Here is a 72089-nt window from a genome sequence, read left to right on the forward strand (position 1 = left end):
TTAGGACACAAGAAGCAGAGAGGGGCCTGGGGAACTCCAGCATCCATAGCACTTGCAATTTCTCTTGGTACAGATTAGATCTCAGAGAAGATGCCACTGTGATGGTTTTACAGGGGTCAGAGCACTAAGAATGGGACTCCTTGGCTCATCAAAGATTATAGAAACAAAACAAAATATACTTCTGGCCAGGTGGGGAGTAGAGGAATGGTGTGTTGTCCTTGAATGGAGTAAGCATATAGAGTGGTCTGTGCAGGTCATGGGTGGTCTCTGCAGGTCATTGTCCTTGAATGGAGTAGGCATATAGAGTGGTCTCTGCTATGGGTGGCCCACAGCATCAAGGCACTGTTGGTGCCCAAATACCACAAAATAAAAAAATGCTTCTGGGATTTAACTGACCACACAAGGTTTTTGCAATGCTGATGTCAGTAGAAACCAGGATAGACTGGAGGATGGAAGCCTTCTCTGTTCATCTGCAGGGACCAAGGATGCCTCCAGGATCTCATGTGCCTCCTTGGGAGAGGTGGTGGGTACAGATCCCAATTGTTATGGGTGTAGAATCTTCTCATGAGGCTGCTGGGACTACGTATCAGAATGCAAGTGATTGAAAGAAGAGGACATTTCTTGTCTACTGAGTTAAGAGTTAATCGTGCCTAGCTCACCATCTTTTTTAAGAGCCGATCTTTTTAAAGTCAGATGGCTAACTATAATCTTGTCATTTCCAAAATTTCTCTTCATAAGCTTAGCACCAGGAATGGCTTTGGTAGATGTTGTCAGGTATTTTCTAAGTTTAGTTGGTTCTCTTTCTAAATCAGGGTGGTGTTAAATTGCTCTCAGATTAGAAACAAAACCGAAGAGTTAAGACCCAGACAGGAACACACTTAAAATAACCAAAAGCCGGTTTGATGCTACAGCAACACAGTTTGCTTCAGGCACTGAGGGCGTGTAGCTTGGACTTTTGATTTTCAAGAGGCGAATTTGATTCGAAAAGGGTCTTAGTTCAATCTCGAATTCTTTTGATAAACACCTACGTTGTGGGAAAATGTTAAATGACGGGGGTGGACAGGGCTTCCTATTTTCTCACAGGGCAGGAGGAAGAGAAACGAACATAAGGAAGGATATGGAAAATATATTCCCTAGACATGAGGCTGGGAAGCAAAACTCCACTCTAATAAAAGAAAGGGGAGAACAGTCCACAGTATCCTTATGTCCTCATTTGGAGCAACCAACATGCCACTACATTTTGCTACAGAAAAACCAGAGCTAGACAGTAAAGTGGTGAAAAAAAATTATTCGGGAACTATTGCAGTAGGGGAAAGATACCTCAGTGCAGAACTGGGCTTAATTCCAAACACAAGGAAAAGTAAGAATTTATAGCTAAGAAGCAGGATGGAGGGGTCGGGGGATGAAAATCACTAAGAGGAAACAGCAGGGGCAGGGAGAATTCTATTTTCTAAAAAGACCTAACAGGAATGAGGACAGGCTGGGGTCACCAGACATCACCTGGGGGAGGGGGTGGGGACGGAAGCCAATGAGATATGGGGAGGGTGGGTTCTCACCACACTGACTTGGCAAGATTCCTGTTGTAACTGAGTGACTCAGGCCTGACAAAGACACACACCAGGGTAGCAGCTGGCAGAGCTCAGAGGATTCTGACTAAAGTTAAGTCAAGCAGGGGCAAGGTCTTGTTGATTAATTCGTTGTAGACTACAGGCATCTACTCTGGGTAATTACTATGAAATAAGTATGTGTCAAAAATAGTAGAGATATCTCATAAAGCGATCCACAATTTGGAAATCCACCCTGGCAGGACACAAGGCAGTGCCAGGGCTGCGAGTGGCAGATGCCAACAGTTGGCTGTCTCCTCACAGCACATTCAACAATTATACAAGCATTACCTCTTGTCCTTGTGTCAATCCATTCAGGATCTGAGGGCCTCATCCAGCTTTTTGCTAAGGGAGAGGATGGCATCTTGATTACGGCCCCACCAGACAGTGCACACTGGGAAGAGGTGATCCCCCAGGTTTTCTGAAATGTTATACAACACTGGTCCTGGAAATGGACAAAGGGGTGTTATGCATAAAAATAAATAAAATGAAGTCTCTGAATGAAGCTTTTAAATCATGACTTCTCCGCAGAATAGTCTAATCTAGGGGCGAAGCAAGGATCCAGATTCCTGAACCGTCAAGATAACTGTTTACAATGTGGATGATAGAATCGGCTATAGCTAACATTACCTGTGATATGCAAAGAGAGGACAGTGTTAGGAGAAGGAGGCATCCATCACTAATTTGGAAAAATTCTCAGCCATCATAAATTTAATATTAATGATGGTAAACATTAGACATATAATTATTTGTGGACATCTACATGAAGGTTAAAAGTGAGTGATTCCAATAAGACTGTTACATATTAAATCTACGTATTAAATCCATTGGTTTTTAATAGATATCTCCATTTTCCATAATTTTTCAATGGCCATATTAAATCTACATTTAATACGTAGATTTAAGTTTACACATTTAATATGTAGAATTAATATGGCCATTGAAAAATTATGAAAAATGGAGATATCTATTAAAAACCAATGGATTCCAGTGAGTATAATCAGTAGTGGTAGGATTAGTAGTGTTATTTTGAGTTTATTCGGTATGTAATGTAGAATTAAAAATAGTAATTATGAGATATTCTAATTTTGTTATCCCCTGTGTCTTTGAACACTAAGATTTTCAGTGTGGAAGAAAAGAAATGTTGATATAATATTAAAAAGTTCAGATAAAACCCTGTAGTCCTGAATTTGAATTGCTGATGTTAGTATGAATTTACAAATTGTTTCAGCTTTATATATAGCAATAGATTAAACAGTCAAAAATTTAAATCCACAAATTCATAATGATATTGCAAAATATAATTGGTGACTTCCTGAAGATGGTAAAGAATCAATTCACTAAGTTGAAAATGGGGAAATGAAAGAATCTGCCTTCATCCTCCCTTTCCCAATGAGTTGTGCTATTGATTAAGCAAAGAATAGAAGGGGAAAGTGAGCCCTAATATATGCCTCCTTCATATGGCTTCTGATGAGATAAGAAACACCACCAGCCCTGATACTCTGATCATCATCTTCCCAAAGGGGTTCATCCTGAGTCTATTTGAGCCTCCATATCTAGAGGCCAATGTGCAAGAAACACAGAGGGCAAAGGAAATGCTGAACTGCCGTTTGAGTTTGAATTAACAAAAGCTGGACTGCGGGAGAGTACAGGTTATGTAACCCGGGTTTTCCAACAGATAAATTGTAAGAATAATGGTAGATTGAAAGGCTCAAGAAAAAAAAGGACGTTTTAAAAATCAACTAAGCCATAGAGTATAGAGATGTACACCAACATGAAAAAACTGGGAATGGACACACTAACTGTGAAATTCTTGTTTTTGAAGTTCACATGAACTCTACCTTAGCCAGTGGAAGTATCTGCCAGTTGGTTCCCAAGCCCTCTGACATGACCTTTTGACCACTTTCTTGCATTCTGATATGACAAGATGCTCCTGGCTCAACTTGTAGAGTTCCTGCTGTAGACCTAGAATCAGAGCCATGTCTCCAACTGGGTTGACAATGCTTGTTTAAAATCACATTCCAGGGTGCTAGTTCTAGTCTTTTCTGTGAAGAGGGCTAGGGCTTTTTAGAAATAAAATACATCATGAGTTTATACTAGCACTTTCAATTCAAATTCAGGGCTACAGGTTTTTTATATAACCTCTTCTGTCTTATATTTTCATCTACTTTTCTCCCTGGCTGAGCACCTTATCAAGACCTAGTTAGATGCTAATGAGCCTTGTCTAATAGAGACAGGAGCAACAGTGTGGAGGTTAAATTCATGGTCCTTGGATTCAGAACAAACTGCATTCAAATACTCCGCTTAATTTGGGCAAGTTACCAAAGTATTTTAAAGGATTCAGTGATCTGATCCATAGATAATAATACCTCTATCATAGTATTATGAAGATTATAGTTAACCTGAAGAAAAATACTTCCATTAAGGGCATCTCGGAAGATCAGGCAGCTGGATCTAAAGATTGCATTCAAATTATTGCTTGGACTGTATGGCTCTTCCCATTTTAAAATGATCATAGGAGGTTACCAGTGATTTTCTAGCAAGCAATCTTGGGGTATGTTTGAACTTCTGATGTCGGAAAACATAATTCCTATTAGCTAACTCCTAATTTTTCTATTCCACTAACTTCAAAATTCCAGATAAATTGTAACAAAATAAAATTGCACACTTAAAATTTATTAAAATGTTACATTTTATATTATGTGTATTTACCATAATAAAAATATGTATGATAAATCTTTTAGTGATTGGAAAGTAAATATCTTTTAAAAATGAAATAAATTATAAAATTATCTTTTTAAAAAATTTAACTAATTATTGGATGCAAAAGTTAGGGATTGGAGCTGCATTAAATATTATAAATACAGCAACTGTTAAGACAAGATAATTAATCATATTAGGGATAGTAATGTTTGGGTGATACATTAGAATTGCAATTATTCATCCTACAAGAAAGAAAATAGTGCAAATAAATTAAATTTGTAACATGCGAAGTATTGTCATTGGGCCTCAGTCAACTTCTGCCTCCATCTTTTCCTTGCATGAAACATAGCTGATAGTGTTGGGTTTCTTTTTGTTGTTTTTTGTTTTGTGTTTGTTTGTTTTCTGGTGGCCTTTCTCTAGGTGGGAGATGATAGTCTGAAAGCCTGTTAAGGAAAATCCAGCATGCCTGCAGATAGGAAGAATAACTGCTGCCCTATGAGCTCTGCATTCCCAGGAGAGCAATTGAGTATTTGGAGAAACTCAGGACCATTTTCCTCTGCCCCACGGTCTCCACAGGGACTCGTACACTCCTGGGAGGAGAGTGGCTTCACATTAACCCCAAGAAACTCTTCTGTGAAAACGAAGCATATCTTCTTGATTTCCAGAAGACAAGCCCAAGCTTAGCCTTGGGAAAGAGTTTTGCAAGATGCTCCCTTTCTGAGGACTGGAAATTCATGTGTGGGAGTAGGGAGAGCAGGACACTGGATGCTGCTGGATGAAAATGGCAGTAAACTGATCATCAGAAGTTAAATTTTCTTTTTCCATTTTAAGGAGTTTCATGTATGTTATCCTTCAACAGCTCTCAATCCCAGGACACTCTACTGCTCAGGGAGCACATGAGATTTTTGGTTATCCAGTGACTGGAAAGAAATTCCTGGCATTTACTGAGCAGGATGCTTGCTAACAAGACTTCAGCAAGGAAAAGCAGTCCTGCAAGAGAAAGACTGCCGCTGCCTAAAATGTTTCCACTGACAAACTCTGATAGATGAACAAAATTTAATTTCTTTTAGTTGCTTGCCATAAACCGGATCTTTTAGTGATCTTTCCACTGTCAATTTTTTTCAAGTAACAGAGGACTGAGAGAATTTATAAAAATATTGAGTTTTATTCAGGTCGAAAGGACTGTGCTATGCCAGGAATCAGTGAAAAGGGAGAGAAGTACAAAGCCTGGTGCTTCTGCTGTGAACACAGGTCCCCAGCTGATGCATGAAATTATCGAAATTGGTTTCTCCCTCTTTCAACTTCATGTCTTTACATCTTCCGTGCGTAGAGACAGGTTTTAGAAATTTTCTTATGATACCAAAAATGTATGTTAGAAATATGCAAATAGATAATATCCACAGTAACCATGCATATGGCAAATTGATTAGTAACTGTTTTCTCATTAAAATCAACTGTGATGAAGGGACTGATTATCATTAACTATTCAATTGCTTTTATTATTTGAGATATCAGAGGTAAGAAATGAGCTTAGAAATCTAGTTTTGTGAAGGTGAATCATTTTATATTTATTCTTTCACTTGCTGATTTCCTTGTATATAACAATTGCTTTTATTATTCTTCTTAATGTTCTTGTATGTCTATGATCTCTTGTTAGGGTGTTGTAAACTTTTAAGAGTGTAAAGAATATAATCTCATATTCTAAGGAAATGAGAAATTATATAAGATTGGTTTTAAAAACTCGTCGGCCTTTCAAATTCTTTTTGAGCTCAGAAGTAGAATTGGCTATAAACATACACTCATTTTGGTCCATTACTGAACCACCGTGATGGAATTTTAGTGTAATTCTATTTGTGTAATAGAATTTTAGTTCCGGGTTGACCACTTGAAACGATGTCACCCATCTCCGTCATTGCATGTGTGTATCATTGGTTCTACACGGAAAGTTGTGTCTAACCAAACTATTGCATTTCTAATTTCCTAGTTGATAACTCCCAGGAAGATATTTGTTTTTATCATAAGATTGACTGCCTTATTTTTCTTCATGTCAGTTTAATACAGAAATGCTCTCACATACCACCCTCCCCATGATGTTGAAGCCTTGCAGAAGTGAAGAAGAAGAAATGAAGGTGCCAGGCAGAGAGGACTCCATTCCCAGCTGTAAATGTTGACTTTGCCTACACTCCGCTCCTGCCCACCAGAAACTTGTTTCTTGACTTGTTGGGGAAGTCAAGAAACATTCAACACAATGCAGGGAAGAGAGCAAGAAGAATTGGGATGGGAGAATATGTCTAGCTGAAAGAACTGAAGGCTATGTAACAGCATTCTTAACAGCTGGGGAGAGATTAAGTTTGCTGAGTATCCAGCACAGCCATTCTGGAGAGAAAGAATCAAGTGGATATTTGGAGGCCTTTGATGGATCACCTTGTAGTATTTTCATCCTTGTGGAGGCCCCTTCTCTTGAATCTGATCTTGCCTTTTGACCTGCGTCAACCAAGAGAGGTGGCAGAAATGACGCTATGTCAACATAGGTCTAAGTCTTATGCTAATGTGTTAGGCCCTTGTGGAAGCCATTCACTGTGTAAGCAATCCAGCTTCACTGAGACCACCATGCTGTGAGGAAGCCCAAGCAAGCCACATGGAGAGGTTCCCAATGAGGATCTAGGAGTCAAGCTTACTGGGAGCAGGAGGTCCAGGTGTGTGATGCTAGGTGAACAGTGTCCCTCTCTCTCCAGCCTTTCCAGCTGCCTCTATTGACCCCACAGGAACTAGAGGACCACTCCCTTGTGCCCTGTTTTGATTCCTGATCCACAGGATTGAAAACAAATCAAATGGTCATTGTTATAAGGTTTTAAATTTAGGGGTGGTTCATTATGCAGCAGGAGATAGACAAATACACAGGATGGGTGGCTGCTTGAGTTTGGCTAGAAAGCTCTCCTGGTGGCCAAGGGAGGCTTAAGGTAGCCGAGAGGTGCTAAGACTGTGGACTTTAGGCTGCATGTGACAGAGGCATGTGGGCTGATCCTGGATGTTTCTAGAGATCATTAGGATCAATAATCCCCAATCTTTTTGTCACTAGGTACCCGTTTTGTGGAAGACAATTTTTTTCACAGAGAGCAGTGGAGGCAAGTATGGGGGGATGTTTTCAGGATGAAACTCTTCCACCTCATATCATCAGGCATTAGTCAGATGATTCTTTTGGCTCACTGCAACCTCAGCCTCCCAGGTTCAAGTGATTTTCCTGCCTCAACCTCCCAAGTAGCTGGGACTACAGGTGCCAGTCACCACATCTGGCTAATTTTTGTTTTTAGTAGAGATGGGGTTTCACCATGTTGGCCAGCATGGTCTTGATTTCCTGACCTGGCGATCTTCCCATCTCAGCCTCCCCAATTGCTAGGATTACAGGCATGAGCCACTGCACCTGGCCAGTTAGATGATTCTTATAAGGGGCTCACAATCTAGATCCTTCACATGTGCAGTTCACAATAGGGTTTGGCTTCTATGAGAATAGAATGCCTCTGCTGATCTGACAAGAGGCGGAGCTTGGGCAATAATTCTGGCTCCAGCTGGCTGCTCACCTCCTACACGTGTCACTCCAAAAGGCCTCCAGGTGACAAGCAGTTACCGTATATGCTAAAGCACAAACCTGAGTCCCAGGAGGAAGAAGAAAGGCCCTTGGGTTTTTTTATTTGTTTTTGCTTTTGTTTTTTTTTTGCTAAAGAGCATGTGATTTGTGAATTGGCAGTAAGAGAGATGGAGGATTTCTTCTGAGAGTTCCACACTGAATACAGTGCTCTCAAATGATGATTTAGGCTGTTGCTGTGAGGACTGAATTTAATCACAGCCTCTGTCATCCTACTCCACCTTCAGGATGAGACCAGGTCCTTCTGAGCACATGCAGCGCCGTGCACATGAGTGCTTACGTGTGTCTCAGTCATACTTGCCTAACTCAAGGGATAACATTATCCCTAATCTGCATGTACGCCCTCACCTGCCTCCTGCCCAGTGTGTGCAGTTTTGCTAGTCTAAATATCCACAAAGAAAACTGGTTTACAAAAAAGAATATCTCTCCACCCCCATATCAACCCACTCAGCTTCTCCACTTTATGGATTAAAAACTTAAAGTGGAGGCTTTCTGTTAACTGTTTTCAGTCCTAAGGCAGAAACAACTGCATTTCATACATTTGGAACTTGGCACTAGCATCAAAACTGGGTCAGGGAATTTAGGCCTAAAGCAAGGACTCAGCTCAGAAGCTTAATTTTAATAAATCCAGATTGTGGGAATAAATAGCAATGTGTATTCACTCCAAGTTAGGTGTTTCTTTATAATTAAAAAATTCAACTTGTCACAATATACAGTGTTGTTTGATTTGCTATAGGTATGTTTGTATTTAGGAAAATTATAGTATCATGGACAAAAAGAATCCTAGTCAATCTGTGATATTTATTAGATCTCAGTGGAATAGGGAGTATTAACCTAGTTTTTAATTTTGAGAGGATTTTTCAAACCCTGTTACTGATGTATCAGATCTTTATCTAATGCAGGTATTACATGACCTTATTACATTACTACTGGTATTACATTAATTTGGGAAAGAGAAAGTAGACATCAATTTTCATCTAATCATCACCTATAAGAAACTTTCGGCTGGGCGTGGTGGCTTACACCAGTAATCCCAGCACTTTAGGAGACCGAGCCAGGCAGATCACGAGGTCAAGAGATCTAGACCATCCTGGCTAACACGGTGAAATCCTGTCTCTACTAAAAACACAAAAAATTATGCGGGCTTGGTGGCACATGCCTGTAGTCCCAGCTACTTGAGAGGCTGAGGCAGAAGAATCACTTGAACCTGGGAGGCAGAGGTTGCAGCGAACCATGACCACACTCCAGCCTGGACAACAGAGCAAGACTCTCAAAAAAAAAAAAAGAAAGAAACTTGAATACCATGGGTACACTGTATATCTGCTTATATCATTTACATGTCTGTGCTTCATACAAAAACAAACACTAAGTACAAACCTTACTCATTTTATTCCCTGGCAGGTTAAAAATGACTAATTAAAATGCTTAAGTTAAAACTTAAAATGAAAATTAAAAGCTATAACATTTAACTTTCCCTTTTTAGCTTAATAACTCAATGTAATTTATTGCTTTATACAAATTGCAATAGATGACATTATTTATAAACATATAATAGCAATATAATACACATTTAAAATATCATTCATAACTGCTTTTTCCTATCAAAGGTGAATAATTGAAAAATTAATTTCTTCAAAAATTTAATGAAGTTAACTTTTGCTTGATACGAAAAGATAATTTTTAACTATAATCCATTACTGCTATTTTTTTCTTTCTAGTACTTGACATAGTCAACTATGACTTGAATAACATTTTTAGAATTAAATAATAAAATACAAACAAATACATTTAATTGCCAAAGCCAAGTCACACATAAAATCACTGAGATCGTATGGGAAGAAATGCTTACAAGGTGACCAGGGCAGCCAACAGCACAGACCAGCTCTCTCCACACGACTTTGAAATGGAACAAGGGATAGAGAAAAAGCCCCCTACTCATGGCCATTTGCCACAGTTTTGTAGAACGACCTTGGATACATTTTGGGTCTCTGCCAGGAACTCAATGTCCATGATGCTTTTGTGATATCCCAGAAAACTCAATAGGAGAAAATGAATACTAGAGAATGAAGTTAATTCTCCTGCCTCAGCCTCCTGAGTCGCTGGGATTACAGGTGCCCAGCACCACGCCCAGCCAATTTTTGTATTTGTAGTAGAGTACAGGTTTAACTATGTTGACCAGGCTGGTCTCCAACTCCTGGTCTCAAGTGATCCTCCTGCCTCAGCTTCCCAAAGTGAGAGGGTTACAGGCGTGAGCCACCGCACCTGGCCAGAGAGAATAAGGTTTTGTTGGGTAAGGTTGAGCTTTGGAGAGCCACAAATAAATATAATATCTAATAATTTTTTTGCTTCAGGAGTTTTTACCTCCTAGGGATGATATTGCCTCTATTGAAAATGCATGCTGTAGTTATATTTATATTAGAAACCTGGAGTATTTTGAGTTCCTTCTTATATTTCCCACATAATTATATTACTACTATTCTTAGATCAAAAGGAATTACTTGAATCTTTTATACTTTTCTATTCCAAAAAATGAAGCAAATAAACAAATTAGATCTGTTTACTTAAAAAAACACTTTTTGGGACCTTGAATTCTGTCTTTTTCTGAATTATCATCTATTGGTTTGAAGCATGAAGTTTTACCTCTACTTTGGAGTTGCCAACTACTCCCTAAGAATTCTGGAGCATCTCATCAAATCGTTCCATTTTCTGAACTATTAAAACTCCAGTGCCTCTCCTGGTATATAGACCCTCAGTTTTCCAACCTTAAGCTCACTTATTCTCCCTGTCCTTTTGTTTGGAAGGCCTTGGGAAGTCACCTTTCCTTTCTGGCCTGATCCCCTTAGTTTAACACTGGACCTGACTGTTCCCCAGAATCTTTAATTCCCTCAGCAGCTTATTTCTGTACCATGCTCAATTCCACAAATCCTTTTTCATACCAGTACTATCATCTGTTGCTTCATGGCAGTTAGTCCCTGGAGAAAATTCTACAACTCTACTAATCAGTGCTACTATAAATTTACATTTCTAGACTTGGTTGGAGCCTCAAACTATTATTCCATTTCTTTGCTTGTCCATGATTCTAAAGCTTTTTTACACTAAAAATATGCTATTATAAATGGACACATGTATAAATTTATTAGATCCTTACTATAATCATTGAAACAGATGCTATTTTAATTGCATTTTGCAGTTTTTATATGGAAGCTGGAGCACAGAGAAGTTGTGACTCACCCAAGGTCACACAGCAAGTGACTGCCTGAGTGAGACTGGAATCCAGGTGGTCTAATCCCAGAGTCTATGCACTTAACTACATTGCCTGTCTAGCTAATGTTTGCCCAATTTTTATGTAAATAGATCAACACATGTGACCATTTATTCCTTATAGGATTTGTAGCCTTCCGCTGCTTGAAAGTTTTGGCAGTGGAAAACTTACAAGGGGAACTGGGACTTTTGAGTTATTCTGGGTTTGATTCTTACCTTTTTCATGTCTCTTTCTTAAAAAGCTATTATTGGCTTTTAAAATCTTGTGTTTTCATGGAATCTAGATTCTGTATAGGAATTTTGGAAAATAAAAGCAGCAAAAGTCTTCAAATGGAAATTTAGCTTAGGCATTGCATCTGGGTGAGGCGACATATATTCTCTGACATATTCATTTCCATTTATGAGATGAAAATGGGGAAAACGGGGATCTGGTCCAGCAATGACATCCTTATTGGAATAGAAGGAGACCCGTCTTCGCCTGTTTCCTTAGGAATCACTGATTTCTGATATTGAGAGGCTTGCATCTGCCCTGGCATAAAGCATGGTTGAAGTTTTGTTTTTCAGATAATGAATTGCAGCCTTCTAGGCTTCCAAGAGACTGGCTATACCTTGACAAATTGCCCCATATGCTGCATAACTTAAAGAATGTTGGGCTGAACTGTGAATAGATTTTTTTCACCATTATTCAGAAAGAGAAGTGGTCGAGCAAAGTCTCCTTGATGGTCCACTGACACCATACGGGAAGACTAGGGTCTGTACAGCGCATGGATCAAAGGACAGCATCACACAGGGACACTGTCACAGGACAGGAAATGGGATCTGTAATCCAACTGTCTTCAAATGATACAACAAAAATATTCCCAGGTTTGAAGCGGGCATTAGGGACTGTACAGGTGGGAGACTTCTCTGCAAAATTTGGAGAGTTTAACTGAAATGGTCAGCAATTCAAAGAAATCCGATGCAACTGGGTTGGTAGATTTTCTTCTACTTTACAACCTCTATTCCTTCCCCCAGAGAAGTCCCTAAGTCCACTGCATGCACGTTTTATTTATATATACACTAAACTATTTATGTATATGTGCAAGTAGATGCATATACACACATGATGTAAACATGCAAACATAGTCTCAGCTGGATTGAAAGGCAAGCAAAAGAGAGATCATTATTATAAAACAGGCCAAGGGTAAAATTGAATACAATTCTTTTATACCTGTGAAAACAAAATATTGCAGGATTCTATTTTTTAATAGTCTTAATTCTCTTCTGAGAAGCAGCCAGGCTGGCCTCCCCAAGTGTAGAGCTCACCTTTGGCTTCAGTCTAGTGTCCCGCTCTCAGATTCAGAACCTGGCTTGGACTGGGATGCTGAGAACAGCCGCATTTTGCAGAGAATGCTTTGTCATGACTAAACAAAAGAGACCAAGATATGATGTCAGAATGGCAAGGGACATCTTAGGAGATGAAGAGTCCTTGCAGCAGACTGGCTGGTGTAGCTGCAGGGTGACCCCCGTCCTCCATCTGTGCAGATGTCAGGGGCTGCCCAGGGAACATGGGCTCAGGGTGGGAGTAGTTAGTTGCACGAGGCCAGTGTCGAAAGGCCTCAGGCTGAGGGTCCAGCTGCAGCTACCGCATTCCAAACTGGCTTTCCTTGCCACTACTGCTCCTGGAATGGGGTCTAACCAAGTGATAGAGCTGTTTGCTGCTGTGCCTCACTTTTTCCTATTCCAAACCTTGCCGACACTTGACTGACACACATACTCTTCAGGTAACCCTGTGTGGGTGATCAGTCAGCAGTTCAGCCTGCGGGCCTGTCTTCAAGGTGCTCTCGAGGTGCTTCCTTCACCTTGTCTGATCTTCAGGGACTTTAAAACGCTCATCTGATGTCGTTTCTTTCCAAGTCTTTGGGAAAAGCTTGTCTATAATGTAAGTGCAAACACCACAGATTAGTTACTAATAGATCAATTACTCAAGTAATTTAATCACTTAATGGGAGGAATAACACCTTCCCCCATTTTGGGAGGGAGTAGGCCTTGAAGAGGTCAGCACATACCCAAGTCTAAACATTTTTTAAATTTCTAAACATTTAAAAAATTTCTAAACATCTTTAAAATTCAATTTTTAATGTGAGAGGTGTGTTAGTAGGTAAAGAATTCTCACCACTATATGTTTATAAGAGTGCATTTAATCTTTTAAAACATTTTCCTTCTGTCTCTTCTTTACTGCTATTGCTAATGCTCCTTCCTGTGGGCTTTTTCTCAAGCCTTTCTAGGGTTTCAATATTCTCATGATTACTATTCCCACTCCCTTAAAAAAAAAGCAAGACTCCCTCAGAGCAGCTCCACTAGCAGGGCCCGGGTGATGAGTCTGCCGTCGATGGTGAGGCTGGGCTGCTGGCCAGTGGGGTATCCATGTTTATGAAACGACTTTACTTCTTATACCATCATGCTCTCTTGGTTCTGCATGTCTTCTGCTTTTTCATCACTGGAGGCAAGTGATCTCTATGTTATCATGCCTCACTATGCCCCACACAGAGCCTACCACCAAAACAGATCACCCTGGTCCACGTGACTACTAAACGTCAGTGTTTTCTTAACTGGCACAGCTATAAAGATTGATCATCTCTTGGGAGAGTAAGAGTGAGTCTGCTTAAATAGTTCCTGCAGAACAACCACATAGGACAACTGAGCTTTTGAAATGAGTCTAGTGCCACAATTGAAAATGCTATTACACTGACTGTATTGGAACAAATGAAATAGCTTCTAAAAACTAATTTTACTTTGGTTTTTAAAAATTGGGGCACTAGAAAATTTTAAATTGCACATGTGGCTCAGAGTGTATTTCTTTGGACAGCACTGCCTTGGAGAGTTGTGGTTAATTCTACCTTTGGAATTTACTAGTGAAACCCATTTGGTTACTGGACAAGACCACTGAGATGGATCCTTGTGAAGCGTCCTTACTTGTACTACTCCTTGATCTGATCTAAATGTTCTGGCTGGGTGTCTATGTTTCCCAGGGCTACCTGGTTAACCAACAGTTCTTGGTCGGTTGCTTGTTCCTGCCCACATAGACGGAAACCAGTACAGATAAATTCCTTACATGCAGACATATATTAACTAGATGCAACCGAATACGCACATGCACAAATACTGTACAACTTACTAAAATCAATAATGAATTAAAATTTTCTATCATATTCGTCTTTTAAATTATAAGTATCTCTCTTTTTTTTTTTTTTTTTGAGACAGATTCTTACTCTGTCGCCCAGGCTGGAGTCACAATCTCAGCTCACTGTAACCTCTGCCTCCCAGATTCAAGTGATTCTTCTGCCTCAGCCTCCTGAGTAGCTGGGATGACAGACCTGCACCACCACACCTGGCTAATTTTTGTATATAGTAGAGACGGTGTTTCACCATGTTGGCCAGGCTGGTCTCAAACTCCTGACCTCAAGTGATCCACCCACCTCAGCCTTCCAAAGTGCTGGGATTAAAGATGTGAGCCACTGCATCAGGCATCTCTTTCCATTTTTTAATCAATGGTTCTCTTTTGTCATTATGAGCTCATGGTCTCATCAATTTAATTAATATGTTAATATGCCATTAGCTATTATTATTATTTTGATGCTTCCTCAAATTGTCAAAATTTGGCTGTGTACTTTCAGCTTTTCCAGCAATAGTCTTAAAAGGTGGAAGCTCCAGATTTTCTAGAAAGATCATGAATTATGAGATAAATACCCATCAAGATGTCCCGATTTCTTCCAGGGGAGGAGAGAATTAGAGATCAATATCTGGGCTCATGAGAGCTGGTATTGGGCGAAGAGCTGTCTTTGCTCCCACTGCTGTATGTGGAATAAATATTTTGTGTTAATGACTTGGAAAATACCATTTCTTGTACACTTTTATTTCACATTGATTTTCCAGTTTGATATGATACATCCTGTTTGTTAGAGAATAAATGGTTTCATCTGTAGAAAAGACTGTCTTCTCTACTAATGTGCATGATGGCATTGCTCTCTTCTCCATATCTGTTTAAGTACAGAGGGAAAATAGAGAGGCAGAGAGTTGAGAAAACACATATACTCACACATGCTCAACTCACACACATGCAATGCTCACATGACTCCACTGCCCCCAAAAACAGGATCTAGGTCTTTCAAACACCTGTAAGGAAAGCCTCAGCAACTTGAATTTATATTTAATTTAAGATTCAGTGGATCAAGATTTTCACAAGTCAGGTAGGTGCTAGTCACATGAGTAGTTCCCATTATTTCTTCAGTCGTGATTAGGAGCTCTTCCTGGGATGTGTCTAATTTTACCACGGATCAGCTCCTGTCACATGGATTATATAAAACTTCCAGGAATTTGCTGGTAGTTGGGGAATGTATCTCATCATGGATGAGAAAATGACTTCTGTGTTTTATATACATATATCTCCTCTCTCTCCATTTCTGTCATATTAAATCTTTGAATCTATATAACAAGATCCAACTTCCATTCTTTATTTCCTTTCATTTTCTTGACTCTCCTCTGAGCCCGATATTACCCTCTCTGCGTGAGGAAGCTGGGGCTCAGATGGGTTAAGGCTTGCTCAAGGACTTACAAAGAAGTATCAGTTCTCTTTGTAGTTTCCTCATCATCATTATCTTTTTAGAAAACCAATTTTAAAATGTGTCAAGTGCCACAATTGAAAATGCTATTACGTTGAATATATTGGGACAAATAAAATAGCTTATAAAAGTTAATTTTACTTAATTAATTTACTTTATTTTTAAAAAATGGGGGCACTAGAAAACTTTAAATTGCACATGTGGCTCAGAGTGTATTTCTTTGAGTGACACTGCTTTAGAGGACCGTGATAATTCTGCCTTTGGAACTTACTGGTAAAACCCATTTGGTTACTGGATGAGACCACTGAGATGGGTTCTTATGAAGCCCCCTTACTTGTACTACTCCTTGCTCTGACCTAAATGGAACCTGAGATTGATTTTCTCTGAAAACCAATGGAACCTACCAGAAAATCAATGGAAACTGCCAGATCTTGACTGATTCATACCTCTAGAGTTTGAATCCTAGCCAATTGCTCCCTCCGAAAATTGACAGAAGGAGCAATTGATAAATGATTCACAACACACTTGTAAAAGAAAGGGCACAGACACAAGAGTTTCTGGACACAGCCCAGAAAATGTGAATAAAGTAAATTTTGCAGCTGTTTACTGAGGCTACTTGATTAGCTTCACCTGAAGTGAAGTACTAAAAATCAGATATGTTGGGACTCAATATTGCTGCTTGATAGTCTAGCAGAAAAGGTGTGGTGATCCCAAGAAGATGGAATTCCCAGATGAAGATGGTTAAAACATCTTATCTGTTCAGAACAAGGGTGCTTGTGGATAGGTTTCAAATTGTTTCCAAAATCAGCAGTTTTTAAAGGATTGCACTTTATTTTTAGCTCTTCTCAATTATATTTGTATTATTTCATTTTTTAGCTCATGATTTTCTTTTCTCAGTGGTAAGTCTGAAGTAGCTGTCACTTCAAACATTGTTAGTTTTCTTCCATTAAAGGATATTAATAATTAGAGATAGTGTAGAAGTGAAAACAATATAGATTCAGATTGTACATTTATTCATTCATTTGACAAATATTTCTTGGGTCCCTGCTATGAGCCAGTTATTATTTAAATGATGCACACAGCAATAAATAATGAGACAAAAATCCTGTCTTTACGGAGTTGTCATTCTGTTGAGGAAGTGGACAAAAATGAGATAAACAGGTAAAATATGTAATAAGTGAGATTAAGTAAAAATAAAGCAGTGGGAGTTAAGAGGCCTTGAGAGAGTGGCTACAGTTGTGAAAGTTGGCCACAGAAGAGGCATATTGTGAACGTGATGCTCAGACAAAGGCCAGGATGGTGAAAGGGAACCCTGCACATACACAGGGCAAAAGATCAGGTGGAGGCAACAGCAAAAGCACTCTTTTTTTTTTTTTTTAAGCGAGTTGAATGCCAAGTCGAAGGAGTTATACCTGCAGACAAAAGCACTCTTAAGGCAAGCGACTGCCTGCTAGGTTCAAGGGTCAGCAAAGAAACCAGTGTTTTTGAAGCAAAGCAAGCAAGTAGAAGACAAAGTAAAAGAGCTAACGTGTGTGAGTGTGCAGTGGAGAAGGAAGGGGGAGGCATAAGGCTTCCATATTTACTTTGAATGGGATGGGAAGACTGTGGGAGGCTTAAGTGTTGAGTCAGGAACTGTGAAGGGTCTGACCTTTGTCCCTGCTCACCTGCCACGGTGTTTTTACACGTATGCTGACCAAAGACATGCAGCATTAACTACTCACAGCAAAGTCAGCAGCTGCAGAAACATCTTGCCCTGGTTTCTATGCCCCAAACTCTGCAAGGAGTCGTAGTGAGGACCTCACATCACCTGCATGGGTGGTGGGGTCTACCACAGGGCATCACGGCAGAGAAACCACACAGTTAGGTGACTAGGAGCTTTTTACAGCACTGCTGTATTTGCTTTCTTGCCTTTCCTCTTCTCTGAAGAGAGATGACTTGCTACCCTGGAATGTAAGCGGATATCTCTGCGAGGAAAAGACGGCTTTATCTTTATTACCATGGATGTCTCTGGGGTGATAGGTTCTTAAATTTCTCAACAGGGATACACCACCTCTAACTTCCAATGTTGTTTGCTACTTAAACATGTCCTTTGCTCAGAAGGCTCAATCTTTGCAGGAGCAAAAGCGATCCATGGAATTGTCTCCCAACAGTCAAGTCTCTCAGCCCAACATGACAAGCTTTTAATAGCAAGCTCAGTGCTGGATTGAGAACAGACTGAAAATGGCAGAGGTGAGACAGGGTGGATAGGGGAGACCAGTTAGGAGGTTATTATAAGGACTCAGAGCAGGCATGATGGTTTCTTTCAACTTCTCTGTCTGCTGTTCATGTGAGATTGACCAAGTGTCTTAAGCCCTTTGACCCTCAATTTCCTTATCTGTACCATGTGGACAAGAGTGCTTTCTAGGGCTGTTGTAGTATATAAAGTATTGGAAATAAAGTAATCCCACATCTAAAACTTAGTGTTTCTGTCCCTATTTATTTAAAGTAGCACCACTCATATTTCACCTTGGAAAACAAGCTACATGAAAAATACTTGAGTTAAAAATTAATAGTTGTTCTAGTAACTCAAGCATTGTATTAGTTAAACAATATCAGACTTACCCATAATTACTTAATAAATCTTTACCACAATTATGATTCTCTGTGAAATCGTAATGAATCTATAAATTTTATAATATAAATTTCATAATGAATCTATGAATTTTATAAAGAATCTACAATTCTATGAATTAATCTATGATTTCATATGAATCTATGAATGAAGTTTCCCTATCAGAATGACAACTCCATAATGAGAGGATTTTGTCTCATTATTTATTGCTGTATGCATCATCTAAAATTTTAAATTCATAGATCTCTACAAAGAGTAAATTAAGCAATTTTCCTCACAAAAATAATTTCATTTGCATCTTTCTTTATCATCAGGGAAATATTCAAGAAAGATAGATCAAAATATTTTGGTGTATCTTTTGAAAAGAAATGTCTGAACATCTCTTTTGAGGTAATTATTGTATTTCCAAGTTTAAAATATATGATATTTTGAAGGCTTATTTAAGATGGAGGAGTATAAATGATTCATCTACTCCATGTCTGGAAAGCAAGAAATAACAGAAAGTATAAAAGCAGAGGAGACATATTTCAAAAAGCAGGAAACAGGCGCAACACAGCCCCAAATTTGAATAATAAATATTGCCTGCCAACTATGTAATTTGGGCCAAATTTAAGGTATTTCCTCCTACCAGATGCATTGTGATATACCATGAATAATGGTGGGTACAGATCTGAACACTCTACAGAACTTTCCTGGTGGCGAGTGGACCTGCTATTCACTCATAAAGGATGAACTACTAAGAGTTTGAAATTCTGAGGACAAAAGATACGTATAGATATGCCTCAGACATCATGCACAGCACAGTGGACCAGGAAATGATCGGACATAACAGCATGTCATTGAGATAACTGATACACCTTGTCATTCTGTTGACACTCATTTTTCACTCTATTTTCTGTAAATGCAGGTCCAGAAAGAAAAATTTTTCCTTTGTGATGAGTACTAGACAGAAGAGTGCCACTTGGAGACAGGAGTTTACATGCTGATTCATTAACAGACAAGAAACAAGAACCTAATACCCGAGAAAAATTCCTTCAAGAAAAAATGATTAAGGAACACAGTGCCTAATTTTGGAAGAGATGACTGCCAAGCATTTGGCCCTCTCTGCCTTGACAAATAGAAACAAAGCCCAGTAATTAGTGAGACTATCTGGCATGGGCGCTCTTGGATACCCACGCAGAGCTCTTGATGGGACCCTCTTCCTTTGAGTGGGGCCCCCACCACCCTGTGGTCTGGAGACCCTTCAACTGACTACCCAGGCCACCCTCCCTATGGCCCCCACTTTACCATTTGAGTTACAGGTGTTGGTAACATCCTTCCTAACTCCCTGTTTGCCAATTAGACCCTACAGCAAAATGCACGACCACAGGTCAAAGGACCCTGCTGCACTTCGAGACCCATAAGCTGTTATTGTCCTGTTACTGGGTTTTTGTAAATATTGAACACATAACCTATGGCTGTGAAATATGTTAAAATTCCAAATCCCAACTATGTTGTGGGTCTAAAAAAAGTCTCAAAATATTGAGTGGCAGCAACTCAGGTATCTTCCATAGTAAAACAAAAATGATACCCACAAGAGCAGGCGTGACTCAGGCTAGCTGGGATATTCCAACTTCATGGAAAGATCTCAGGAGTGTTCCTTCACCTTCACTGCACATCAGCCAGGGAGATGCTGTCTCCACGGGCTCAGATATAGAGACCTCCCTTACCATACATGGACCTGCTTCACTGACAGCTCCTCCCAGGTAACCTTGGCTGGGCTGGACCAGGGTATGTCTGCCGTCCAGCCTAAGAGAGGCTTATCCCTTACAGAGCATGATAAGGGACATTCAGCTCCATGGCAGAGCTTCATGGGGTTCTGATGGCTATACAGGCTGCCCAACAAAGGAGCCCTGCTGGGTTTCATGGACTCATGAGCTGTGGCTTAGCCCTAGACTGACACATCGAACAAGCCACCCTATGGGGATGAGACGTTTACATAAAAATTAGCTCTACTCTTCATAAACATTTTGCTGCCAATGTAAATAGTCTCTAAAAAGGCTGCTGAGCCAACATAACCAATGAGCAGACTGTGCTTGTCAGGGAAATGAGGAGACTGAAATGTCTGCCCCAGAGCGGGCAGACCTGTGACTGGTCGCCTCCTGGGTCCACAAGAAGGCGGCCCAGGCAGGTCCAGACACTGGGCCTCCAGCCACAATGGCCGCTGTCCTCAGAAGCTGCCAGATCAGCATGTAAAAGCCGTACTCCTCGCCAGACTCTGGCTGAGGCTGCAAACGTGGCCCAGGCATTCTTGGCAGGTGGATACCACTGGGCCCCTCTTCCCACACTTGGGGCTCCTCTGGATGCAGACTGTGGTTGACGCTTTTTCCAAGTTCAGCCTCGCCATCCCCAAATGTTTCACGGGCCTGAGCCACACTATCCAGGCCCTGTAAGATCACATTTGTTTCCTGATCTGGTTTCCTCAACATATTGCATCTGATGATAGCCAATCATGGGGCATGGAGTGGACTCTTTGCCCCACATCACTCCCAAGTTGCAGGGATGATGAAACATTTTAATAAACAATTTACAAACAGGCTCGAGTGGCCATTAAGAGGAGACTAACCACAACCTGGAGTATACATCTCAGGCAAGCAATGCCCCAGGAGGCCCTTTTCAGTTGTGCCATGTAGTTGGATGAACCTGGCTGCATGTCCTTTATCTGTGTGCCCCCCTACAGTCACTGGCCCTGTGGTTTCCATGGAACACCCAGCAGGAGCTTTCTATCCCAGTGGACCCATTTCTAAAGACTTATATAGATTTTTCAAAATTGTTTTTTAAACAACGAAGAGTGAGGGGTTATGGAAACTCATTAAAAAATTTTTAAGAAGTAAAACCTCTGTGCTGGCCAATAAACATTGTGTGCTTTCCTACCTAAGTTATGTAGGAATATCTTCCTGTGAGAACACTTTGTCCCTCTGAAAATTCTTCCAAACAAAAAAATCTAAATTAAAAAATAATTTTAAAGAAAACAAAATTTTGATTTAAGAAGACACGCTAATGACAGCAACAACCGACACCAAAGGAAACATAAAACCCCAACTCCCAGAAAGATACAGGGGAGAGGAAAATACGTTCATAATCTTTGTTGTGTCAAACTACATGCTCTGAAAAGGTTTCTCCTCATTCCTAAGCCTCCAAAACAAGCAAAAACCAAAGAACCTTGCTACACTGCCTCTCCCAGCAGCAGTGAGTGCTGTGGGTTCAGAGAGATTGCTGAACCTATGCCAACGCCTGCAACCCTGACCCTGAGACACAGTCTCAGCTGCCACACAGAATACCTCCAAATGTCATCTACAGCCCCAAGGCTGATAAACTGCTGTCGCAAACAAACAAAACTGTGAAACTGACTGCCTCAGGGAGTTCCTCTAAAACCTGAGCCTAAATTATTTAGATGAAACTAAAAAACCCAGGACGAGAGGCCTCATGATAAAAGGCTCCACTCAAAACCCTGTTAACTTGACCATTTCATTAATAAATGTCCTACTTGGGGTGCCCTGACATTACAGACTCTTTATTTCCAAGCAGAGGGACCACGTGTGCCCTCTGGGATTATACTTCTCCCGTATGAATCTGATTTTCATGACATCGCTTCAGCCCTGGGAGACATGCATAACAGCTGCATCTTACTGGTCAGAGCTCATTTGCCTCAGGCCAAGCAAAAAAGGTTCATATAAAAACGTTTTTAAAAAGCTCCTAACTCTCTAAATAGAGCCAGATAGTCTAGAAGATATCTTTCCTGGTTCGGTTGACACTGTATTGAGATGCAGGGCTCATACCGTGACCCCGTGCTCCAGGTGGGTCTCATCATCCTATGTAGAGTGACTGTGATCACAGTGTGGGTCTTTGGTCCCCTGTGATCTAACTAATTACCCAGCCCTTGACAGAGCCCCTCAAACTCTAACCCATTCCAGTCCATGATAAAATAGCTCATGTTTCTCACTTCAGTCCTAAAAAAGTCCAGGGGCTGAGTGGAAGAGGCAAGGCCAGAACTCTGTGTCATTTCTCTGCCCCCAGGTGGGCAATCACGAGGCACTGCACAACAGACAAGGGGGCCCTTCCATGCCCACATCAGACTAGGGAGACCAGCCAGGGCATGGCAGGCTCTGCAGGGAGCTGCAGTCCAGGACTCAGGCCTCCTGCCAGCCATGCTGTCATTCACATCCTTATTCCCAGCCTAAGTGGCCATAGCCGGAGGTCAGCTGCGGAGGCATCCTCAGGCACTTTGAACCAGACCTTCTTCCTAGGGGAGGGGTGACCTGAAAGATACTTGCTCTCCTCTGACTCAGAACTCAGTGCTCTTCTACTCTTAGGCTTCCCCTACCCCTACTCTCAGCCCCCAGGGGTCACAAAACTGCCCGAGCCTTTTGTGTGGGGCTCCTCTTCAGTGAGATGACTCCCTAGACCCTCACATCTGGGCTGGTCCACCTGACCCTCTATCCACAAGCTATTCTATGGAGGATAAAGAGAACAAGAGGAAGATCAATGCCTTCCCTGGTTTAGCCTCTTGCATAGAAAATTCCAAAGAGTCTTTAAAAACTCAGTTGAAAGATGCAAAGTCAACATATGAAAACCAGTCATCTCTGTACATACTAGCAGTGGAAAATTGGAAACCAAAATTTAAAGCACCATATCATTTACAGTTACTAAAAATCCCAAAAAGGAAATAGCTGAAGTATATATTCTAACAAAGCTTTCTCAGATTCTGTTCAGTGAAAACTACAAAATATAAATGAAACAAATCAAAGAATACCTAAATAAATGGACAAACATATTGTGTTTATCTTCATAGTAAAAGTGTCAGTTCTGCCCTAATTAATCTGTAAGTCTGATGTAATTCCTATCCAAATCCCAACAAAATCATCTGTAGATTTAGAAAAGCTGATTCGAAATTTTATGTGAAGAAACAAATGAGAGAAATCAAATATTTTCAGAAAATAATAATGCGGAAGGATCACACTATGCAATTTTTTAATTGTGGTAAAATATATAACATAAATTTTTTATATTTTTTTATTTTTAAGTAGGCAAAAGGCGCATATATTTTTAAAAGTCCTTTACATAAGTACATGAGAACTTGATATAAATACATAGAAACCGCAGGCAGGGCCCAGGGCCTGGGAGAGGTGAGCAGGCAATAACTTAGGGGTCAGAGAGGGGCTGGGAGAGGGGAAATTGCATACATTAGCGGGGGTCTGCCCCACAGAGCCCCCGAGACTGGGGCCCTGAGCACCTGGGTCTTGGGACCACCCAGTTTCATGGATACCCGGGGTTTGGGCCCACTAAGCCCTTGTAGGTGGGTGTGCAGTCCCAGAGTAGACACCCAGAGCCCCTTCCCACTTGGGAGGAGAGGCCCAGAGGGCCCTGGCACTGCCAGTCATCTCTGCCACCGCTGGGGGCCGCCCAGCTGGTCAATGAGCTTGTCCAGGGTGTTGATTGGCAGTTCCCGGCCCAGTCGCCGCCCTTTGTCCAGCAGATCCTGCTTCAGCCGCTCCACACGATCCAAGACCCCAGGGCCATGAGGGTCCCTCGGCGGGAGGCACAGGAGCCTGATGGCATCCACGATGACCACGTCATCATCCACCAGGGACTTGGGGGAGAAGTTGAAGTCGCTGTCCAGGCCGGCGTCAGACTCTGTGCTGCTGTTGTAGCTGGTGCAGATGAGGTTTGCCACCTCACACGCCAGCCTGGGGGCCTTGGCCGCGCGTCCCCGAGGTCACCGCTTCCGCTTGCTCCCTGCTCCTCTGTCCCGCTTTCTCTTGGTGGACAGAAAGTGCTTCTGAATTAGTGACAGGAACACACCTTCAACGGCCGAGACGAAGCAGTTGAGGTGCCGGTGGTTCTCCCCCAGCAGCTCCCGCGTGAGCGCCTCGCCCGTGAACTGCAGCCCGATGACCACGCACTTGTCCCAGGCCAGCTCCTCGCGGGCCAGCTCCACCAGCCGCCGCACCTTGGCAGCGATGCACAGGTACTTGAAGAAGCGCTGGTGCGCCGACCAGAACTGGCCCCAGAGGAACTTGCGCTACTCCAGGCCGATCCAGTCGGCGTCTTACTGGAACACGCTCAGGGCCTCGGCCCACAGCGGGGCAGCACGGCTGTAGACAAGCTCAAAGGCTGGGGTCAGCAGGATCTCCTCGATGCGGAAGGTGAAGACACAGAAGCTGAGCTGGCGTGCGATGTACATGCCGCTGACCTTCATGTCCATGGCCACGATCTCCATGGCCGATGCCCCTCTTCTCCACAGCCTGCAGGAACTCCGCAAAGTTCCGGAAGGGTGTGCCCTCTCCCCAAATCCCTAGGCAGCTCATGTAGATCATGTTCCGAGGCTCAGAGGCACCTGTGGCACTGGCGTAGACCACTCCGGCCAGGGGCAGCTGGTCCAGCACAGCCTTGCCCATCTTGGTAGGACCGGCGTTCTTGGCTTTGCGACATTCGTTGAACACAATGACGCCCTCGAAGGCCTCCCCACACCAGTCCAGGATCTGCCGGAGGCGTGTGCGGTGCTGGCCACCATCCTGGCTCTCCCCGATCAGGGCAGAGTAGGTGTCGAAGAGGACGCCTTGATCTTGCTGGGCGCGTGCACTGCGATGCCCAGGGCCTCGATGTCCCGCAGGTCACGCTCTACGTTGTACTTGAGGTCATTGGAGACGCTGAACCACAGTGCCTTCTTCCAGCCCCGCAGGTGGTTCTCCAGGATGATTCCGGCCACCGTCCGGCCCTTGCCCATGCCTGCCCCATCGCCGATGAGGAAGCCCACGTGCTGCCTGCTGGGGAGCAGGACCTCGTGTTGCCGGCAGGCGTAGGTGATGGCCTCTAGTTGCAGGGCAGACAGGGCCCCACTGTCGGAGGGCAGGGCCAGGGTGTAGGTGATGTCTGGGGGCGGACGCTGGACAGTGTGCTGGTCTCCACCTCGCGGTCTGGGTGCAGCTTCCCGATCTTGGACTTCGACGGCACGTAGTCGGCATAGGTCTCCGTGTGCCCCGGCTCCTCCGCCTCCTCCTCCTCAGCCTCGTCCTCCTCCTCTGGCTGGCTATGCCCAGTCTGCTCCTGGTAGCTGACAAGAAGTGGGATGCTGTGGGAGGGCAGAAAGTCCTTGAAAGCTGGAAATAGCCTGCTGAGCGGGAACAGCTTATTATGGGTGGAGGAGGCAGGGTTCTCATGCTAGGTGGTGGACACCTGGGTGAGGCTGTTGGTCAACAGGAACTCAGGCGTGTCCGCGATGTCCGACAGGGAGTCCACGGACAAGGAGAAGATGGAGATGTTGGAGAAGTCCTCAAAACAAGGGGAGTCCTGAGCAAAGTCGCAGGTCTTTGGTGGCAAGCTGGAGGCAGTGGCCGTAGGGGCATAGCTGGTGTCTGGGCAGGGCTGGCTGCTGAGGAAGGACCACTCCGGCCAGGGACAGTTCATGAACTGGCGGCTCTCTCTGGAGAAGGCGGGATATGGCGGCAGCAACAAGGCGTTCCAGTAGGGGCAGTGCAGCATGGCGCTCTGCGGGAATGGCGGGCTGTACAGGAGGCTGCCTGCCGGCGGGGATTCATGCTGCGGGTAATCCCTGTCCATGGCGGGCGCCACTGCAAGCATCGGGCAGGGGTGTGGTCCTCGGCCAGGCGGAGGGCGGGGGGCTCCGCGACCCAGGGCAACCACGGTGTCTATCTGGGCTTCTCGCTCTGTGGTGGTGGCGGTGGCGGTGGCATCATGATCTCCGGCCGGAGTCCGGCCGGGGTCCGGCCGGGCGCGCGGAGCCGCGGCGCCTCAGTTTCTCCAAACCTTGCAGCGGCCGCGGCTCACTTCCGGGTTTCGGGCCATTTTAACTATTTTTTAAGTGTATAACAACTCAGTGTCGTCAATTATATTCACAATGTTGTACATTTATCAACACTATCTACAGTTATTTCAAAACATTTCCATCACTCTAACAGAAAGTTTATGCCTATTAAGCGATAAATCTCCTTTCCTTCCTATTACAGCCTCTAGTAATCTAAAATCTACTTTCTTTATCTATAAATTTACCTATTCTAGGTACCTTATATAAGTGAAATCATATAATATTTCTTTTATATTTGGCTTTTTAAACTTAGAATAACATTTTAAAAGTTCATCTGTGTTGTAGCATGTGTTAGAATTTCATTGATTTTTAAGGCTGAGTAATAATCCATTGTATGAATACATTGTATTTTGTGTATCCATACACAGGACACTGGGTTCTTTTCACCTTTTGACTATTGTGAATAATGCTACTATAAATGTGATGTACAAGTATCCATTCGCGTCTCTGTTTTCAGATCTTTGGGGTATATAACTAGGCAAGGAATTGGTAGGTCACATGGTAATTCTGTGTTGAACTTTTTGAGAAACTGCAAAATTGTTTTCCACAGTGCCTGCACCACTTGACATTTCAATTAGAAATGTATAAGGATTTCAATTTTATTAGATCTTTGTCAACACTTGTTATCTTCTGCTTTTCTTTTGTTTTATTATGGTTGTCCTACTAGTTGTGATGTGGTATTTCGTGATTTTAATTTGTATTTTTCTAAGGGCTAATGAAATTGGCAGTCTTTCATTTGCTTACGAGCCATTTATATGTCTTCTTTGGAGAAATTCTGTTCAGGTTCTTTGCCCAATTTTTAATTGAATAGTTTGATTTCTTGCTGTTAAGTAGTAAAATATTTTATATATTTTTGATATTAGGTCTTTATCAGACATGTGGTTTGCAAATATTTTTTACATTCTATGGTTTATCTTTTCACTCTCTTCATAGTGTGCCTTGAGTCACATATATTTTTAATTTTAATGAAGTTTCAGTTATCTTTTTTTATTTTGTTGTCCATACCTTTGACATAATATTTAAGAAACCATTGCCAAATCCAAGGTCATGAAGGTTTGACCTTATGTTTTCTTCAAAGAGTTTTATAATTTTATCTTTAGGTATTTTTATTTCTAGTTAATTTTTGTATATAATTTAAGGTAATGGTAAAACTTTATTCTTTTGCATGTGGATATCCATTTATCTAGAATTATTTCTTGAAGACATTGTTCTTTCTCCATTGAATGGTTTTGGTATACTTGTTAAAAGCCAATTGCACTTTTGTTCTTTTTATTTTGAAGACGGTGTTTCATTCTGTCAGCTTAGGCTGGAGTGCAGCGGCACAATCACAGCTCACGGAAGCCTCTGCTTCCTGGGTTCAAACCCTCCTTCCTCCTCAGCCCCCAAGTATCTGGGACTACAGGCATGTGCCACCAAGCCTGGCTACTTTTTGTTTGTTTGTTTAATTGTAGAAACAAAGTTTCACATGTTGCCCAGGCTGCTCTTGAGCTCCTGGGCTCAAGAAATCTGCCCTCCTTGGCCCTCCAAAGTCCTGGGATTACAGGTGTGAGCCAACACAGCCTGAATGTCTTTCAGTGGTCATTATCGTTAAGTTTTGTCTATTTCATTGAAGTTTTCAAATACTAACTTCTAGTATTTTTTTTATGTATTGTTTTCCTACTCTTTGTATCATTTCTGCTATAATCTGTATTATTTCCTTTTTTTACTTATTTTGATTAAAGTTTGTATTTATTTTTCTACTTATCTTAAGGTGACAATCTAGACTATTGGTTTGAGATCCTCCTTCTTTTTGTTTTTAATATAAGTGCTTTGGGCTATCATTTCTCTCTAAGCACTGCTTTAGCTGTACTTCAAAATAAGAATTAACTGCTTTTGTTTGCATTCCAAACTTTGGCATTTTGTGTTTTATTTTTCATCCATGTATTTTCTAAGTTTCTTTTTAAAACTTCCTTTTTAACAATGGGTTATTTAGTACTGAGTTTTTTATTTTCACATATTTGTAATTTTAAAAATTTTCCTTCTGTTTATTGATTTCTAGCTTTATTCCATGTGATCAAAGAAGACACTTTACATAATTGCAGCCTTTTAAAATCTAAGACTTTTTTTATGGCCTAGCACATGGTCTATTCTGGAAAATGCTCCATGCACACTGAGGAGGATCTCTATTTTGCTGTTCTTAGGTAAACAGTTCTAAAAATTTCTGTTCAATGTTGTTGGTGCACAGTGTTGCTCATGTCTTCTATGTTACTCTATTTTTGTCAAATTATTCTATTGTTAAAATTATTATATTTATTATTAAAAATTTGATATTGAAGTTACTAACTAGTATTGTTGAATTATCTATTTCTCTCTTCAACTCTATCATTTTTCTTTGTGTGTTATGAGGCTCTATTTTAGGTTCATATAGACTTATGATTGCTATAATTTCTTGATGGACAAATTCTTTTATTATTAAAAACTGTCTCTCTTTATGTCTACTGACATCTTTTGTATAAGCTTTATTTGTCTGAAATGTATAGCTATCCAGCATTCTTATAAAGTTTGCATAATGTGTTTTTCCACCCTTTTACTTTCTTTCTTTTTTTTTTTTTTTTTTTTGAGATGGAGTTTCGCTCTTGTTACCCAGGCTGGAGTGCAATGGCGCGATCTCGGCTCACCACAACCTCCGCCTCCTGGGTTCAGGCAATTCTCCTGTCTCAGCCTCCTGAGTAGCTGGGATTACAGGCACGTGCCACCATGCCCAGCTAATTTTTTGTATTTTTACAAAATGCTGACCAGGATGGTCTCGATCTCTTGACCTTGTGGTCCACCCACCTCTGCCTCCCAAAGTGCTGGGATTACAGGCGTGAGCCACCGCGCCCAGCCCCACCCTTTTACTTTCAACTTGTATTTCTTTGAATCTCATCTATTTCTCTTATACACAACATATCGTTGGATCATGATTGTTTTATTCTATTTTATATAATTTTCTCATCTCTGACCATTTAGACTTAATGTACCTTTTAAAGTATGTTTTGTGGCTGTCATTGTGTCATTTGGTTTCTCTGTGTAATATGTAATTTTTGTTCATTTAGTACTCCATTACTACATTCTTTTGTGTTAAATCAGTATTTTCTAGTGTATCACTTTAATTCTTCTGGATTTTCTTTTACTACATTTTTCAACTTATATTCTTAGTGGTTGCCTTAGTAATCACAATTACCATCTTAATATATAACATTTTTGTTTTCATTAATGCTGATATGATATTATTGGTATATAGCAGGTTTGCTCTTGTCAAGCATTGTTCTTTCCTTCCTCCTGTGGTGCCATTATCATCATACAAATGACTTCTTTATACATGATGTCCATCAGCATAGTTTTGTAATTCTTGCTTTATTCAGTTGTATTTTAAATCAGGTATTTACCTATATAGTCACCTTTGCCAGTATTATTTATTTTTTTATGTGGCATTGAGTTACTGGCTAGTGTCTTTATTTTTGAGCTAGAAGGACTTTCTTTAGTATGCTTGTAAGGCAGGTGGTCTAATGATGAATTCTCCAGTGTTTGTTTATCTGAGAATGTCTTAATCTCTCATGTGTTTTTGAAAGATTTTATGATGAATATAGAATTTTTGTTGGCAATGTTTTTCTTTTAGTGCTTTGACTATGTCATCTACTGCTTTCTAGACTCCATATTTTGAATGCATAAACAGCTGTTAATCTCATTAAGGAGTCTTGTGGTGCTATTTTGGTCTCCTCAGTTTACCTGTTGCCACAGGGGCTCCCTCTTGTTACCCCTGGTCGTGCTTAAGGGGCCACATGGGGTTTCCCCTAGCTAAGCCACCCAGTGTCTTCCTGTGAGGGAGGGGAATCTGAGGCCTATGGAGATAAAGAGAATTCCCTAATGTGAGGCTTGCTGTGGTGGGATCCTCTTTGTGGGGCATGGAGAATGCATCTGTGGTCTTGTGCTTGTTCTGGCAGAATACCCCCTAGTGGTGGCCGTTGCCTACTCTGATGTCTCTGGGTGGTGGAGTAGCACCTTAGGCCTGTGAATACAAAGCAAATTCCTTGGCTAGGCACTTGTGGTATGGTTTTTCTTTCTAGTGCCATCTGGGCACCCTGTATCTCTCAGTGCTAGAGGAAAGTCCCAGGTTCAGTGGTAAAGAACACTACCCTTGGCTGCTTAATGTTAGCAGTGGTACTGGACTCACTTGCTATTGTATTCAGGACTCTCATTCAGTTTTAAGAGAAATAAGCAAATAGGGGCTACCTTTATATTGATAAGAAACACCAGAGTTGGCCAGCCTGTGTTCCTGTGCTGGGTGAGGAGATGAGAGACCCCACTTGTCATGTTTCTCCTTCAGTCCTGGCATTCAAAGCAGCTCACCTTCCTCTTTCTACCCCTCAGAAATTACATGTAGTCACCTCTTGCATTATTTCCAAGGTATACAGTTGTAACTAGCAGAGAGAAGAGGGTCAAGGAGTCTTCAGAAGCTTATCTTGCCTGGAAGTACCCAACTGATTATTGATACCAGTGCAAAAGCAATTCAATAAAGAAAGGGATGCTTATTCAAAAAATGATGTTGGAGCAATAGGACCCATAGGTATAAAAAGGAAACCTCCAACTAAACTTTGCATCCTATGTAAGAATTAACTCACTATGGATCACAGACTCAAATTAAAATATAAAACTCTCAGTTTTGCAATATAAAATAAAATTGGGGTAATGTAAAAATAAATGAAGAGTACTTAAACTTGACCCCATATATGTGATTCATATAAAAATATGACAAATTGATCTTATCTAAATTAATAACTTTTTCTCAGTGATAACCCATGTTAAAAGGATGAAAAGAACAAATTGCAGATAGAGAGAAAATACTTGTAAGCCACATATCTGACTAAGAACTAGTATATAAAATACATATAGATTTCTCAAAACTCAACAGTTTAAAAAATCCTATTAGAAAATAAACCAAAATCAAAGATTACATGCAGATGGCAAATAAGCACAGGAAGAGATGTTCAACATCATTGTTAGTAGGGAAGCTCAAACTAAAATCACATTAAGATATCAGCACTTATCCGGGCACAGTGGCTCACACCTGTAATCCCAGCACTTTGGGAGGCCGAGGTGGGCGGATCACCTAACGTCCGGAGTTTGAGACGAGCCTGACCAAAATGGAGAAACCCCCCATCTCTACTAAAAATACAAAAAATTAGCTGGGCGTGGTGGCTCTTGCCTGTAATCCCAGCTACTCGGGACCTGAGGCAGGAGAATCTCTTGAACCCAGGAGGTGGAGGTTGTGGTGAGCCAAGATGGCGCCATTGCACTCCAGCCTGGGCAACGAGAGCAAAACTCAATCTCAAAAAAAAAAAAAAAAGATATCAGCACTCACCTATCAAAATGGCTATTTGTTTTTAAGTGACAACATCAAACGCTGACAAGGATGTAGAGAAAACGATCACTTGCACATTGCTGGTGGAAATGTAACATTATAGCTGCTCTGCAAATGGTTTGGCAGTTTCTGGTAAAACTAACCCTTCAAAATTATCTCATGACTTAGGAACTATGCTCTTTGGCATTTATTCCTGCATAATGAAACTGTGTCTACATGAAACCTGTGCATGACTTCTTAAAGAAGCTTTATACAAAATAGCCAAATCCAGAATCAACCTGAATGTCATCGATGGGTGAATGCTCAAACTGATTCATGTATACCTTGAGATAACAGTCAACAACAAAAAGAAACAAACTATGGATACACAACTTGGGATAAACGTCAGGGAATTAGGCTTTCTAAAGAAAGCCAGTCCCAAGAGGTTATATACTGTATGATTTCATGTATTTAGCATTTTCGAAATAATAAAATGTTATAAATGGAGAAGAGATCAATGACTTCTAGGGATTGGTGGGGGTGGGGTGGACATACAGGACATACAGGAGGTAAGCATTATTGTCCAAAGGCAACACAAGGATTTCTTTATCATGATTATAGTGATGGACACACAGACCTACACGTGTAATGAAATTGCATGAAGTAAACACATACATATATGCACACAGGTAATACAAATAATACTAAGAAAATCGGATCAGTGGATTCTATCCATATACTGTTTGTGAGATTTTACCCTGAATTTTTGAAATGTTAGTGAACAACTGGGATAAAAACATATGGGACCTCTATTATTTCTTCATTAATCACTGTAAATGAGCTTCACATCTTTCTGGAATCTGACCTTGGAGGTTCTGGTTGCCTAATATAGATGTTCTGTGTATTTTCACCTAGCTCTTCTAGTTGTTCTCAGTAGAAGTATTGGTTTACTGTAAGTTATTCTAGTATAGTCTTGTTTGATTGATTTTTGCAAGATGATTAAAATAGAAAACTTTAAAAATGACACTGTTTAATGAAAATCTATGTTTTTGCAGAATGGCCAATTGTCTAAGAAATAAAGCTACCTGATTTCATTATCCTCATTTGCCCATAAAATTTGAGGTTTTATAAGACAGATGAAATAAGGCAGAGGAATTATAAACATTATTTTATCTTTGTCTGATTATGTTCAAACTTCTAGCACACATAGGACACATCACGCCATTTAAATGAGATCATTCTCAAAGTCCCTTGGAATCTTGTTCCAATTTACAATGGGATAAGATCAAACTGGCCTTCACATAATTGATTTTAGGTTTGTTTCTATAAAAATAATAATCAAAGTAACTACTCTTTTAAACACACACAAGTAGGCATGCACACACAATTTACCCATTGACAAATATTTTTATGTGAATAACTTATTATTGTAGTTTTTTTCAAGTGACACATTCAGCAACCATATTTAAGCAAATGCTGAAGACTTAATTTAACTGTACCATCTGTCCATACAACTTTGAATAAATTTCATTTGTTCAAAATATCTTTAAATATAGATTATTTTAAACACAGATTATTTGCCAGGATTCACCCACTCCTCTGGTCTTTCTGCTCACATAAATTAAAACTTCATGCACATTCTCTTGTAATATTTTTGAGAACAAGAAGTGTAATTTACATCCTGTTGTTCAATAGCCTCCTTCCTCCAAATGCTAACTAGATGGAGGTCAGAGTGAACACGTTTTATTTGTATTCGTGGGCAATCTATACTACAAATTTCATTTCACAAAACCCTGCATAGAAGAATCCAGCAAAGGCAGAGAGTCTGATTGTCATGATAAGTCTAGGAAGACTGGCCAAGAAAATTTGGGTTAGGCTATTAAGAAAATGCACCATGGTGTTCTCCTATGTACAAGAGAGAGTATGAAAACAAAACTTCCCATTTTCTTCCTTGCACCATAAAGCTGGGTGTTTAAACAAAACAGTGGGAGGGATTTCCAAATATATTCTACTTGAGTAATTCTTTAATATTGGGCCAAGAAATATTCTACCTTGCTTCCAAAGATTTAAATTAGAAAAAAAAGTCTTTTCAGCTATTTAACAAACATTTTACTAGGAATAATATGTAATTCAAATGATGGTGACTTGAAATAGCTCGAAGGAGCCAGATAACAATAGCAACAAAAATGAAGGGTGAATGAATGTGCTACATGAATCACTACCAAGTAGCATTTGTGGAAACAAATAAAATGTTTTCAAAGAGCATGCACTTCCTAAAATAAATGGAAATGTTTCATAGAAACATAGCAGCTGATCTAGCAATACCATATAATCTGTTTAAGATTAGCACAGGACTTTTCAACCACTAATGTTTAAAGGTCTCTAAAATAGCCAATGAACCATTTGCACTGGTAAGACATAGGGTATTGATCCAAGTGCTGTCACTAACAGTTTCCCTGTGGAAGAGCTGCTTCTCTGCCTGACACATAGATTCCCCATCTGTGAAATAAGATATGGAGCCACCAACCTCATAGGGTGTTTATGAAAACTCACTGAGACACTGTAAGCAAAGTGCTTGTCACAGAGCCTGGCAAAGTGGGGCAAGATGGCTCCACAAAATTTGGTGCTATGGCAAATGTCAAGTTATTTTGGTATCAGTAGGTGTTGTCACGCAGAAGTTCTATCTCTACAGCCTTGGCTACCAAGAAGTAAGTCACAGTGGAAGCAGGTTTTAGTGCACATTCTGCGAAACACACACATGTAGTAGCAAGCACGTGTAGGAGCCATGCCTACTGCTGTCAGAATCTTAGAGGCACTTAGCAGGAAAGGCTCTTCTCAGAGGAAATGTCCTAGATGCTAATGTCAAGCTCAGCAGGGAGGACTTTCACCTGGATCTGGTGGCAAGATGCAAACTGAAGGGGAAGCAGCAGGGTCAGCCCGGGACCCTTGTTTCTTAGATCCTGTGTATTCGAAGGTGCAAGCTCTGCCATATCACTCTTTCCAATCACAGGTGCAAAAGGACAGCAGTTGCACCAACTAAGAAACTAATTTGGGCACCCCTATATAAATTATCTAAGCTTACGGTATTGATTCAGAGAGGGGATACTTCATAAATGCATTAATCACCAATAAAGTGTTTATTGGAATGCCCTTACACAAATGCATTGCAGAGTATCTTCAAGTAATTTACTTCACAGCAAATATTAATGTAATGGAGGATAACAGAAGGATAGTTTGAGTGCTTACCATGTGTTGGGAATCTTCTAAAAGTTTAACATGAATTACTTTATTTAAGCGTCACCATCCCCTACTGTGCTAGATAAGTTTATTCACATTTTACCGATGAGGAAAGTGAGGCTAAGAAATGAACAACTTTGCAAAGTTGCAAGGGTAGTGAATGATGGAATCAGGGTTTAAATGCAGATAGTTTTAGTTACATCTCTGCAAATGACTTCCTACTTTGCCAAACAAATGGTAATTTTATCACACTAAATTGTATATCAAAATAGCCATAATTGCTATAGGAACACAAATTGTATGGATTGTTTTTGTTGTTGTCACTAATTTTACTATTATGGACATCATTTTATTGCCATAATATAGTGCCAGTTAATAAATGGTAGCTATTAATGCATTCATTAATCTAACTTGTGCCCCAAATCTAAAAAGGCAGAAAATATCAAAATATAAAACAAATGAAAAAGAAAAAAAAAAGCTACTAGTTTGGCCCAAATACTTTAGGAATGCTCTATACTTTTATTATCCAAATGGACAACTTGAAGTTATTATCTAATGATAGAAAAACACAATGGAAAGTTTACCCCACTGCTGAGATGGGCTTCATCAAATGACTGCCATATTAATTGCACTTGTTTGGAAATATGTATAAAACAGTGAAAAAAAAATTTATGTAAAATTATGTCAATAGTAAAATTAGTGATAATAACACTAACAATACAATTTGTATTCATACAACAGTTATAGCTTTTAGGCTATTTTGATATATGATTTAGTGTGATAATATTACCATCTGTTTGGTAAAGTAGCAAGAGTTAGTCATTTGTAGAGATGTGCTTAGAGAGTAGTCTCATACCTGCTAGCCAAATTCCCTTTCTATTGCTACGACCATTAGGTTAAACATATTTTCAAACAAAATTGTGGTCATATACAATAAGCAAACCAAAGCTAAATATGTAATTTTGATTATTTGATTCAGCTTACCAAAAGAATAACTTAAAAATTGTTATTGTTGGCTGAGCATGGTGGCTCACCCCTGTAATCCCAGAACTTTGGAATGACGAGGCAGGTGGATCACTTGAGGTCAGGAGTTTGAGACCAGCCTGGCCAATATGGTGAAACCCTGTCTCTACTAAAAATACAAAAATTAGCTGGGCAGAGTGGTGCACACCTGTAGTCCCAGCTATTCGGGGGCTGAGGCGGGAGAATTGCTTGAACCTGGGAAGCAGAGGTTGCAGTGAGCCAAGATCGCACCACTGCACTCCAGCCCGGGCATTGCAGCAAGACTCTGACTCAAAAAATATATGTATTATAGTTGCCATTTAAAATTTTAATGTAAGTTTAATGTCATGCACATCTTATTTAACTTAACTTTCCATATTCATACCATTCAATATAGGAGAGTTATCATTGTTGTGGTGGGAACACATTACACCCCTCTCTTGGTGTTTTTCAACAGTACAATCTATGGTTAACTCACTATAGTTAGCATATTGTACAATGATTCTCTTAAATGTATTTGTCTTAATCTTTTTTTTTGAGACCGAATCTTGCTCTGTTACCAGGCTGGAGTGCAGTGGTGCCATCTCAGCTCACTATAACCTCTGTCTCCTAGGTTCAGGTGATTCCCCTGCCTCAGCCTCCTGAGCAGCTGGGACTACAGGCACATGCCATCATGCCTGGCTAATTTTTTGTGTTTTAGTAGAGATAGGGTTTCACCATGGCCAGGATAGTCTCGATTTCCTGACCTGGTGATCTGCCTCAGGCTCCCAAAGTGCTGGGATTACAGGCGTGAGCCACTGTGCCTGGCCTATTACTCTTATCTAAGTGAAGTTTTGTATTCTTCAACCAACATTGCCCCATCTCTCTGCCCCCAACACCAACTACTGTCATCAAACACTCCAGATCCTGGTACCAGCATTCTACTCTCTACTTACAATGAGATCAACTTCTTTACATTCCACACATAAGTGAGATCATGCAGTATTTGTCTTTCTGTGCCTGGCTTATTTCACTTAACATGATATCCTCTGGGTTCATTTATGTTGTCAAAAACAACAGGATTTCTTTCTTTTTGGTGGCGAGACAGTATCCCACTGCATATATATATGTACCACAATTTCTTTATCCCTTCATCCACTGAAGGGCACTTAGGTTGACTCATCTGTTGCCTATTGTGAACAGTGCTGCAAAGATATAGGAGTGCAGATACCACTTCTATGTACTGATTTTCTTTGTTTTGAGTATATACTCAGTAGGGGGATTTCTGGATCATATGGTAGTTCTATTTTTAATATTTTGAGGAAACTCCATACTATTTTTCATAATGAATATGCTAATTTACATGCCCACCAACAATGTGCGAGGCTTCCCATTATTTTTGCTTTAAACAATTACCTTAACAGATTTTAAAATAAGAAAAAAAAGTGTATATTTAACCACCTACTTGTGATTTTGGATTTTCTTCATTCTATTATAATATCATGTGACCTTGAAGGGCTTCCTTTAATATTTCTTGTACTGCGGGTATGCTAGCAATTAGTTCTTTCAGATTTTGTATATTTCAAAAAGGTTTTATTTTGCTTTTGTGTTTTAAAAATATTTTTCTACATATGGAATTTAAAGAGCTTTTCTTTCCTTTTTCCTTTTAAAATGTTGCTTTATTTTCTTCTGCCTTACATTTTTTTCTAATGAGACATTTTTATTTCCTGTTATTTTATTTTATTTATTTGTTTATTTGTTTATTTGTTTATTTTTTGAGACGGAGTTTCGCTCCTATTACCCAGGCTGGAGTGCAATGGCGCGATCTCGGCTCACCGCAACCTCCGCCTCCTGGGTTCAGGCAATTCTCCTGCCTCAGCCTCCCGAGTAGCTGGGATTACAGGCACACGCCACCATGCCCAGCTAATTTTTTTGTATTTTCAGCAGAAACGGGGTTTCACCATGTTGACAAAGATGGTCTCGATCTCTTGACCTCATGATCCACCCGCCTCTGCCTCCCAAAGTGCTGGGATTACAGGCTTGAGCCACTGCACCCGGCCCTATTTCCTGTTATTTAAAAAATCTTTTTTTCCTGTTTATGTAATATGTCCTTTTTCTATGGCTGCTTTTAATATTTTCTTTTTTTTAACCATGTTTTTAACAATTTTATTATGAGGTACCTCGTATGACTTTCTTGTTTCTTCTGCTTGGGTGCTTTTGAGTATCTTTGCACTCTGAGTTTTAACAGTTTTATCATATTTATAAAAATAATTGGCCATTATTTCTTTAAATATCCTGCCCCCAACTTTGTCTGGACTCTAGTTACTCACATGCTTTGTCACCTGTGCTGGACCACTGCTCACTGATCTACTTTCTGATCTCTGTGTGTCATTTTGGGTAGTTTTTATTTCTATGTTTCCAGGTTCACCCATCTTTTTGTCTATAATGCCTTATGCTATTTAGTCCATTGAGAATACTTTCCATTTTAGACATTGTATTTCATCTCTAGAAGTTTGTTTGGAACTTATTTTACATATACCATTCCTTCCTCATGGTGCTCATATTTTCCAACCATTTAGATCATATGGAACACATTTATATCTGTTTTAATGTCCTGACATGCTAAGTGTATCATTTGAGTCACTTTGAGATCAATTTCTGCTCATTGATTTCCAAATTTATCAGTCCTATCTTTCTAATATTTGATTAGTTGTTCAGCATGATGAATGTATGATGATGAGTGGCTGGTTTTGTTGTTTTAAAAATATTTTTGAGCTTTGTCCTGCAGTTAACTCACATTTTAAGTGGCAATTGCTTTGTTCTTTTTAAGGTTTACTTTAAATTTTACCTTTTCTATAGACAGAATTTAATGTCATTACTGACTCACATATTCACATCATTAATACTTTCTGTATATAGCTAAATTCCATTTCATTTTCCTGAGTTTTGCTTTTTTAATAATTTTTTTTTATTTTCTAACTGTATTGGTGATATATAATGAACTTTGAATTTTACGTATTAATTTTGTCGTATTATAAGCAGACTTCCTGGCTTATCATGCTCTCAGTGATTTGGGATTTTTCCCCAGTTGTTCCATTCTTTCATTTGCAAATAATGGCCACTTTATTGTTTTCTAACATTGTGCCATCCTTTTTATTTCTTGCTAGATTTACGGGTATGTGCCTGGGAACCTTGGGTTGTTACTAATGATAGTGGAAAAGCATTTCATGCTTCATAATTGAATACAGTGCAGACTGTTGATTTGTGCTGGGGGATATGGTAGAAAACAGAGCTTCAGAACATGGCCTCTGGAGCCATAGAGCATTCCATCCAAGCTTAGTTACTACAACTCTGTGGCATCACAGAATTATTTAAATCCTCTGTGCCTCAATTTTCTCATCTGTAAAATGGGGACAATGACACAGAGTTTTCAGAAATTAATATTTGTAAAGCACATAAACAATTCCTGGCACATAAGAGGTGCAAATAATGGCAAAATAAGTTTCCTATTATATAGCTTTCTACTAAGTATTCTGACAAAATAGTTCAATAGCTTCTGAACTTTAGCTATTTTAAATTTTAAAATGTTTTAGGTTTGTTATTTATGTTTTTTTTATTATCTTTTATTCTGATTAGTATTGGGATTTATTTTATTAGGTTTTCAAAAAAAGTGATGAATTGTTCAAACCTCTTTTTCTACTGTCAATTAATTTCAGCTATGTTTCTTCCCTTTTTATGTGTCATTTATGAATGGGTTTTAGTTTTATAAAATAAGCAAAAAATCCATACACAAAAGAAAAATATAGAAAAGTAGAAATTTCTTCTTCAATTCTCACTTTTAGTCTGCCTGGAAGTTTCCCAGCCAAAAATTTGGTTGGCATCACCCTTTTTTATTTTGATGCATCTGCATACATATTCATGTATTTATGCATCTACAGATGCATTTTACATGAATATATATTATTCTACAACTTACCAGTTTACCATATTTCTTAGCAAGATGTTTTGTTTGATATAAAAATATCTGCCTGTTTCTCTTCAACAGCTACCTAGTATATTCCATAGACAAGATGCAGAGTCTGTTGTATAAGCACTTCCATATTCATAGATGCCGTAAGTATCCATGAACTCATTTCTGTGTACTCAGGCATGCAATTTATTTTTAAGGACAATTCTGGGAGTGAGATTATTCTAACGGCAAGCTTGTTTCATAATGTGGAACCCAGAGTAACACTGTTTCCCCGTGAGTTTCTACCACTTACAGAACCACCATACTTTGTGAAGAGAGTACTAGTTACTGCATGCTTTCTGTCATTAGGGCTCATTAATGATTTTAATCTTTGCCAATGGGATGGGTGATAAATGTTTTCTTCTTACTTAGTTATCATTTTCTGTAAACACCAGAGAGTCTAAGCATCTTTTTGTATAACCATTTACCTTTGGGTGTGGGCTTTTTCTGACCCCACTTTCAGTGGAGCGGGTTGCATGTATAAAGTCTGGTTTACAGCAATTGCTCACAGTTCACAGGGTTTTTGCTGGGTGGGTCAGTGAGTGCCTTCTTTTGCAAGGCCACCTTTGATCAGCAGCTGGATTGTTGACTTGGCAACAATCACACTTTTCAAATTTTAAGAGACGGACTAATTAACATCACTTCTTTCCTGGTCCATCCCTGAGTTCACTCACTGCCCATCTGAACTAAGGTTTTCTTCTCTAATTGGTACCTATCCCCTTTCACATATTGCATTTGACCCCTGACAAAGATCCTTGACCAAACTCACCTCAGGGTCCTTTAAGCTCATTTTCAACTGGACCTCATTTTTGGGTGTACTTTCAATAGTCCAATGTTAGCAGTAATTCTGTCACATCCATTTAGCCAGAATCTGCCACCATCAAAATCTGATTCCTGGGAAAAGAAAATAAATCTTGGGACCCCAAAAGTCACTAAGCCAAAGTGAAAAGTCAAGCTGGGAACTGAATCACGCAAACCGGCCCCCACTTTATTCCTAAATAAAATTGTTGCAAAGATAAAAAAGCTACGCATCTCCTTCACAGCCCACAGTGAAACCCCTTGTCGGCCTCACAATCTTTACCCTAAAACAATTCTGTTGAATGTCACTGTCAATGTAAATTTTTTTTTTTTAGCAAAGTTCCGCTCTTTTTGCCTAGACTGGAGTGCAATGGTGTGATCTCAGCTCACTGCAACCCCTGCCTCCTTGGTTCAAGTGATTCTCCTGCCTCAGCCTCCCAAGTAGCTGGGATTACAGGCATGTACTACCATACCCAGCTAATTTTGTATTTTTAGTAGAGACAGGATTTCACCATGTTGGCCAGGCTGGTCTCAAACTCTTGACCTCAAGTGCTCCACCCGCCATGACCTCCTAAAGTTCTGGGATTACATGCATGAGCCACCACGCCCAGCTGATAGCTTATCTTCACAGATATGATACAAAGAAAGGAACTCAGAGTCATCCTTCTGCTCACCTGAGACAAATGCATATCTGATTGTTCCTCTGTCTTACTGTTTATGCCAAAATGCAGTTTCACTGAAACAGACTAAGGCATAAGTGACTATTTCTCTAGCGCTTCACATGTGATTCGGGGGAAAGGTTGATCAAAGACTCAAAAGAATGCAAGTGTCTGTCATCTACCTATCACCTGGAAGTTCCCACTTTGAGCTGTCCCACCTTTCTGGTCTGAAACAATGAACATATTACACATAATTTATTGATGTCTGCCTACAATGACACATAACTGATTGATGGCTCATGTCTTTCTAATATGTATAAAACCAAGCTGTACCCCAACCACTTTGGGCACAAGTTGTCAGAAACTCCTGAGGCTATGTCACAGCTACGCCCTTAACCTTGGCACAGTAAACTTTGTAGATTAAGACTTGTCTCGGAGTCTTTTGGGTTTACGTTACCATCCACATCTGATCAAATTCCTCATGTTCGTTACCCCCAGGCAATCTCTGGTAACCCTGGGCCTGCTCTCAGATAGATCCTATTAGGCCAGTTTCACAAAGCATTACCCTATCCTCTTAATAATTTTCCATTCACTGCCAGCCCCACTTTGAGCCTTGGCTGTAAACCCCCAAGTTTTCCTTGTTGTATTCAGAGTTGAGACCAATCTGTCTCTTCCACTGCAAATCCCCACTGTTGTAGTCCCCAGAATAAAGTTTGTCTTTTAGTCCCTTAACAAGTGACAAGCGTAATTATTTTCTTAAACAGAGGGCAGCTCCCACTGCTGGGTTAGGGATACCTTCAGGGACCCACTGAGGATTTTATTAACTCCAAACAGTTTCTTTCAAAACATTGTTTTATCAGGTGCAATGTGCTGAGAAGTTGCCAGTATAAAGTTTTAGACATTTCTTAAAGTAGAGGAAATTATCTTCTTCAGAATTCATTTTAAGGAGATTTTCAAGTGGGCATCTGTGCCTTGTGACCTTTTGGAGTTTAGGCACAACTTCCTAGAAGTCATAAGTCAATTGTTTATCACTGAGGGTCAGATTTTTATTCTATCCTAGATTAGTGGGTTATCCAATAGTTTTTCTACTTACCAGTTCTGATAAGTTTGACTATTAGTCAAAACCAGGCTTAAAACAAGGAAGACTGGTATATTGCCCTTTGGTTAGTAGAGAAATCTGTATATTTATACTTTTCCATAGTAGCAAGATGATTCAGAAAAGTTGTCCAGTGACATAACCATCAGACATCTGAGTAAATCAAGCCCGGATAGAAAGTCTGAGTGAACTGCCTGCCTGCTGGAAAGGCTGGGGAGGATGGAGGAGAGCGGAGGGGCGGGGCAGGTCCAGATGGGGCCTGAGGAGAAGCACAGGTCCAGGAAGGTAGCTCATTTGAGCAGAATAGGAATGAAAGTGAGAGGACGTACCAGAGTGAGGAGAAGAAGCAGGTGTCAAGACGGCAGAAGGTGAAGCAACAGCAGGGAGAAGAGTCCTAGGAAGGGTGGCTGGGAGTGAGGGTGGGAAGGAGAAAGAAGGGGTGCCAGGGGAAACAAGGATCAGACTGAGAGGCAAGGAAGAATGCAGGCAGTGGAGGAAGGCAGGAGAAAAAGGGACAAAAATGAGAGATACAGTGAGGGAAGTGATGGTAGATGAGGGTGTGGTGGGGGGGCTGACAAAGGAAGTTTGGGCTGCTGCTGAATGGTTCTCTTTAAGTCCACCTCACGTAAATTCTCCACCTTTTTAGCTTCCAATGAGTCTCCATTGTTGACAAAAAGAAAACAAACACTGTGAAATATTTTAAAGAGTTTATTCTGAGCCAATACAAGTGACTGCAGCCTGAAGAAAACACAAATTCAAAAGTGTCCCTAGTAAGCGGTTCTTGGGCTCTGGGATTACAATTTGGTTTTGCGCATTCTGGGGAGACAGACATTGTAGGCAAAACCACAAATCAATATATGAAAGGTATACATTGGTTAAGCCCAAAAAGACAGGTCATCTTGAAATGGGGGCTTCGAAGGTGTAGGTGGGTTTAGAGATTCTTTAGTTACCGATTTGTTGAAAGAGTTAAGCTTTGTCAGAAGACTTCAAGTCAGTAGCAAAAAATGCTTAAGTTAAGATAAGGAGGTCTGTATAGTATCTGCCCTATGATGCTATACTAGAGTCAGGTTGGAAAGTAAACCACATTATACACGGTTAATCACAAAACCCATTTAACAAGATTTTATGGTCTGCAGGGCATGACTCAACTCTTTCCTTGCATAGCTTTAGGTCTTTTTTACAATTTGCTATCTTATTGCCACAAAGAGTCTGTTTAATACTTAATTTTAATGATGTAGGCTAAAAATATCCTAAGCCCCTAACCAACTGAACAGACCCTCTGTTGGCCAAGGAGACCCCAGAAAACCTTAAAAACTGAATTCCTGGCCACAACAGGAAGGGCGGTCAGATATGCCTTGTGACCTTTTGGAGTTTAGGCACAACTTACCATCATTAATGTTAACATAGAGATTATCAGATTTAATTCACCTTAGATTTTCTGGGGCCTCCTTGGCCAACAGGGAGTCTGTTCAGTCTGCTGGGGGCTTAGGATTTTATCTATAGCTCGCACTATTAAAATTTAATATTCACTGTGGGGCAATAAATAATCTGCCCCTAAGGTAAATTAAATCAGTAGAGATAATGCACAATGCATGCAAATAGTAAGTAAAGAGTAGGTTGGATGAAGTTAAAAAATAAAAACAAAAACAAACTACTCTGGTCCTGAGTGTTAAATTATCTTTAATTCATACAGAATATGCAAGTGCCACTTAATTAATTAATAAAATAGAGTTTCAGTCAGCCTAGAATGTTACTAAAGGAAACTAAATTGTTTGGGACGCCTGTTGCCTGCCCATTGGGAGGCTTGGAGCTGAAGGCTGGCTGCAAGCTGATTCAGGGACTGGCATGTTGTTTCTGCTTCCTCAGTCTTTTGAGCCACATAAAGCAGGAGGTGACTCTTGGAGGATGGAGGAGCAAACCTAGAGTGGCCTCCCTGAGTTAGGCACTTATAGGCATGAGCTTTCTCAAGTTGAGTGGCAGCAGGAAAAAACTGTGTCAGTTCCGCTGAACTTCATGTGGCACCAGCAAGTGTTCTTAGCCAGGAGCGAACGCACACCTTGAAACTCACACGGAAAGGAGGTTAGGTCACCTGTGCTGGTCTGACTCATGTCCGGTAAAGGCATTCTTGGGCTATGCCGGGAAGTTTAAGACCAAGTCAGGACCCGAAGGGAGAGCACGTGGACCTCACCCATTGACGTATGAGCGTCTGTATTTTAACTTTGTAAAATGTTTTCATTTAAAGTTGCTTAAGGAAAATATAGTTAAGTAGTGGCTAATATATAGAGTATTTTAAAAATGACTTACAACATGACTATGAGACAAAAATGGGAGTGTCTATCTCTCAGGGTCCTTTGGGGGCAATTTAACAGGTCCAACAAGGGCTCGTTTGGAGGAAGAGACTTTGTGTGACTCACTGCTAGTGAATGGTCCCCCAGCTTAATGAAGTTGCACTTTAACTTGTAGATTTTTGGATGATGGAGATACAAATAGTTTGTGTCTGGTAGAGAAGGTTAAGTCCCAAGGTCACAGACTGTGGACCAGTAGGGTTTTAGCCAGTTTTTATCCAATTTAACAAACTTGGACTAACATTATTTTAAATTGACCATAAAACCTACCTCTTTAAATGCTCTTTGAACTAGCTTTATAATCTTACTCCCTCATTAATTAACAAGTTGAATACAATCTTTGATATCCATTCATGTCTTTGTGTGTTTGTGTTTTGAGACAGGGTCTTGCTCTGGTACTCAGGCTGGAATGTAGTGGCATGACCACAGCTGACTGAAGTCTCGACCTCCTGGGCTCAAGCAATTCTCCCACCTAAGCCGCTTAAGTACTTGGGCCAATAGGCGTGAGTCACCATGCCCAGCTAGTTTTGTTTTTTTTCCGTAGAGACAGTATCTCACTATGTTACCCAGGCTGGTCTCACACTCCTGGGCTCGGTGATCCCCTTGCCTCAGCCTCCCCATATGCTGAGATGACAGGCATGAGACACCTCTCCTGGCCCTGCAATCATTTTATATTTGTATGATGGTCTTTTTTTTTTTTTTTGACTTTTGAAAGTTATACTTTAACATGAACATGGTATCAAATTGTGCCTAGATATTTGCGTATCTCTGAATCTTCCTGAAAAACAGGTTTTCAAATGCTTACATAATTTTTATTTTAGTAATTTAATTTTTCAGCTAAAGCATAGCTACTGACAGAAAAAAAGATTTAGCATGTTTTATTCCTCTTAGGAGAAACATGGTTATACTACATGGCTATTAACATAGACAACAGAGAATAAGTGGCAATTTTTAATGGGTCTTTATAAGAAACTCTACAAGGAACAGTGAAACATCCTGTTGTTGGGATTAGGAGACAGGCTAAAAAGTTGAAAAAAACATTTTTTTAAAGAGATAATTTAGACCAGGCACAGTGGCTAAGTGGCTGTAATTTCCAGCATTTTGGGAGGCCAAGGCGGGCAGATCACAAGGTCAGGCGATCAAGACCATCCTGGCTAACACAGTGAAACCCTGTCTCTACTAAAAATACAAAAAAATTAGCCAGGCATGGTGGTACACACCTGTAATCCCAGCTACTTGGGAGGCTGAGATATGACAATGGCTTGAACTCGGAGGTCGAGGTTGCAGTCAGCTGAGATCCCGCCACTGCACTCCAGCCTGGGCGACAGAGCAAGCCTCCATCTTAAAAAAAAAAAAAAAAAAAGATGTAATTTAAATACTCAATTTATATTTGCCCTGCGTTGGAGGTAAATAAGCCTTCTTGACGTTGCAACCCAAACTATAGTTGGGCGTTTGAAAAGGTTTTTGAACCAGTGCAATGATTCTTAGTCTTTATGAAACTCTGGAATCACTTGAAGGATTTTGAGACTGCCAGTGCAGTGCCTGGGTTCCATTCCCTGCACATCCAGTTCAATTGATGTAATCATAGTCCGAACACTGAGATTTTGAAAGATATATTTAATTCACATATAAAGATTGTATATATTTAAAGTATACAGCACAATAATTTGACATGTACATTGCATAATGATGAGCACAATCAAATTAATTTACGTATTGTCTAGGTGAAAATCACAGCCAACATGGACAATCACCAAGACTGTACTCAGGACCTTATTAAAAATGAAAATTCATGGTTCCCACCACTCAGAGGTTCTCATTTAGTTGGTTTCAAGTGGCAACAAAGAATCCTCAGTAAATTCTAATGATTAATCAGGTCTGGGATTTTGGTAGAATTGGTAATAGGATTGATTACACAGACCAGACATTTTTGCCTTATCATATCCATCTCTAACTACTCTCTTTAGCTGTCTTTGTTCATTCACATGTTGAAGATTTAGTTTTCAACATTTTAGTAGAGAAATCTTATTTTGGGAAAGGAGGAGGTTCAATGTAATATTGAGAGGAGACAAGGCATTGTCATAGGAGGAAACATAAATAGCTCCATAATTAAAGTACAAAAATTGTATTTTATTGAAATTATGCAATTTTCACTGACGAGTATTTGTTAATTAGGGAAACAAATTTAATCACAAAGGGATTAAATGACATCCACTCTCTTCACATTTTTCAAGCATACATTACATCATCATTAACTTTAGTCACTTGTGGTACAGCCTATCTGTTGAAATGCATTCCTCCTATCTGTGATCATATATCCTTTGACCAACATCTCACCATCCCCTGATCCTGGCTACTAACCCCAGCTTCTGGTAAGCACTGTTCTACTCTCTACTATGTGGTCAACCTTTTCTGTATTCCTCTTAAGTCTTCAAATGTTTGAAAATGTTCTTTTTTACTCTTGCTTTTTAAAAATTCTAGGCTAACAGTTATTTTCCTCAGCAATTTAAAGACTGAGCTACTGAAATTTTCCTCCATTGTTGTTGAAAAGCTCATCAGCTGTCTGTCCAATTAATGGCCCTTTGTACATAATTGGCTCATTCATTTTGATATTCTGCAGTTTTGCTTCAATATATCTAGGTACGGACTTAGTATTATTTATTCTGTTTGGGGCTTGACACACGTTTTTAAAACTAAGGATTCATGTTCATTCATTAGTTCTGAAACATTCTCAGATACTATTGCTTAAAATATTGTTTTTTTCTTAATTAGAGTTATTTTGCATCTTCTCATTTTATCCTCCATAGCTTCTACTCTTTCTTCTTTTTTTTTTTTCTTCAATTTATTGTCTCTGTGATGAACCTCAAGTAGTTTAGACTGTTCTGTTTTATTCCACCACTCCTCCCTTCAGAGATATCTAAGCTGTATTTAGTATACCCATTTACTATTTAGATGTCATTATCTATATTCGTCTGGCCAGAAGTGGCAGCATCTCCAGGCATTCCTTATCCCCAGCAGATCTCAGCTGCACCTGGGACCTGAGCCAGGCGCGCCATGGTCCTCTAAGAATAAACAGAGCCTGGCCGGGCGCGGTGGCTCACGCCTGTAATCCCAGCACTTTGGGAGGCCAAGGCCGGTGGATTACGAGGTCAAGAGATCGAGACTATCCTGGTCAACATGGTGAAACCCTGTCTCTACTAAAGATAAAAAAAATTGGCTGGGCATGGTGGCACGTGCCTGTAATCCCAGCTACTCAGGAGGCTGAGGCAGGAGAATTGCCTAAACCCAGGAGGCAGAAGTTGCGGTGAGCCAAGATCGCGCCATTGCACTGCAGCCTGGGTAACAAGAGCAAAACTCCGTCTAAAAAAAAAAAAAAAGAAAGAATAAACAGAGCCTGTCAGAAGAAATCCAAAATAAACAGAAGTAGAATGAATACTTCACATAGATGAAGACCAAACATTATGAAATTGTGTAGAAAATAGCGGTAATTTTATTTAAAAATACAAAGTTACTTGTATTTTGGTTATTTGTATTGCTTGAAATAACTAAGGAGTGAAAATCTTTGACAATCCACTTAAAATGAAAGAAAAAACACACTTCAGAAATAATAAAGGTCATTTATTATATCTGCAGCAATAATAGAATTACTAGGTTGGTGCAAAATGTGATACTTTTATTGCATTGAAAGTAATGGCAAAAACCACAATTACTTTTGCACCTACCTAATAAAAAGCAATAAGGATTTTTTGTATAACCCTATAGGAAGAAACTGGCAAATCTGCATAAAACTAATTGTTTTGAAAAAGATGTGCTGTCAAAATTAACTCAGAGATAGGAAAAAGGTGAATAATTTAATAACTGTATGAACAATATAATTTATGTCCATACAAAATAGTAAACATAGTGAAAGTTTCAGATGTAATAAAAGAGAGAAAGAAACTTGTGGCGGGGGGGTTGCATTCCCTGACAAAAGAGAGGGACAATATGGCAAAACACTGGCCAGCTTCTGCTGCAGGAGGGCTGAGGCTATGGTGTCTGAGTCATTTTCCTTGATTGTCACACCACCCCCAACTCCACTCAGAGTTTTTTTACAGATTTGCAAAAACAGTTGATAAAATTCTACATGGCTTCGTGACTAACACTTATCACGCTGGTGTCAGAAAGGTACATTTTGAAAAAGCATGCCAACAGCTTTGTCTTGATAGGCAAACATCAGACATATTCCCAGAAAAATAAGAGACAAAGTGTCTAACATCACCATGTTAACTGTGGCTTTTATTTATTTTTTCAAAAGGCTCCAAACCACTCTTGGTTAGAGAGAATCCTGCTGCAGCTCTTCTGAAAATGATTTTACTGGAACGCCACAGGATCTACACGATTCAAGAGCATTGCTTTTTAAAACCTGGCAGAGAACATTCATCCTACTTTCCTTTTCTCCTTTATGTGGAAATAATTTTCTGGAAATTCACTAATAATTCATATTAATGAATTTTTGTCAAAATTGCCTCCCCCAGCTGGTCTCTGAGCCCTGGCTGCCCAGTGTTCCCAGAGCCACCTGGGCCCAACCTTCTGTATTCCTGGAAATCGGTGCTCTGACAGGGCCAGAGTCAATATGGAGTGGATATATTGGTGCCATCCTGATCTCTTTCAAGGCAGTTTCATATTATCCACCATGGGACCAACCACAGCCCTTTAACGGAGTGTGGGTGGTGGATACAGGCATCACTGGGAGCATTGACTCGCCCAGGCTCTCAGGTGGGAGGGACGAGCTGTAAGCAGAACCCAGGTCTCTGGCCAGCCATGCCTGCTCTGTGGGGGCTCCTTTCACTCATTTTGAAGCCCACCTGGAAAGGAGGAGTGAGTGCAGCCAGCAAGCTGCCTGCTGCTCTCCCCTTGCCTGGATCTACCCTGTGGTGCTCTCTGTACTGCTACCTTTGTGTTCCTGGCACTCCCTTTCTACTTACTGCTGCCTCTGGTCCTCTGGGCACTATGTCACTGTTTCCCATTTAGTTCCTTTAAGACAGTTTTCTTCTGCTTTAATGACTTTCTTGACAGCTATGATTCTTCTGTCATACAATGAGGCTGACGATAAAAACACATGACTGTAACAAGTATGAGTTACTAGTAACAGCTGTGATTCACAGATAAAAATAAAACTAAGAACAAGGAGAGTTCCACAGTTTCCTAATGATTCCAATAATTCTGCGTTGATGGATTCATTGCCATTGTTATGCTCACCGTTAGAGTTAGGGAATGATTTTATGTGAACTCATGAATGACCAGTCACTGAATGTGAACGTTGTCAAAGGGGATGGCTTTCTGAAAGGATTTCATAGCAACAACAAACCACAAGTAGAGAATACAACCATTATTTATTAAATGTGTACAGTTTTCTAAGGAGGCAAAGTGTTAAGTGTTTTCTTTTAACATCTCACAAAAATATATGAAAATTGTATTGTTCCATTCCACAGATAGTGAAGCAGGTTCGGCTGCAAGAAACAGTCTGTTTCTCAAACACCAAATAGGGAAGGAGGGGGTGATTTATTCAGCCGGGAGCAAGGTGGCATAGTGGCCTTACAGCCAAGCTCGTCTAGCAAAGGAAAACTCTGCCCTTATGTAGGTTTACAACACTAGATATCACATGGGAAAGGATCTTGGGTTTACAATTTTATAAAGTACATGTGAGGGGCTTGTGATTGATGAAGTAAGTGTGGGGGTTTGAGCAACATTGAATGGGAACAGCAGAGGGGGTTTGACCCTATCTTCCCCACCCTAAGATCACCTGAGATCTTAAGGGTCAGGGGTTAAATCTTTAACCTCCAGCCCACTGACCTCATACCTGCTATGTCTCAACTTTTACTTCCTCCTTTGAGATAAGAGACAGGAAAGAGGGGTTTCTTTCCTCAATAGAAAGGATTCTTTTTGTCTTCTACTAAAGAAACAAAGCTCTGATATAATTTAACATGTTCCTTCATGCAAAAGCAACTGCGTGTGGGACTTTGGAAAGTCACAGGCTTTGTGTTAGAGATGTAGGGATTTTAAAGTGAGATGTGTCTTTGAAAGGACATTTCTTTCAAGTACAGCCCATGTTATTTGTGCTCTGCCATGAATATGACGAAAGCCAACTCATGTGGAGTCTGCCAACATATGAGAACTAAATTGTGTGCCCATGAGGACCTGGGTCTGTGCAGTCAGCAATGACACTTTGTGATTAGTTAGGATGCAGAAGTGGAAATTCTGGATCTGTTGCATATTAGAACAGAAAATTGCTTCTTCTAACCAGATGTTCAAAAATAGCTCTTCAGGTGGTAGCTTATGCTGAAGAAAAATCATGTATAATTCCAAATTTTAAACACAAATATAATTGCAAGTATTTCGAGACAATGTCTAATTATCCTACAGTAGTCAAGATGTTTTAAAAAATTCTACATCATGCCTAAGGGTTCCTTATTCACTTCTCCCTTCACCCAGATTCCAACAAGTTGAGAAATGGTGCAAATGTCAGGGATTAAAATATCCCCTTCATTGCTGATAAGGCTGAGTCAGAGAATTCTTCTTGCATCCAATAAAAAAATGAAATTGTTTCTATTTCCCATCTGAATTAAACTTACAGAGCAGAGATGACCTGCTTAGTGAGCAGGCCACGTTCAGCAATAGCAGATCAAAGACCCTTATATCTTGTGATCTTCAAGAAGGGGCTGGCAAGGCCAGAGATTCTGATCCCATCACCGTGTGTTAATCTCCTGCCAAGAAAAATAAAGAGCTATTGAGAGAAAAGCAGATCCTGACTTCCCTCCACTTGTGGGTGAGTAGAAAATCCTATTGTGTGGCATGAGGCAGGAGCCCAGAGAGATGGAGGAAAAGCTGTTCCTCTAGAATATGAAAATACTGCTTAAAGAGAAAGAGATTAACCAGTAATTCAACGCATTCAGTGATGTCACTCTGCCTATTTATCTGGCTGCCTTTTGTCTGCATGGCCTCCTGCTACTCATTGTGGGTAACATAGGAGACCTTCACCTGCAGGAAAGTAGAAAAAGGTATGTGCACACAAACACTGAATTCAGTACTCAAATAATAACACAACAGGCATATCGCAACATACCAGATGCTCTCGAAAAACATAAATTTCATTATATCCATATAGATTAGAAGCTTATGGATTCTGATGAGGCAAGATTATTGCTGACTGAGTCAGGAGGGGAATTTCCATGGGGCTGGTGCTCCTTAGAAAAAACGTGTTCTTGAAGAGTAGGCAAGTTGTATAAGAGAGGATTGTAGGAGAGAGTCTGTATGGAGTGTAAAACTAGGGAGCCTTGGGGATCACTGATGAGAATGAAACGTTTTAAAGTTTCAGGCAATGCCTTAGGAAGACCTAAGGAGTCTGTGCCTTGTTCACTGGGAGAGGTACCTTGGGCAGAGAGGACTTTTGGAGGGGGTGAAAAAAATGGCCCATGCAGGGTGTCAAATCCTAAATTAGAGTAGGAGAAAGGGGAATGGAATTAAAAGGGTATTGGATGTGGGGATTGTTACACAGGTGGCTTCTACATCTTTCTCTTCACATTTGTGATGCAAACAGAGCCTATTAACAATATAGTGTCACAGACAGAAAAGTGTCCAAAGGACCTGCTGAGAAAGACAACTGCGGGCTCAGTGGGTCACAGCTTCTCTACACCATAGAGGAAGTTGTCTTGGAGCCTTGAAGATCATAGCCACGCACAAGTTGTCTATATTGGTTGAAATTTGGTCTGTGTTCTTATGACTTCAATCAGTTTGGGACAACTTAATCTCACCTGGCTCATCTGCCATCTGTTTTTCCTTCCTCAAGGAAAGCACAGCATAGAACTGCACCTCACACAAAATGAGCATTGATTATTTGTTGAATCTGGGTGAATGTAACGGCAGGGATTGGTTGAGACATCAGAGAATTCTGGGGTCAAATCTGGCTTTAACATTTTCTAGAGAGGTCACGATACACAGGCAAATAAAATTTATGTGAGTTCTTGAAATACTGAAAATAACGCCTCTCTCACTGAGTTGTTGTAAAAAATAAACAATGCAATACAAAGTGCCTGGGACAAAGTGTCGTTGAATTGTTGTTCAGAAAATGCCAATTTACCTCTGAATATCTTTTCTATCTAGTCCATGATTTATTGCTACTTGTGATCTCCATGAATTTAAATATCATATCTATAAAATCCCTTCATCTCTGTGCTTTTCAGTTCTGTTTAGAAAATTATGCACTTTTAGTGAATTCTCATAATATGACAGACACAGCACTAGGTCCTGAATACACAGAGCACAGTGATATATGGTCTCCGCTTTTCAGGGGCTTACTGTCAGGCAGAGGAGACACCAGGAAGGAGGAGCAGAGGGCCAGGGCAGTGCACTGCAGATGCATGGATGAAAGATCGCAGCAGCACAGTCATGGGTGTCTAATCAGGGATGAGTGTGAGCAGCAGGATGAGGAGCATGCTTTCCCAGAGGAAGAAAGGAAGCCACTGGAGAGATGCAGGATGCCTTGGACAGATAAAACAGTGTGGAGTGGCATTTGTTGCCCACCACCACTTTCATATTTTGTGCTCATAGAGGGAGTTGCCTTGGAACCTGGAAGATCATGGCCACACTCAAGCTGTCTATATTGGTTGGGGTTTGGTCTGTGTTCTGATGACTTGAAACAGTTTTGGACAACTTAATCTCACCTAGCTCATCTGCTTTCTACTTGACAAACATTTTGCCATAACTATATGCTGCTTTTTTTTTCTCCTATGCTTGGTGCCTTCAGGGAGTGAACACAGGAACAAACATAAAAGCAAACAAATATCAGTATATTGAGCATTAACTGAGTCACCCACTGTTTTAGATACTTCATGTATACTCTTTTTTAATTTCCACTTATTGATATAAAAATTGGTTCAGAGAGGAAAAGTAAGTCAGCCAATGTTATATATAGTAAATAGTAGGCCAAGCATTTTAGTTCCTACATTAGGATTCCATGTTCAGAGTTCTTTCCACAGTGTTATATCATATTTGTTACAGTGTTCCAATGAGGACATTTCTGTGAGATGGTGCAAAGCTACAATGTATCTTGTGTATGTGTGTGTAATACACAAGTTCTGTCTGGTTAATGTATTTAAATTTAAACAATTTCCATATAAAAATTACCCATTATAAGTGTGCAATTCAGTGATTTTAGTTACTTTGAGTTGTGTATCATCACAGTCGTTTGAGGCGTTCCCATCACTCCGACAGTGGCCCCTGCTCATTTGCACTCAGTTTCTGCTTCCACACTCAGCCCCGTGCAGACGTTGATCTGCTTTCTTTACATATAAACTTGACTGTTGTAGATATTTCATGTAAATTGAACATATAATAAGTAATCTTCCTTCCTTCTTTTTTCTTTTCTTTTTTTTTTTTTTTTTTGTTGTTGTTGTTGTTGCTGAGACAGAATCTCTCTCTCTCTGTTGCCCAGGCTGGAATACAATGGCGCAATCCTGGCTCACTGCAGCCTCCAACTCTGGGCCTCAAGTGATCCACCCTCCTGAGTAGCTGAGACTACAGCCACATGCCGCCATGTCTGGCTAATTTTTATTTTTTATTTTTTTAGAGATGGGGTCTCACTATGTTGCCCAGACTAGTCTTGAACTCCTGGGCTCAAGTGATCCTCCCACCTCAGCCTCCCAAAGTGCTAGGATTGCAAGTGTGAGCCACTGCATTGTATCTGTAGTCTTTCTTATATAGCTTTTTTTTTTCACTACAGTTAATGGAGTTTCTTGTATGTCTAGATTAATTCATTCGTCTAATTTATGAAGTCTTCAGTCATTATTTCTTCAAATAATTTTTCCTCCCCTTCCTTTTCCCTCTTTTTCTGGGACACTTATAGGCTTATGTGATTATACTGGGTATATTTCTATAGGTCTTTGAGACAATGTTTATTTTTTACTTTCAATTTTTCTTTCTCTGTGCTCTTCATATTGGATACTTTCTATTAATCTGCCTCTGAATTTACTGATTACTTCATCTATCATCTCAAATTGCTATGAATTCCCCTCTCTAGGAAACCTTTCATTTCGGGTTAATTGTCAACTCCACAATTTCCATTTGGTTCTTTTTTATAATTTGTATATGGATATCGAGACTATTTGTTAATTCATTGTTGTCATAGTTTAATTTTTTAAACTTGAACACCTTTAATGCTATCAATGGATTTACAATAGCTCCTCTTAAATCCTTGATTGCTAAATCAAAGCCTGGGTCAAAATAAACTGTCTCCTGTGATGTGCAGCCACTGATAGTTCAGCTTAAGGGCTTTTCATTGTTGTTCTTGAATTTTGGTTTTCATACTTCCTTCCTTAGGTTTGTACCTGTATCAGCCTAGCTTAGTGGCCTATTGCTCAAACACCTCTAGCCAATAAGGCTTCAAGCCCCTGCTCATGGATCAGCGATCCAGTCATTTTCAAGTCGTGAGTCTTTGGCTTTTCATGGGGCCCGATGGAGTCTCCCATGCACACATGCGTAGCGCCAGGGTCAGCCAGGAGAGTGTGAAAAACCTGAGTCCTCTAGTCTCCACTCATAGATATGGAGCTTGAACCAGAAATATGTGCTTCCCAACCATGACCAGAAACTCAGGCTCATAGAGACAAAAGTTAGCCTCCCACTTGCCCCCCACCCCTCCAAAAGTCCCTTCCTGAGAGGACACCTTGGAAGTGGGCATCGCTGCTGCTCCACGTCAAGTGGACTTCCTTTCATCATGGCAGAGGACAGAGAGCCCCATCCTAGTAGAATTTTCATAGTGATTGATCTAGGGCTGAGTCCCCCAGGCCAGAATGCCACACATTACCACTGTTCCTATTCAAACTTGAACAGTTTGCCAATTTCCAGAGCAATAATGGTAGTTATTGAAATTTTTTTCACCTTATATTTGCTTTTTGGGGAGAGAATTCACTGATCTGTTCTCTTTGCCGTGGCCAGTCTCCTTACTATTTTTGCATTGCTCTCAATATCTAAAATTATCTCAAATAAAAAGTTCAGGCCGTGTGTGGTGGCTCAGGCCTGTAATCCCAACAACTTTGGGAGGTTGAAGTGGGCGGATCATGAGGTCAGGAGATTGAGACCATCCTGGCTAACACACTGAAATCCCATCTCTACTAATAATACAAAAAATTAGCCAGGTATGGTGGATGCCTATAGTCCCAGCTACTTGAGAGGCTGAGGCAGGAGAATCGCGTGAACCCAGGAGGCAGTGGTTGCAGTGAGCCGAGGTGCTCCTGGGCACCAGAGCAACACCAACAAAAAAACTTTAATTAATTATGACATTTCTTCCTTCCTATTTTTTCTTTTTCTTTCTTTCTTTATTTATTTATTTTTTTTTTTTTGTCATAAAATCCTAGAACAAAAAAAGCAGAAGTTGGTTAACAATTCTGTGTAATTCATCCTCTGCAAGTATGAATCTGGTAGAATTCTCTGGAACACTGACTTTGCTAGCCATTGAGAGTCCTGGGCCTGTCCCATCAACTGGCGGTGGGGAAGTTAGAAGTGGGAAATAGTATCTTCTGGAGCCTTTCCCCACAGCAGAGGTAGATGAGTAAGATGAACGTTTTGCTCATAAATTTGAGACATCCTTTAGCATGTCTAGCAAAAATAGTTTAAATAGAGGAGAAAAGGTAAAAAATTAAAGTTCTTATTTGGGGGATTATAACAAATGGATGGATATAACGAAGGCTGCTACATTCTGTAGATAAATGTCCAACTTTAGGGACATGAAATGAATAAAAGTGTCTGAAGTGTATAAAACAATGATAAACCACACAGAATCACTTACTGTCTCCTAGGAGATGAGCCCTGGACCAGCCTGTAATAAGATGGAAATGAAGAGAGCTGCCGACTAAATGAAAAAATGCTTAAAAGGGGCAGATTCTGATGATGACACGGGGCCACTGAAGACTGTGGAGACATGAAGAGGGCTGTGAATGGGGAGGGGAGGGCGTGTGCCTGAGAGCCTCGTTCATCCCCTTGCCCTCCAGGGCTCCACAATCTGACTGCTGGGTTGGAATCCCAGCTTTGCCCCTCTACTGGCTATGTGACTGTGAACAAGCTACCTAAATCCTCAGCCTAGCCTCCATGAAAATGGGGATTCAAATGGTACTTTTCTTGGGGAGGTGGGTGGTTGTGCAAATTGATTATTTAATACATGTAGTGTCCTTTGAGTTAGAACATGGTGCTTAATACATGTTCAACAGCGTTTGCCATTTTATTATGAGCCAGGCTCTTTTCTGCATGTTGCCTTATCCTCAGTCAGAGCTTACATTTGAGTCACGACCACCAACCAGACACATCCAGGATGTGATTAATCTAAGGTAGTTGACATGCTCTGGGAAGGGCTGCCATAATAAAGTACAAAAACTGGCTGGCTTAAAGCCACAGAAATGTATTGTCTCACAGTTCTGGAAACGGAAAGCCTGAAATCAAGGTGCGGGCAAGGCTGTGTGCTTCCTCCGAAAGCTTCCTTGCCTCCTCCTAGCTTCTGGGAGCCGGCCAGCCATGTTTTGGTGGTCCTGGCTTACAGCTTCATGGCGATACTCTGTCTTCCTGGTCACAGGGCAGTCTCCGATATGTCTGTCTTCACAGGGCTGTGTTCTAATAATGACTCCAGTTACATTAGATTAGGGGCCTCTGTTATAATACAACTCATTTAAACTAATTATATCTGTAATTACCCTATTTTCAAATAAAGTCACATTCTGAAATACTAGGGGTTAGGACTTCAACATTGATATGTGGGGGACACAATTCAATCTATAACATGTTGCTGAAGGGACTAACGATTATAGCAGACCTAGAAAGAGATCTTAACTGAACTTCTCCTATCAGACTAAAGTAGAGACTCCAGAGAATTCAGCTGCCATAAAGCCCAAACCCAGGGTTTCCAGTCAGGGAGGCAACAGAGACCTTTAACGTTATGAGATTTCAAGCCAACCTCATCAGCAATCCTCATCAGAGGTTTCATTCTTTCCCTAGCCCTCCCTGCCCTTCCCTCTTTACTCAAGCTCCTATGTAAGCCACAGCCCCTCACTGTTCAGAGATCCACTTATTTCACGTGCTGCTAGATGTGTGCAGAGAAATTTTGTCTTCTCTGCCATTAATCTGTTCATTGCCACTTAATTCATAGGCTCCTGACCACTGGGGTCTAAATTGAGAGAGGAAGAGTCTCCTTCCCAGCACAGTAAAGAGAGAGAGCCAAAAGGGACATTTGAGCAAAGGCCTGAAACAGGGACAGCTGGGCATCAAGAAATACTCATCTTGTACTCAGAGCCTTGTGCCCAGGCTTGTGATTCATTCCAGGTTTCCTAGGTTACAAAAATACATACTAGTGGGACTAACATGGAAATTAAATTGAGGGAATCTTTTGTGGGTTTGTTTGTTTGTTTTGTTTTGTTTTGTTTTTTGACATGGAGCCTCGCTCTGTTGACCAGACAGGAGTTCAGTGGCATGATCTTGGCTCACTGCAACCTCTGCCTCGTGGGTTCAAGCAATCCTCCTGTCTCAGCCTCCAGAGTAGCTGGGATTACAGGTTTGCACCACCGTGCTAATTTTGTATTTTTGAAGAGGTGGGTTTCATCAGCTTGGCCAGGCTGGTCTTGAACTCCTGACCTCAAGTGATCCACCTGCCTTGGCTTCCCAAAGTGCTAGGATTACAGGTGTGAGCCACCATGCACCGCCCACTAAATTGCAGGAATCTAATCCCTTAGTTGCAAGAGTCTGATTATCTCAAATGCAGAAATTTAAGTTGCTGCAGACATCTTGCTTGTACCCAGCTTGCTGGAAGATGCTGATCAAGAACAGGAAAATGCAAGATGTGAAGTATTTACTCCCTTTCCTCCTTTCATAGTTGTGTGCCAATTAGGTTTTGTTACACAACAAACCATCTGAAAATTTATAAGGTGTGAAACAATAGATTTTTATGATTGGTCATGGGGTTATGGGCAGTGGAGTAGTTCTTTTGCTATGGAACTATTGGGGGAGTTAGCTGTAGACCTGGTAAGTTGGGTAGAGGGTTTGTCTGCTGAAATGGCTTAGACTCTGTTGTGTGTCTGGGGGTCATTTTTAAGCAGGCTGGGGTCTCAACTCTCCTTTTCTCACTATCCAGCAGGCTAGCTCAGGCTTGTTCTTATGAGATGTGAGAAAAAGAGCCAAAATGTGAAAAACCTCTTCAAGTGTAGGCTTAGAACAGGCATGCCATTATTGCACCACATTCTATGGGCTAAAAATAAAAAGCACAAGGACAGCCATATTTAAGGGCTTGGGAAATAGACTCTACTTCTTCATGGAAGACTTAACAAATATGCTTTGTAAAGAGCATAAATACAGGAAAGAAAGGTGAATTCTCTTTACAATCAAAGTGTACATCAGGAGTTGGCAAGTGTTTTGTGTAAAGGGCTAGAAAATAAGCATTTAAGGTTTCACAGGGCATATATTCTTGGCTGCTTATTATTATTATATTTCTGCTTTCTCTCCTCTTTCTTTTTTTTTTTTTTCCTTCTTGCAGAATCCAGCCCCGCAGGGTCTAGTAGGTATTCTTTTGTGTGCAGAGACAATAGATCTCAGGAAAGAAAGTCACAAGTCGCAGAGATAAGAGAAGAATTCAGCTGGACCTGGGGGACCACAAACTACTACCAAAGCGCGCCCCTAATGCCGGGACGCTCTGATATTTAGTGTATACAAGGCAGGACCGGCAGGGTAAGGAGAGTGAATCCTCTGATGTGACTGATAGGGTCAAGCAAATCACGTGCTTAAGAGTACAGGGGCCCCTCCCTTTCAGGTAGCCGCTGCACGGAGGCGAGGCACATACTTCAGCATCTTTCTATGCACTTATCAGAAAGATCAAAGGCTTTCGGGGTTCCTCTATTGCTTCTGACGACTTCTAAGAACTTAAAAAGAGCACCAGGTGGGAAAGCGGAACATGAAAGTGGACAAGGATGGTGACCATCGGAGCACAGCACCACAGAGAGGCATTTAAGCCCCTGGATGTCTGTGGGACGGCCTGGCTATGTCATGCCTTCCTCAAGAGCCGGGCAGAGCAGAGTGTTTTCTGAAATTACCCAGTGAAAGGGAAACTCCTCTTCACGGCATGCTAAGGAGCAGGCGCCTTCCCAAGCGCTGACGCTACCGCAAGGCTCTCACTCTCGCCTCCTGATCACTTCTCACAATGTCCCTTCAGTTCCAAACTATATTTCACCCGATTATGTCTATACTGTAAGACTAAAATGATTCTATTCTATAATGCTAAAGCAAAGATTAACAAAAAATCATGATTAAATAAGACTGATTATATAAGCGATTATGTGATTGTTTCGAAATATATTGGGTATCATTGCTAAAACCAAGTAATCAGTTATTTACTATACTGGGACAGATTGTGCCTTCAGTCTCTCGCCTTGGCACCTGGGCAACTTTCTTCCCACCTTCTTATTTCTCATACTCTCTTACTTGGAGTTTGTTGAGTTTCTTGAATGTGTAGATTCGTGTTGTTCATCACATTTCAGAAAATGTTAGCTTTTTAAAAAATTTTTTTCTGGTTTTTTTTTTTTTTTTTTTTTCCTTCCTTTCAGGTAATCTCATTAAATGTTTGATCATCTGCTTAAGGGTATCCCACATTTTTCTGAGGCTTTATTTATTTTCTTTTATTCTTTTTACTCTCTGTTCTTTGGATTTTATATTCTTTATTGATCTGTTTTCAAGTTCATTGATTTTTACTTCTGCCAGCTGAATCCTACTCTTCCGCCCCTAAATTAAAAAATTTTAGTGATTTTTAAAATTTCAGTTATACTTTTCTATTTTAAATTTTTTATTTTTTTATATTTTTATCATCGTATTATCTTCTATTTGATGAGACATTATCATACTTTTGCTTATTTTTTTGAGAATAGTTTCCTTTATTTTTAAAATTATATTTATAATGACTCCTTTGAAATCTTATACTAAGTCTGACATTTGGCCCTTTCATCAGAAGTTTCTGTTCCCTGCTTCTTCTTCCTGTATGAGTAAGATTTTTCTATTTTAAAAATATTTCATAGTTTTTTTTTTTAACTGGGGATTTTCAGTAATTCACTGTAGCAACTTCGGATACTTATCATACCACATCTTCTAGGACTTGCTGTTGATGCCTTCTGCTTGTGTATTTGTTTAGCAACTTGGTGAGATTATTTTCGCGATGCCTACTGATCTCATTGTGTGCAGAATCTGACATCACTTCTCCAAGAGCATACACAGCTGTGGACGTGAATGCAGCTGCCCTAGGATGGCAGGGTGTGGATGTGAGCTCTTTCTGAATATCGCTTTCCTTTGTCCCTCTGTCAAGCTGTCTGCCTCTACTGGTTTTGAGACCAGATTCACTACTTATCAAGTGGTTACTCCTTTTTTTTTTTTTTTTTTTTTAACTATTCCCTAGAACAGAGTTTTCCCTACAGCCCCAAGCCAATTAAATATTATCTCTTTTTAAGGATAGTTTTTGAGACCAGTCTTTGAGGTTTGTCCTCAAAGGACAGGAGGGGAAACAGGAGGGTTCTTCTTAGCTATGTCATTCTCTGGTTCTCCCTAGTAAATTAATGGTCTTACAGTATAGCCTGTTACTCTCCTGGAGAGACCAGCCTCCTCTTCAATGCTTGACAACAAAATCACCTTTGGTTTTCAGAGAATGCTTAGGCTTGAACTTCTCCATATTCTTTTCGAAATAATGTAAGTCCCTTTGCCGAGGGCTTTGGAGTTCTGGTCTTATGATCTGCCTCTCCACTTGGGCAGTCTCTGAGCCCCTGCTCAGGGAGTGAGCCACTTGTCTCAGACTGGCCACTGCTTTATGAGTTGTGTCCTGGACTGTGGTGATGGCCTCTGGTCCTCTTGGCTTACCTCTCCCAGCAAGAAATGTTTGCTCTGTGACTAAAATGTGCCAAGGATGACCAGGGCCCCCATATTCTTAGCCTGTCATGCTCTGGGCACAGGCTTCACACTCTGTGTGGAGCCTAGGAGTAGGAAGGAAGCCCCAAACCTCTTAGTCACATTTGCTTGGAATTTACCCTCTACAACACAGAGCTGGGCGGGGAATGAGTGATGCTGTCAGATTACCCTCCAAGGAGGAGACCACAGCCCTCAACTGGGAGCCTGCAGGAGAGAGAGCCCTATCTCTTTGGCCACTCTGACTCGTGGTGGAATTTCCATTACGCTAAGTTGGAAGATGAAGGAGGGAAGAGGTGAGCAAGGCTCAAGAGTCACAGGCATCTACTGTTCCTACTTAAATTTGGTAGATTTTATTGAATAAATGTGTTATTTTCATTTGGTATTGATCTGATGACAGTTTCTAGAGATTTGAAATAATTAAAAGACATATTTTCCCCTAGTGATAGCTGATTTGATTGGAAAAGGGTTCATACAGTTCCTCATGCTGTCATTCTGTAAGTCTTCTTCTGTAAATAAGCGTTTTAAAACGAAAAGAAAAGAGAGAGAAAAGCAATAGTTTGACATTTATTTGCTTGTAGCTACAGTTGATTTAGTTAGTTGTCTTTATCCCCTTGATCTCTAAAATTCTTCAACAAAAGAAAGGCTCTTTTATACCTGAGTACTAGATATAATTAAGAAATTATTGTAATTGATGCTTGGCTTAATAAGCGCTTACTAAATGAGAAGCTACCTTTTTGACAATGCAAATTCACGCATGAGTGTAGGTGAAGAGTGACAGGTACATTCTGTAAACAGCGGGAATGAATAATTTAGCTGGAATCTGCATGCTTTGTGGAAACCTGAAGCTGGCAGTTCTTTTAAAGAAATATCAGGCTAAGAATTCTAGAAGAGATAAGCAGAGTTATTAAGAACCTTGTAACACTCAAAGCTGTGCCACATATTTGCATTTCAATGGTGTCAGCCTTGGCTCACATTCCTGTTTCATATTCACCTGCCTACTTTCTTTTAATTTTCTCATATTTTAGTCAAAATCCACTGTGGACTTTGATTTGGAATTTTTCTTTATAAATACCTTAATATAAAGTACAGACAATATTATAATAATCATCCTTATATCTCCACCCAGAATAATTTGTTTTAGATCTTTACTTTAAAAATGGAATGCTAGCTTTGATATACTTTAAGATGTCTTGGTTTTTGTCTCCAGTTCAGTTTTCCTCTTCAGAAAAAAGGTCAATATCATAAATTTGATATGTATTCTTTCTCTATACATCTATACACGTACATACACACAAGCAAGCATGTACATACATACACATGCCTGCACATACACATAGAGGTTTGCTTCACTGCTACCTGTTTATAAATGTGCTTACCAAATTTCTGCCCACAGTCTCATGTCTTTATTTCTTTCTAAATGAATAAAAATTTAAAGTTAATGCCTGGAATTCGGCTTGTATGACCAGGATATGCTAATTCCACTACTGTGGATGGAGAGAGTAATAAGAAGACATGTTTAGAAGAAAGGCATTAAGCCTGGGTTTTTATGTTTGAAGTGCTTCTAAGGCATTTGGCAGGTAATCTATGAACATATGCACATACGTAAATCTGGGGAAAGAGGTCTAAAAAAAATCTCAATTTTGGAGACAAAAAAATAAGTAATTATGAAAATTATTAGTGTGAATGAAAACACTTAGAGATAAAAATTTTTCTGAGCCTCAGGAATGCTTAAACCAAATACCTCTAGCAAATGAAGTCTTAATTAAAAATCATTTAAAATACTCTATTAGAAAATCAAAAAGAACAAGTGAGGTATGGTCTCTATCCCAGCTAATGGTCAACATATACCCCACTGAAGAAGATAACCATGACACTAAGACAAGAAATGCCAGCAGAAGAGTAAATATTGCACAAAAGAGACAGCAACACTGTTATTATTCATAGATAATGCAACATTCTATAAGAAAAACCTCCAGAAAATGTGCTAGTCAATAGGATAAGTAGATATATAGGAAATATGCAACATCCCAGTTTCCTGTAACTCAAGAGCAACACATTTGAAAATTGACAATGTGACAAATGAACCACATTTGAAATTGAATAAAATGCCAAAGTACCTAGAAATATGCTTAACCATAAATTTTAAAAATTGTATGGAGCACATTATGAAATTACACTGAAAGATAGAAAACAGGATTTAAATAAATCTAGAGACATATGCATACACTTGTTTTGAAAGGTGGCAGTTTTCCTTCAAATTGACTTATTACATTAGTACAATTCCAATAAAAGTCCCAACAGACTTTATTGATGGATCTTTAAAAAGTTTTCAGAAAATTAACAAAGCAAGGAAATCTACGTATTTTTTATTTAAAACAATTTTATAAAAATAATCAAGAAGGCAGTATATTTGCTTTTTAGATAGCAAAATGTACTGAAAACAATTGTAAATAGACCAGTGTGGGGATTGGTGACAACATTTTAAAAGTAGAGAAGAGAGTAATAGTTTGCAGGGTTTATGGATGGGTCAGGGAGAGGCAGTTGGGGGTGAGTGTGGTAATGAAAAGACAACATGAAGGATGCTGGTAGTGACGAAACTGTTCCGTATGTTGACTATTTCAATAGAGGAAGAGGATTTATCTGATTGTTGAGTTGAGAAGTAGCTTCCTTTGTTCAAGACCTTCTTGGGATTCCTCTTTCTCAAAGCCAAGCTATTGCAGTAATGGTCTATGATTCTCTATTTGTGCCTATGATTTAATGTATATGTTTTAGCCCAGTGGTTTCAAGATATAAAGACATACTCTTCTTAAATAGCATGTTTAGCAGTAATAAGCCTGACGTTTTGATCTCAAGATGTCTTTTTGTTCTATTATTTCAACTGGTTCCAAACTCAGAAGGGGAAGACATCATTATTTCTCGCTCTTCCAATCCGGCATATTAGTTTTCTGTTCAAGATCATTGACAAATTAAGGAGAACTTTTCTGGGTAGGAATAATCTCTGCTGATGTACGAATACTTAAAAGGAAAATTGTTCTTGCTTGGAAAACAGTGTGTGGAAATGCCTTTTCCAATTAGCATCGCCTTCAGGAAAAATAACACATGATTAAGAAGCTTACTGACAGAAAATTTCTTTGTTTTTGAACTGATTTTTTTTGCTCTTTCTCATGTAATGCAAGTGTAGTACACACCTCTTTATTTTTATTTTAAAAAATATAATGAAAAAACAATATGACTTTTTTTAATTGGAAAGATTACCCTCAAATGTTGTCATTTTAACACAGTATTTGTAGAAAATTTCTTTATTCTTTTACCTATATGGATGTTTTTCTAGATACTTTTAAGGAAAATAATTGGGAATGCAGAAACAATGAAAATGGTCTGAGGATAAAGACCCATAGAGAATCTTAATAAACTAGACAACATCATGAAATATAATTTCCAGCAATAATATAATAATAATGCAGACTATAAAAATTATATCGTGTTCTAAAATGATACTGATGAATTTTGAATTGAAAAGCATAATAGGATAGCAATAAAGTGGATATCATGACATCTTGTTGGGAATATGAAAATTGTTCTATTTCTTGAATCATAATTGCATCCTGGTGGTATGCCAGGAAAAGCCAAGTTTCTGTAAACAAGCCTGGGCTAATATAAGTTCAGGTTTCTTTCACTGTATTGAGCAATGTGGCATAAGGGGACTAGACAGCCTTGTCCCCACAGACGAGGAAGGAGGCTTGTCCATTTGTCTGTGACAATACCTCTTTCATCTGTAGACACATGGTCTTGGTAAATTTTCCCCCAGGAGAGTTCAGCATTAATGTGTTTGGGCCACAGTATCTCCACAAGGTCATGTAAATTGTTTTTTAAAAAGGTGGGAACGGGGTGGTCTTCAGCAGCTGACTAGCATCTTATGCATACTCAAGAATTTTGCATGTTTGTGCCTGGGCACGGTGGCTCACACCTATAATTCCAGCAGTTTGGGAGGTTGAGGTGGGTGGATCATGAGGTCAGGAGTTCAAGATCAGCCTAGCCAGGATGGTGAAAGCCTGTCTCTACTAAAAATACAAAAATTAGCTGGTCATGGAAGCAGGTGCCTGTCCAAGCTATGTGGGAGGCTAAGGCAGAGGGTTGCAGTGAGCCAAGATCATGCCACTGTACTCCAGCCTGGGCAACACAGCTAAAAAAAAAAAGATTTTTGTAGGTTTGCAACTTTGTTAGAGAAAAGAGAGCCCGACTCTTGGTGATACCAATGAGACACCAATGACCTATGAACAGTGTTTCTCTATGAGTTAGGATTAAACAGTGAAGGAAACTAATATGCAATTTGGAGAGTAGAGGTGAAGATGATGCCAGTATTTTTGGTGGTTGGTTGCAGCCAGAAAATTGGATAATTTGAGGTATACGGGTACCTCCTCATGTGTACTTCTTGGCAACTACCGATCATGGTGCTGTGAGCTGAGATTATTGGCTGCAATATTCCTGAGCAGGACTGCCCCAGTGGGCTCGGAGGATACACTTTAACAAGACCATCTCTTAAAAATTGATTAAATAGAATACAGAATATCTTAATATAATGTCCAAAGTGTGAAAAATAGAATACGACAATCATTCATAATACCAAGAACCAGGAATATCACAACATGATCAAGAAAAAACAGCTACCAAAAACAGCACTGAGACAAATTACATGTTGAAGTCATCTGAAAATGATTTTAAAGCCACCATTATAAAAAATTATTTTATAAAGAATTATGAGTTTTGAAACAATTTAAAATGTAGGAAATCTCAGCAAAGAAATAAAAACTAAAATGAAGATCCAGAGGGAAAGTATAGAACTGAAAAATTCAGTCACCAAAACAAAACAACCAAACAAAAGGCTCACTGGATGATTTTAATAATAGGGCAGAGAGACGACAGAAGATAGAATCCATGAACATGAGAACAGATAAATAGGATTTGCCCAATGTAAGCAATAGAAAAAAATAAACTGAAAAAAATTAACAAAGTATCAACTACCTAAAATATTCTAATGAAAAAAAGTAACTTTTCTATTATCAGAGACCCTGAAGGAGAGAAAAAGAATGGGATTGAAAAACCTTATCCTAAAAAGTAATGGCTATCATATCCCCAGATTTCAACACATAAGCTAATAGTTTCAAGAGGCAAATAAAACCACAATGGCTATACCCAAAGAACCACATAAAAAGACATCACTATTAAGATGCTAAAAATTAAAGACAAAAAAATCTTAAAAGCAGTCAGAGAAATAACATATTACCTATATGGGTATGCCAATTCAAATGTCAGTAAACTCATTTGCAATTTGAATGCCAGAAGAAAATGGCATATTTTTCAAGTCCTGAAGGACAAGGAATGTCAATCGTGAATTCTATATCTGGTTCAAATATTCGCTTCAGAAATAAAATTAAAATAAACACATTGTCAGATGAAAAAAAAAATTAAAAGAGTTTATTGTTGGCCAACCTGCTTATAAAGAATGGCTAGAAAAAGATATCATAACAGAAGAAATCATATAACTTCAGAAAGAAGAGAATAAAATTAGCATGTATAAAAATAGAAATAAATATACAAGAATGTCTATGAGTTTTTAAATCATATTTTATGATTGAAGCAAAAGTTATAATGTCAACTAATGTGGTTCTCAATGAATGTAGATGAAATACTTAAGATAATTACATTTAAATATTGTATAGATTAGAGGGACTTAAATGGAAGTAAGCTTTCTATGCCTCACTGCAAGTGGTAAAATGTTCATACCTGTCTCTTGCTCTCTCTCTTTCTGTGTGTGTGTGTGTGTGTGTGTTTGTGCGCATGCATGCACGTGTGTATGTTGTACATGTAGATATAAATATAGGGAGATAATAATCTCTCCAAAGAGATAAAATCATTGTAAATAAATGACTGAATCATTTAAAATGTTTCAATAAACAATAGAAAAGGCAAGAAAAGAGAAACAGGGACAGAGGCAACCAACAGAAAACAAATAAAATGGCAAACTAAAACCACAACACATCAATCATTCTTCCTTGTATGTGTGTATTAATCTGTTCTCACAATGCTATAAAGAGCTACCTGAGACTGAGTAATTTATAAAGAAAAGAGGTTTAATTGTCTGGTGGTCCCTCAGGCTATATAGGAAGCATAGCTGGGAGGCCTCAGGAAGCTTACAATCATGGCAAAAGGCAAAGAGAAAAAAGGCATGTCTTACACAGCCAGAGAAAAAGAAAGAGAGAAGGGGGAGGTGCTACATACTTTTAAAAAACCAGATCTCATAAGAATTCCCTCACTATCATGAGAACAGCAAAGAGGTAATCCACCCCTATAATCTAATCACCTTCCAGCAGACCCCTCCCCCAACACTGGAGATTACAATTTGACAGGAGATTTGAATGGAGACAAAAATCCAAACCATATTAGAGTGAATGCGATAAGTACACCAATTAAAAGAGTTTGATTGAGTGCATAAAAAAATGATCCAACAATACACTGTCTACAAAATAACTCACTTCAAATACAATGGCATGATTATGTTGAGTAAAAGAATAGAAAAAGATATGTTCTGTGTATTATTTGGGATTCTACAGAGAAACAGAATCAATAACATAGGTATGGGTACTGGCTCAATTGATTATGGAGGCTGACAAGTTCCAAGGTCTGCAGTTGGTGAGCTGAAGACCCTGGAGAGCAGATGGTATCATTCTAGCTCAAGTCCAAAGGCCTGAGACCTAAAAGAGCTCATGGTAGTTCCAGTCCAAATACCAGCAGGCTTGAGATCCAGAAAAAGCTGATGTTTCAGTTTCAGTCTGAAGAAGGGAAATAACTCAAGTCCCAGAATGGAGCAATCAGGCAGGAGGAGTTCCTTCTTACTTGTGGGAGGGTCAGCTTTTTGTTCTTTAAAATTTCCAACTGATTGAATAAGACCCAACTACTTCAGGGAGGATAGTCTGCTTTACTTGGTCCACTGATTCAGCTATTAATTCTCATTTAGAAGCACTCTCACAGAAACACCCAGAATAAGCCTGCCCAAATGTATGGTCACCCCATGGCCCAGTTAAATAGATACCTAAAAATAATCATGGCACCATGGGTACTTTAGACAAAAAACATAAAAGCAGTTACTTTAATATCAAAGAAAATAGATTTCAGTGAGAAACAAAAAAGTACATGAGATGGCCGAGCACAGTGGCTCATGCCTGTCATCTCAGCACTTTGGGAGGCTGAGGTGGGCAGATCACGAGATCAAGAGCTCTAGATCATCCTGGCCAAGATGGTGAAACCCTATCTCTACTAAAAATACAAAAAAAAATTAGCTGGGTGTGGTGGCATGTGCCTGTAGCCCCAGCTACTTGGGAGGCTGAGGCAGGAGAATCACTTGAAACTGGGAGGCAAAGATTGCAGTGAGCCAAGATCACGCCACTGCTCTCCAGCCTGGTGACAGAGCAAGTTCCCTATCAAAAAAAAGAAAAGAGAAAAGAGGTACATTGCATGAAAAATAAAATGACACATCTGTATGGATCCTAAATGTGTAGGTGCTAAACAACAAAGCCTCAAAATATAAGTTGAGGGCTTATTGAAAGGAGCAATAAACACATTTACAATTATAGGGGGTGGAGGCTTCTACTATCTACCCACATCAATTAAGATAAATATTGAACAGTAAAAATGATATAGAACTAAACAACAGTAAAGATATAGAACTTAACAACATTCAGCCAAAAGGATCTAACTGACATATATAGAACACTCCTCCTAATAGCAGCAGAGCACACAGGTGACTCCAACAACACAGGTTTGAACTTTGTGGGCCTGCTTACATGTGGATTTTTGAAAAGTTACACTGAGTATGCCTACCTTTCCTGCCTCTCTTTCTACTTGCTCCATCTCTTCTGTCTCTGCTCCCCCGAGACAGTGAGACCAACCCCTCCTTCTCAGTCTATTCCACATGAAGATGAGGATAAATACCTTTATGATAATCTACTTTTCTTTAATGAGTCGTAAATAGATTTTCTATCCCTTATAATTTTTAATAACTTTTTTCTAGCTTAATTTATTAAAATAATACAGTACATAATATATATGATATATACAATATTTGTTAATTGACCATGTTATTGATAAGGCTTCTGACATGTTATTGATAAGGCTACTGACAATAGACTGTCAGTCAAGTTTTTGTGGACTCAAAAATTTCACATTAATTTTCTACTGAATGGGGAGTTGATGTCTCTGACTCCTTCATTGTTTAAGGGGCAATTGCATGTTTTTCAAGTGCCCATGCAATACTCACTAAGATAACCCACAGCGCAGGAAATAAAATAAATGACATAAATTTAAAAGGAATGAAACAATACATTGTACGGCATGTGTCCTATGGTTATATCTGAATCAAATTAGAAATCAAAAACATAAAAGAAACAAAACTCTGAACACTTAGAAATCGAATAACACATTTGTAAATAATATATGAGTCAAGGAGAAAAAGTCCCAAGGAAGATAAAAATATGTGGGTACAGCTAAAGCAAGGCTGAGAGGAAAATTTATAGTATTGTTGTAATCGAGCCAGTTAGAAGGAAAGTGCCATGCTCTGAGTTCCAAATTAACAGTCCTTTATTTGCTGGTGACCTAGAGATGGCTAACGCTCAAAATTCTCTCTGCCCCGCGGAAGGGGCTTGATTTCCCTTTAGACTTTGATTTAGGTAGGGGAGGGTGAGCCTAGCTGGAGCAGAACTTTACAGAAGCAAAACAAGTAAGTTAGATGAGGAAGCTGGTAACCAGGGGGAGGGAAGTTCCCAGGATTGTTGGTTGCTAAGGGCATTTCCATACAATCATCAAGGCGGGTAGCAGGGGGAACTTTCCATACAATCAGTCACCAAGGGGGATATTCACATTAGCAGGTAGACTTGCCAAGCAGGATGTGGTTACAGTGGTCACAGGTACTGTGAACAGGTGAACCACTCTTAATGGTTCAGAGCTTTGAGTGCAGCGTGACCCAGTATTGCACCTGAGGGGACCAAGGCAGGGAGGAAGAGGCTAGAGAAAGCTTGTTAGATGTGCAGCTAAGATGGTTAGGTTAGTACAAGTTAGGTTATCACAGTACTACTTGCTTTTATTAGAAAAAAAGGACAGGTCACCAATCAATCATCTGAGTTCCTAGCTCAAGAAATGAGAAAAATAAGAGCAAAGCAAATGCAATGCAAGTATAAGAAAACAAAAACAATAAAAAATTACATAAATCAATGCATTTGAAAATATAAAATAGTAGAGTAAATCAATAAAATAAAAAGCTGATTCTTTAAAAAGTCAACAAAATTCACAAGCCTCTAGCAAACCTGACAAAGAAAAAAGAAGGAAGACACAATTACTAATATCAAAGATGAAAAAAGGAAATATCCGCACAGGCATATATCAAAAGGCTAAGAGAATACCACCGATTACTTAGCACATATAAATTTTACAACTTTTGTAATATGGAACAATTCCTCAAAAGCTACAAACTTCCACAACTCACCAAATATGAAAAAGATTTTGACAGCCCCAAAACTATTAAAGAAATTAAACTTGTAATTAAAATACCTCTTCAAAAGAAATCTTCAGATCCAGGTGATTTCACTAAAGAATTCCATCAAACATTACATAGTTCAAAATTTAAAAATCTACCAATGTAATTCACAAGATCAACAGACACTGAACAGAAATTAATCATATAAATAAACACAGAAGAACATTTGACAAAATCTATAATAAAAAATTCTCAACAATTTAGGAACAAATTTACAGAGTTCCTAAAGCACCTTCCAGTAACATCACCCTTACAGTAAAAGACTGAAACATTTTCACTACGATTAGAAATAAAAACCGAATTTTAATTCTCATCACCCTTATTAAGCATAGTACTAGAAATTCTAAAAAGCCCGTTAAGTTAAGAAAGGAAAGAGAAGGAAAAAAATGGGAAAGAAGAAATAAGACTTTTCCTATTTTCAGGTGGCATGACTGATGACGCAGAAAATTTCAACGAATTTCCAAAAAAAAATTCTCCTAGAACTAATAAGTGAGTCCAGCAAGGTCACAGGATACACTGTCGACACACTAAAATCAATTTCATTTCTTTATACTAACAGTGAGCATGTGAAAACTGAAATTGAAACACAGTATCATTTAAAATTATTTCAAAGATAATAAAATATATAGACATACACATAACAAAAGAAGTACAAAATCTGCATTTTATGTATAACAAAATGCTAATTAAGGAAATTTTTAAAACCCCGCATAAATAGAGAGACATATTATGTTCATGGGTTGATAGACTAAACATAGTGACAATGTTGATTCTCCTTAAATTGA

General features: G+C 39.7%; 1 pseudogene; it reads right to left on the reverse strand.

Moving 5' to 3' along the window:
* Positions 1-23448: 23448 nt before the first annotated feature.
* LOC100392121 (protein strawberry notch homolog 2 pseudogene) lies at positions 23449-26043 on the reverse strand (annotated as a pseudogene).
* Positions 26044-72089: the final 46046 nt, after the last annotated feature.

The sequence above is a fragment of the Callithrix jacchus genome, chromosome 1, assembly GCF_049354715.1.
Source record: "Callithrix jacchus isolate 240 chromosome 1, calJac240_pri, whole genome shotgun sequence".
Lineage (NCBI taxonomy): Eukaryota > Metazoa > Chordata > Mammalia > Primates > Cebidae > Callithrix > Callithrix jacchus.